Below are 72089 nucleotides of genomic sequence, written 5' to 3' on the forward strand. Positions count from 1 at the left end.
AGAGAAAGACAGACAGACAGACAGACAGACAGACAGACAGACAGACAGACAGACAGACAGACAGACAGACAGACAGACAGACAGAGAGAGAGAGAGAGAGAGAGAGAGAGAGAGAGAGAGAGAGAGAGGGAGAGAGAGAGAGGCAGATAGAGTAAATCTCCAGATTTATAGAGATTAGCCGAATAGCCGTAGTGGCAGATTTAACAGGGTGTCTGGTCCTCAGCCAACCTGCTCAGGCATCTATCTAGCTTCTGCTGGCCAGACCTGTCCCGGCCTTCAAACGCCTCATTTATGCTTCACCCAAAAAGTGTCGTGCGACATGTCGCTCAATAGAGATGATGTATTTTCAACTTTCTTAAAAAAAAAAAATGCCAAAGTAAATCCTAGACACATGTATGCCATTACCAACAAAACATATTTTGGGGAGCGCTCATTTTAGTTACTCAACATCCTGCATATCGTATGTGCAAGCTTTTAAAACAAATGTTAAGAGTTAAGACTTTTTAAATGAGTTGAAAACAAGGCAGGCGTGCTGTCATGGAAGCCTTGAGGCTCGTGAGGTGCACCTGAGCGAGCTGCCAGGCAATCGAGTGCCCGTGCCGAGCAGCCGATTGCCTAGTGCGTTGACGAGCTCGCCGTCCCAGTTGGCAAACCTGGTGGACGGAATAGGTTATCAGAATAACGACTAATCCCTTTGCGAGTCATCCACCCCCTCCGCGCGCATCTCAGGCAATCACAGTGATTGGGTGCAGGGTTTTTCCTTGGGAATGGCTTACACGCGTCCTAGACAGAGGGTGAATTTGTCAACCATTCCTGGCTCCATCAAATATACTGATGCCAAGGTTTTATGCCTGATCCCCTTTCACACAACACTCAACAGAACCCCCTTCCCAAATATAAATAAAATAAAATAAAATCGCTAAAGTCCAGATAAGAGGAGCATTTAAGCGCCGCTGCTGACAGCTCAGTTTTGGCAGGGGTGAAAGGGTTGGAGAAGGGAGGGGCAGAGGTATTTACTACTTTTTAAACATGCAATGGAGAGGGTGGATGTTTGTGTAATGGAGAGAAAAAGAGATCGACAGAGAGAGAGAGAGAGAGAGAGAGAGAGAGAGAGAGAGAGAGAGAGAGAGAGAGAGAGAGATTTCCTTCATTCTAAAGTCTAATTTATACTTTATACTACGGTGCACATTGCACAACACAGCGAGCAACCAAGTACCATGATTATCCTCGATGATGGCCTTGAGCAGTTTTTATTGGGATTTAGAGCTTGCAGATCTGCTATTTTCGTGGCATGTTTGGCCCAGAATAGGGACACTTTTTTGGTATCGATACTGGTGCTCAAATGTCTTGAGCATCCAGCCTCATTGTCAACAGCTGGACACAGTTGTGTAGTGTGGACCACTGGCTTCATCTCAACAACAAAATTGGCCGTTTTAAAACAACATTCCCAACACATGCCAAAGGAAAATGGAAATAAACACAGCTGCAAGTAAACTTTAATATAAAACCAATGGCAAAAACTTAGCTAAAAACTAGCTACTTCTAAAACATATGTATCTAGGGTATTTACTGTGTGTATGTGCATGAGGGGATTATATGAAGACTTTCCCAAGGAGAAGAAAAGAAGAAAAATCAAAGTGCATGGTTTTGAAAGTCCTTTGAAGGTCCTTTACAAAGTGCCCTGTGTTATTCTTCTCTCAGCCACTTCCAGACCAGTTGTGGACGGACAGGCACGGAGATGAGATCTTGGAGAGGCGTGTCTCTGGACCCGGGAAGCGGTGGCCGCTGATTGGTGAATGGTGCTTTTGGATGGAGGATGTGCTCTGGGGGTATCAGACACACCCCAAAAGACGGCAGCACACAATGAGAAATCACAGCTCTTTCACTCTCCGTCCATCTGCCCGCCGTGGAGCGTGCTCAGTGTGTGCCACTTGGCTTAAATCTGTCCCATCAGCCATCACAAAAGCCCCGATCCAATCAGAGGGACCAGACCTGGGCCAAGACCACAATATGAGGAGCCAAGGAACAGACCAGAATCAACAACCCATTCTCCCAAGATCTCTCTCACACACACACACACACACACACACACACACACACACACACACACACACACACACACACACACACACACACACACACACACACACACACACACACACACACACACACACACACACACACACACACACACACACACACACACGCAAGCTTAGCACACATACACACACACAGCTCAGAAAAACAATAACAACACAGAAGCAGAATAAAATAATATAGATAAAGGAACTGCACAGGAACTTAACATGTGTAGACAATTCACTAATTTCTTATTGTTGCTCCCACCAGAGAACAAACTCCAAAAGCAGCATGATGGCCCTTTAGTTTTGCCCTATGCCTCATGTACAGCACTTTGAATCACCGTTTTGTATGAAATGTGCTCTAAAAATAAAAACTTGACTTGACAATGATCTACCGTACACCAAAATCTTGTGACTGCAGAATGCCATGCTCAAACTGCCCCCCCCCCCCCCCCCTCTCTCTCTCTCTCTGAGACTGTTAATTGTGTGTGAGAGCAGGTCGTCAGTAGCAGTGCATTAGAATAATGGAAATAGATGGCAGAGACCTATGGATGGCAACACAAGCCATCTTCCCTATTTGCATGACTGTGTGCTCTGGGACAATTATGTTATTATCACGGACCTGTATGTGCACGTGTGCAGGGTGACAGGTGTGCAAACCATGCCATTTAAATCCAAGGAAATCCTGAACGCATTCACCATCTCTTATTAGCCTCTGTCTCGCCCCTCTCTCTCTCTCTCTCTCTCTCTCTCTCTCTAAAGTGGCCTGATTTATAGTTCATTGTACAATGGTGTCATCCGCTGAAAAGTGTCATGCAACACCGTCATACGATGGACTATAAACACAATTCTTCTATGCCATAAAGCGTCAACTTCTCCATCTATCCTTTACAACTTCTCCATCCCATTGCCCAGTGACCCTCCTGGGCTACACAGGGAATTCAGACCTACCATTCACTTCTCCGTTAACTCCATGCGGGGGTGAAAAATATAATAATAGTACAACATTACACATACGGTGTGTGTGTGTGTGTGTGTGTGTGTGAGGCCATTACTATGGCATTACAAAAAAAAATGTCAACTATTCGACTAGTACCAACAAGGTCGACTAGTGGTTATACTAGTTGGTTATACTAGACTAGTTGGTGAAAGCCCTAATATATATATATATATATATATATATATATATATATATATATACCCCAGTCAATGGCAGTATCCTCTCTACTTCCTGCCATTTCACCTCCACCCACTGAATGAACAGGGGGATGTGGGATGTGACTGGAGCTCATCAGGGACCCGTGACTTAAGAAAACAGGGCAAAGAGCAGAGAGAGGTGACCTCTGACATCAGCATGTCTGCTGCCTCCGCCGTACATGGCCGACATTTCCTGTACTCATCAAGACAGGGAAGAGAGGCCACCTGCTGACCTTGTACTGTCACCTCTCTCCTAGCCAGGGGTGTGCGTGTGTGTGTGTGTGTGTGTGTGTGTGTGTGTGTGTGTGTGTGTGTGTGTGTGTGTGTGTGTGTGTGTGTGTGTGTGTGTGTGTGTGTGTGTGTGTGTACAATCCTAAATGTTAATTTAACCAAATTTAATGAACCCTAGCATCCCTGTTCTGAGTCAAAACATAACAGATCTACAGCAAAAGCTCACAACGCAACGTGTCATGACTAAATCAGCCATTTTTGGTGAAGATATTTGGTGTGACTAACTGCAGACCTACACAAAATAAAGCAGTGGCTCCCAAAGTGGGGTCACTGAAGGGGTTCCAGGGGGTCCCCAATCATACCAAATGGACCCATACAGGTCTTTAACTCTGAGCGAGTACAAATGTACACGCTCACAGTTATGGGGGGCCATAAGCCTATGGCATACAAAACTGGGGGTCCTTGAAATGAAAAAGTTTGAGAGCCACAAGCAATAAAGCACACCTTCTCACGGTGGCGAGGGTCAGCGGCGCTGCCTGCCGCGGCACAAATTAAAACATCAGCGTCGACGTGGGAATTCAGAGCTCTGATGAACATGGGTAACGGGGGAGGCCATTAAACCCATCAACGGAGTCTTCGGGGCTGTTTTCAGTATCGTCAGAGATGTTAGGAAACATGCATTTATCTCGCTAGCAGCAGGCATTGTGGAAGGAAAGGTGCGAGGCCTTTTTTTTTTTTTCTCTCTGTGAAACCTCTTAGCGTCCCATAATCAGGAGTGATAATGTGTCTCATTCTATGCTAATGTGTGTGTTTTACAGCAATCAGGCGACAGGTGATGATAGCACACACCGAGAGTTGTTGTGTTCTCGTGTGTGCATGTACAAGCGCGTGTGAAGTGCATATGTGACTGTGTGTGCGTGCTTGTGTGCATGCGCGTGCATGCGGATGCAAGGCACCATTAGGCACCATTGACTTCTCAGGTCCTCTTCAGGAATACAATGGGAGGCAAAATTGCTTTAATGGAAAAAGGCTAATGCGAGATGCACGCAGGCACGTGCATTCACATACACACGCGCTCATGCAGGCACACACATGCACACACACACACCGCCTTAACAAATCACTCAAGCCTGTGAGAGGTAGGAAAAAGGGAGTATTATCACTTACACTTGAAAAATATAGAAGAGCGAGGAGGGAGGGAGAGAGAGATGGCTCTGTTCCTCTTCCACTTACTTCATCTTCCACCCACTACAATGATTACGCCTAAGTTATACTTGGTTGCGCATCGTGTCTCACACCAAAAATAGCACATCTACAAGCTCACAATGATTGTGAGCAAGATTTGTTATTTACAAGACACTGGCATGCAAGTCTTTCCCACACCAGAGGCATAGTAGAGTCTCAAGCATAGCATATATTCCTTTGGGAATGTCTATTTAATTCAAACATGTCATGATTTATTGGGAATTATTATTTGCCCATAATTATTGAGTGCAGAGCTCTGAAGAACAGAGAGAGAAAGAGCAGAGAAGCAGAGAATACACAAGAAGACCAAGAAAAGTAAAGCATGATGCTTAGTTCTGTTGCTTTTCTCACAAGGGAGGCCCAGCAAAGCCACTAGCATGACAAAAGCCAGTTGTCATTGTGGCCCCACAAATGACTTCTGAATATAAAATTGACTAAATATAGCTAAGGGGCATTAGCATAACTTAAGCACACAATTCATGTTCAGCCTTCTTTGAAGGGCAAAAACACGCAGGCACGCTCGCTCACACACACACACACACACACACACACACACACACACACACACACACACACACACACACACACACACACACACACACACACACACACACACACACACACACACTCTCTCTCATCGGTAAGACACGCCACGTTCTCCCTACTAAATGGTCTCATCTGTGCCCTGCTCAAGGCTGGCAGGGCTGGCAGCATCTGTTTGACTGCAGGCCATGCCATAAGGTGCCAGGGCTCCTAGGATCCTCCGCACTCCCTCAAGAACACAGCTCTCCACCCCTCCTAACCCCGGACCCTCAGCCTCTACTCTCAGACGCACAGAGCCTCACCTTAGAGACACCCCCCCCACCCCCCCCACACACACACACAACGATCATGAAGTCGTGATAAGTCCTCCCAGTGATGTGTGACATCTATACACCCATATCAAACCTGCTTGCAACCTCTCTTTTTCCTGTCACCCCCCCCCACCCCCCACCCCCCCCCCCAGAACACTTTCTGAGTTAATCACTTTCAACCTGGCGCCCCCGTTTTGGTCATGACATTTATAGCAAGTGGAGAAGCAGAGAATACAGTATAGTGGACATAGCAAAGATTGCAGATCTACAAGCTCACAATAATGAGCTCGCTACTCATCGGACGACAAAGTATATAGAGCTCAAGTGGTTTTAAATTAACACTCTGCATAGTTTCTTTATCTCCCCTGGTGCACCAAAGATCACATAACACACCTGGTCCCCTTTTCTCTCCTCTTTCCCTAATCTCACGTCCCTCTCCGCTGTGCCCCCCCCCCCCCTCCCTGACCTCCCCAGTCCCTCTTCTCCCCTCCCTCAGGATGTGTGAGATGTCATGTCATCCCTCTCTCCAACCTGCCATTCCTTCCACCCCTTCGCCTCCTCCTTCCCTCCTTCCTTCCTTACTCTCTCTCTCTCTCTCTCTCTATCTCTCTGTCTCTCCCCTGAGGGTGACCGAGATGTTGTCTGGCAGTGGTGACTGTAACTGAGTCTCTCTGTGCGTGTGTGTGTGTGTGTGTGTGTGTGTGTGTGTGTGTGTGTGTGTGTGTGTGTGTGTGTGTGTGTGTGTGTGTGTGTGTGTGTGTGTGTGTGGTAACAGAATGCATCTCATCGCCAGGAAGACTTGCCCGTTGGAGGAACAGACAGATTAGTGGCTGGTTATCCCATCTCCCAGCACAGCGTTCCGGCAGCCACGTTCACAGGAACGTCTCCTTAACGGGCGTCACATTCCCCTCCAGGTCGCCCCAGGCAACCCCACAGTCCCAGACGCAAGGAGAGGGGAAAGCGATCTGATGGAGGGTACTCTCTCTCTCTCCCTTTTAATTTCCCTCTCTCTCTCCCTTTTAATTTCCCTCTCCCTTGTTCGCTCTTTGTTTGCTCCTTCCTCCCTCCCTTCCACCACCTCTCTCCCTCCACCTCCCCTCTCCATTTATCTCCTTCTCTCGCCCTCTGCCCCCCCCCCCCTTTGATATTTCCTAGCCTCTCCCCTTCCTTAGTGGAAAGTGGAGAGCTCGGTGCACCGACAATGACAGAGGAAGGAGAGGTGGGGGGGGGGGCTCGGCCTGGGGAAAGAGTGGATGGGGGGGGCGGGGGGGTGAGAGAATGAAGAGTGGAGGAGAGGCCCAGGAGGAGAGGGTCTGGGCGAGAGAAGGGGAGGGGGGGGGGGGGGGTTCTGAGGCTAACGAGCGGCGTGCAGCCACAGAAGGTGGGTTTAGCGGAGCGTTAGGAAGCCGTTGAGACAGGCCGGGCCCACTGCGATGTCCACAAAGCTAATGCTACGCCAGCAAGCCGCTAACGGCGTGCCCGGGGCCCGCCGCCATGCCCTTCCACACTCATCACAGCAGACCAACAGCGCGATGAAAGAAGACACCTCAGGTCTGCAGGGAGGAATTGTTAGTGACACTTCTTTTGGGTACCAGACTACCAGTTGTGGGACAACTTTACCATCTGAGTCTCTCATTTAAGTGTGTGTGTGTGTGTGTGTGTGTGTGTGTGTGTGTGTGTGTGTGTGTGTGTGTGTGTGTGTGTATGTATGTATATATGTATATATATATATATATATATATATATATATATATATATATATATATATATATATATATATCCAATGTGGCGGGGAAGGTGAGGTAGAAGAACGCTCAGAGGAGGAATAAATAACCACCACTTGGAGTCTGTGTATCTGGAGGACGTTTCACACCACGAGTCACCTTGGTTAATTTGACTTGAAGTAAGTTCAGCTACATCTCCCAGAGGCTGGCAAACATCTGCCTCTCTCTATCTATGCTATACTTTTTCTTTTCTGTTTTGACGTTTGAGCACAAATCAGAGAACGTGCACTCAAACAGTCACATAAACCTTTTCCTCCTGCCTTGTTAAGACAGGTTTTTGGAGGACTTGGGCCCCTAGGTGACACTTTTATTGTAGGGCCCCCCAGACCACCACATCCAGCACACGCACAAAAAATATGTTCAAATAATACACCACACACAGCCATGTTCAGTGCTGTACACACTGTAAAACTGCGTCATTATTATGTTGCTAGAGTCCAAAACCAATTGAATGACAGTCACAGCCATTTAAGAAAATTGCAAATGATTATTAATGAGGAAATAAATGCATTAGCCTTCAGTTCTATGGAGGGGAGGAGACAGGAGAGAAGTCAGAGGACAGACAGACCACCCAGGCAATCATGACATGAGAACAAACCAATGCCTTCCTGTCACACTCACAAACTCACAACCACAACTAAAAACAAGAGTGCTTACCTTATATTCCTCTTCTTCTTTGCAGTATGTCACACTTAAAGGGTGATTATATTCAATGTCATCTGCGATGTTTAACGGAGAACTGAAGTTGGTTGGTGTGGGACAGTCCTCGTGCCCAGTTATTCCGGTGCCCACTCGTCCGGTCCAGGTGCCCAGTTATCTCCACCCCCAAGTGCGGCACATGTCCCTAGTGCCCAGATGGTTTTTCGACCCCAGTTGTCCTGGTGACCACCTCTCCAGGTGCCCAGTCATCCCAAAAATATGGTGCCCAGATGTATTCGTAACACTCACACTATTAAGTTCTCGTCTCTAAATGCGTAGCTACTCCATAGATATTTTCATTAGAAGTCTGATGAATTTGTTTTTTCCCCCCTGTTTAAGGCTTTTGTTTACTTCCGCATTCTTCCGCATTATTTTTGTTCTTGTTATCTCTAACACAATGAACTTCCAAATAAAGTTGGTTTTGGTAATAAATGTTGCTTCTGTTTTCAACAGAACTCTGAGTCATCGTCGTTGTGTTACTTGTGTACAATCCAGGTTCAAACCGCGACAAACCGTTATATTATACCTCTATGCGACAAACCCGTCTTGTCTGTCAGTCGCGCGCGCGACACGGACGCAGGAAGTGGGGTGCTGAGGGTGCTGTAGCACCCCTGGTGGTGGGGAAGAGAAAGGAAAAAAATGGAAAACATTTAGATTTTTTTTTTTGTAAATTAAACAAGTATATATATTTTCTAAAGTCTATATACACACTTATATATTAAAACAATGATGTATTTAACTTTGGGAAATACAATATTTGTTGAAAAAGGTGAAAAAACGTGAAAAATGTGAAAAAATCGCGGGACACATGTGAAAAAAAATCGCGCACGCGCGCGAATGACTTCCAGCGTCCCTGCGCGTGGAACACACACACGCACACAAGCGCACACACACACACACACACACACACACACACACACACACACACACACACACACACACACACACACACACACACACACACACACACACATTACTATACCATAATGTGAGCTTATAGACCAATTATTTGCTTACCAACATTGAGACTGGATGCACAGGTTGTTTCATGCAATCAATTCTCAACCTGTTGTTTCGGGGTGTGCACCCCAACCCCCTCTTGTGTGTAGGCTAGTGAGGCGCGTCCTAGCGAGACCTGACAGAATGGGTTTCATTTGCAACCAGTATGACGCTTGCAACCAGTGTGACGTCGTCTGTTAAGTGGTCTATATGTTGTAGCCTACTGCTATTTCTAAGGTTCCACTGTGGACTGCAGTGTTTTGGTTTTCCAAACATTTTGAGAGGCTGTCTTTTATAACTTTAGTAAACAAACACGATTTGCTGATTTGTTGACAGTGTTGTACCAGTGATTCTCAAACTTTTTCATTTCAAGGACCCCAGTTTGATTTGCATTAGGCCAGGGACCCCCTTTTGTTTGTATCTCTCGGACCCCATTCTAAACTGTAAACATACAGTACAGTAAACACTTTACGATCGTTTCGCTCTGGTTGGTATAACTTCTTTGCCTGTTTGTTAATGGTATCAAATTAGAATAATCAAGGACCCCTGGGGGTCCCCAGACCTGACATTGAGAACCAATGTTTTAAATAACAGCATGCTGCTCTAATTTCAGTCAAGCTTTAAGGCATCTTAAAAGTTCCACTAGAAATCTATCCTTGACTTGAGACCTTGGCAGTACTTTGAAAATATACCTAGATTTAAAAAATGGTTTACTGTATAACACAATATCTAGTCTTTAACCACTTTAACCCTGGTCTCCCAATTTTGGGCATGTCATTATAGGTGAAAATTGTAATTAAAAATTAAAACAATTTCATCAATAATTAAAAAAAGAATAGCCAATCTACAACCGCACAACATGACCAAAACATCAGTTGTGAAACCCTTCTACATCCCGTCTAACACCTGCATCCCACCATCCTGTGTTCCTTTATAGTACTTATCATGTAGCTCAGGAGGAGGGCAGTGTGTGTGTGTGTGTGTGTGTGTGTGTGTGTGTGTGTGTGTGTGTGTGTGTGTGTGTGTGTGTGTGTGTGTGTGTGTGTGTGTGTGTGTGTGTGTGTGTGTGTGTGTGTGTGTGTGTGTGTGTGTGTGAAGGGGTGAGGGTGAGGTGGGGGTAATGAAGAGGCAATGGCATTGTGTCTCTTCATAATGACATCATGGCTCTGACAGAAGCTGGAGAAGATGCTCCGGGGTCTCGGAGGCAGAACTCTTCGGCTCAGCTCAGAGTGTGTGTGTGTCCCACCCTGGGCTACAGGAGTCCTCCTGGGCTTTGGTGGAGGAAAGTCAAACCGTCAAAGACAAAAAAAAAAAAACCTGACCACCAGCAATATGAAGCAGAGGTCAGGCCATTTGGCTGCTGTCTGCATGTTGGTGTGCTCACAAGCTTGTGTGTCTCGCGTGTGTGTGTGTGTGCGTGCGTGCGTGCGTGCGTGCGTGCGTGCGTGCGTGCGTGCGTGCGTGCGTGCGTGCGTGTGCGTATGCGTGTGTGTGAGTGTGTGTGTGTGTGTGCACAAGAGAGAGGTAGATTTCAGGAGTTAGGTAGGGAAAGGTGGAATAAGGAGAGAGAGAGAGAGAGAGAGAGAGAGAGAGCGAGAGTTATAAAGAAAGACAGCATGATCTAGGATGCTGTGTGAGTTCAGGGGTCAATGTCCAGCCTGCAGGTCTGGGCTCAGAACAAGAGGTCTGTGTTGCATCATGGGAGTCCTTGGCTTGTCCTCTTAATCTCGCCCCTGACCAGATGAGTCCTTCCCTGTGGCTTCTCCTCCTTTCACTCTCTCTCTCTCACACTCGTGTGCGCGCGCGCGCCCACACACACACACACACACACACACACACACACACACACACACACACACACACACACACACACACACACACACACACACACACACACACACACACACACACACACACACACACACACACACACACACACACACACATGCATACCTTGGTCTTTTGTTCGCGAGGAGTCATTGTTCCCAAGGCAAGTCAGTTAAAAGAGTTTGGATTATTTCAAGGGCAGGGCATCGTATTGTCCCAAGCAGCAACATCTATGATATACTCTCCGAAGTTCATAACATAACTCAATCTTGATCTTAGACAGAGGAGATTCTTTTGTCGTATAGGTGACTTTGTAGATAATGTCTAATTAACCACTTCAACCCTAGCATATTTGGCATGTCATTATATATGTTAATTTAATAGCAAAACTGATACTGTAACTGTAGTAAAGGGCTTACAGATGTGAATTTGCTTTATGGATCTATTTGCAGGAAAAAGAAGGCACGCACAAGCGCACGCACACACACACACACACACACACACACACACACACACACACACACACACACACACACACACACACACACACACACACACACACACACACACACAATCCTCAGCGTTAAGTTATCTACAGTATTTGCAATTCAGAGAGTGTACTAATGTAACCAAATGGACCCATAAGGGTCCATACATTTGTAGACTCTCGCCACGCATACATGCAGTGAGATTGACAGATTCCTTCAGTAAGCTGCGGTGAACCCTGTGCCCTGAGAGAGTGCGTTATGAGAGAAATGTCTTTATGATGAGCTCTAATCAGCCCAGACTGTAGACCCCCGTGACAGCGAGGTTGACACCAGGGAATATCTCTTAACAGCCCCTTATCCCATGTGTGTATAGATGCACGTGTGTCCTTGGCAGTAAGTGCTACTGTACATAATTATACACAGTAAAAGTCCTCAGTGCCACATGGACCATCCCAAAACATTCAGTGAAAATAACAGATCTAGAAGCTCACAACATTGCGAGCTTGTAGATACAGTATCACAATGTAGATGTGTTGTGAGTTTGCAGATCTGCTATTTTCTGCAAATGTTTGCTATTTTCAACTGATCCCAGTGCTGCTACGTATGTGAAGTATAGAGATGAGGTGAGGTAGGGGAAACTTGTTATAAAGGCACAGAGTGTCTCAGCAGGTAACCTCCCAGCTTACGATGCTTATCAAAACAATGATATTAATAATAACGGCTGCTCTCATCACAGCAGGATTAAAGCACTTTGTACACACACAGTAAAATCATCAGTGTTCATTGAATTCTGGAAATGTAAAAATGTACTCATGTGGATGTTCCCATGTGATGGATCCACATGGGAACGGCGTGGCTCCAATGTGGATCTCAGACTTCATGTGGCTAGCCTGTGACGCCAGCCATGTAATTGTAAGACATAAAGTTTGGGCAAGGTTTCAGCCCAATCAGAGCCCTATTTACTTACATTCTAAGATTAAAGTTACCGTGAATATTTCTACAAGTAAACATGCAAGATTAGTTCCGGACACACACACACGCACGCACGCACGCACACACACACACACACACACACACACACACACACACACACACACACACACACACACACACACACACACACACACACACACACACACACACACACACACACACACACACACACAAGCTTTATGCAGAGCCACAAAACTCACAATACATGTTGTGAGCCTGTAGATCTGCAATTGTTAATTATTTTCTGAAGATCTTTTCCTTTAACAACATGCCCAAAATAGGGATGCAAAAGTGGTTAAATAAACACTGAGGATTTCACTGTGTAGCATTAACAGACATACAGAGTGACTGGTGACCTAGTAGATTTATCCTACAAGCAGACTACCTGTATAACCTAAGTGCATGTGTGTGGGAAGACCACACTGTTTATATGTGTTGGCTTCAATCACGGTTAGAATGATACTCAGCGGGAGTGACAGCAGCTTTTTAGGAGTGTCATCAGTCCTACTGATCAAAGAAAAGAGCAGTATAGCCTCAGAACACACACACACACACACACACACACACACACACACACTCTCTCTCTCTCTCTCTCTCTCTCTCTCTCTCTCTCTCTCTCTCTCTCTCTCTCTCTCTCTCTCTCTCCCTCTCTCTCTCTCTCTCTCTCTCTCTCCCTCTCCCTCTCTCTCTCTCTCCACCAGTCAATCTTGCATTATGTGCATTAAGGCTGGGCGATGTCAACAAAATCAAATCACAATAGTTTTGGCCAAATACCTCGATATTGATATTGTGATATCCTATTATGACAATATCTATTTTTCGATATTCAAAACAACTTCAAAATCAATAGAAAAATAGCCAATCTATAAGCTCACAACTGTCCATGATGCATTGATTAATTTTTCAAAATCTTTTAAAATCTTTGCAAATGCACAATAAGGCTGTAAAACTCCAAAGTGGGCAAGAAATAAAAAATTATTGCTCCATTGACTAGAAATTGATTATTCAAAATCTTCACATTGACTTTCATTGTACGGTGAAGAGGCTCAGGAGGAGCTCTTATTAACCTGTAAATGAATGCAAACAAAGATAATTCTGACAATATAGAACATCACCAAACCCAGTACTATTTTAGCTTTTAATAAAAATGCCAACTTCCTGTTGATTTTGCTATTCTGGAAAACCTGGAATGGATCCGGATCTTCAAATAGTAAAATCAAAAATTTGTATTAACAAAAAAAAAAAAAGTACTGGGTTTGGTGACGTTCTATTGTCAGAATCAGTTTTGTTTGCGTTTGTTTATGGAATAAAAGAGCTCCTCCTGAGCCTCTTCACTGTACAATGTAATACAATGAGGAGCATATTTTGAATTAACAATTTCTAGTCAATGGAGCAATTATTTTTGATTTCTTGCCCACCTTTGGAGTTGACATCATGGCAAGGTAACTACCCAACCCAAACCTCTACAAAAGTGGTTTATCCCTTTACCATATACACTTGTTTTACACCTATACGTTGTTGTTCAAGCCGGGAACGCCTCTGTGTCATTTTAGTTGTTGCTATACATATAGCAAAATTATATATTTTTAAACTTTTTTTTACAGAATTCAGGTCAGGATTTAGAAGGCGTTTCAAGAATCGGCATCAGGACTAAATGGGTTAAGTGATTATCATATCACAATATCAATATGATATTGCCCAGTCCTATGCAATATATTCAAAATAATCTCCACTACTGATCATCCATGTGTGGTTTATTGAGTATTGTTTTCCATAGTGCACTATGACCAGTACAGACAAAGCAGTGTGTGAAAGTGAGCATTCAATAGGAACCAGACAAGGAGCATTAAAAGTGAAATCTCACTGCGATGTGATGTCTTGATAGCTCTAGTGTCCACTAGGAGGGCAAGGGTCATCCTGGATGGTCAGTAAGAGAACACACTGTGCTGTAACACTCAAGTAGTGTAAAGTCTTCAACATACAGTACAGATTATAGAAATGTATTGAAATCACAGAGTTGGTGTCATTTAATCTAGCATCGTTTGATGTACTGCAACAGGCATGGAATTGGCAATATTTTCAGTCAGTATAAAAATCAGTACTCAGGTTTTGTTAACACGGAAAACCTGCATCGGCCTCACTAAACCCTGCAGACCAGTGGTACACTCAGTGACTGGAAAGTTCGACTCCCGCTAGTGCAGGGGTTCCAGAACCTTTCCATGTCAAGGACCCCAAATAGCCATAGCCTCTAGTTGTGGGCCTCCTATTGTGAAATGGCTTTTTTTTTTTAAATCATGTGGAAATAGCTGATCTCCAAGCTGCGACATGTTGTGAGCTTGCCGATCTGCTATTTTCAAAAAAGAAATTGCCTCTTGGCCGTGTCCCCCTATTGCTAAGTGGCTTAAAAAAAACAAATATATATCCTCACAACTTGTCACATTGCTATGCGTTGTGAGTCACTATTTGGGCTATTTTTTGAAAATGTAAACATTTTTGAATAATGACATGCCCTAAATAGAGACAAGTTTAAAGTGATTAAACAGGCACAATACCCTTACAAATTAAAATAAAATTTGACATACAAATCATTTTATTTGGATTTTTGTTTTCTTGTTCCTCTCCTTTCCCTGGTGGCCCCCCATTTTGAAAACCACTGCGCTAGTGCAACTAAAACCTTGAATTGAACCTACTGTACAGGTATGAACTTCATTCAGCACAATTTACAATAAGATTCTGCTCATGACAATGGACACAAACAATCTTGGAACATCAGTTAATCATTTTTAAATAGATAACTATCATATCATTAAATATATAACACAATATGTCATATAATTTTTTCAGATGCACAGAAAAGCACTGTGCTGTACTTTCTTGAGATGAATATGTAAAAACTCTACTATTCAGACATTTACAACCTCAAAACATGGCTAGTTTTACCGATTCAAACACAAGCCAATGCGGTCAATGCCATTTCTTTCTCTAGTGTAGGATTAGCCATGGCTTCAATATTATCTGCACAACTAGCCCTTGGATTCTGGGCCAAATTCCACCGAGCATCTCTACCCTATTCAAACCAAATACCTAACTCTCCCACAACAGCAATCTACTTCAGACTGTTTTGTTCATTCACTTTGGACAGTATCCATCCTGCCATCTGTTACCCTGCATATCGTCGCTGTCAGGCAGAAACCTTGTATCAACATATGTTTTTTTCATAAACGCAAATCTCCAAGCACACAACGATGTGATGCGTTGTGAGCTTGTACATCAGCTATTTTTGAAACATTTTGAAATATTTCACCTATATAATGACATGCCCAAAATAGGGATGGGAGATTTAAAGTGGTTAAGTCTGTTTGTGGGTTTTTATAAATATTGAAAAATGCTAAGTATTACCAAGACCTTGTGATTAAATAACTACATCATATCCATTGGAACACAGGATATTTCTTTCAAGGTTTCTGCCTGACCCAAAAGCTGCTTGGAAATACTTATTGTATAAAGGGAGGAAATATATTGATGATAAAGAAAATCATCAATATATTGTTTGCTGGACAATGTCAGCACAATATATGTTTCTGGATCAGTGCATGATAACTGGAGCTTAAAATGAAAGCTCTACTTCTATTCTGTTCATTCTCAAGGGGTTGTGTTGGCAACTTAAACAACTCTGAGGAATGACTGCTGTTATGAACCAGTGCTTCTCAAACATTTACATGTCAAGGACCCCCAAATTGATATTTGGCCACAAACCCCCCATCTGAAAATATTTTGTGTTTCGAAAACAGCCGATCTACAAACTCACAAGTCACCATGTGTCTCATCGAGACATATTGTGAGATTGTAGATCCGAAGAAGTATGGTTAAACGGTTTATGATTTATCCCTCGAACCCCCTCAAGGACCCCACTTTGAGAACCACTGTTATGAACCACTACAGAGGATATTGCACAGAAGTCTATCAAGGTTCAGCACTTTGATAGCCGACTCAATTCGCTCACTTTTAAGTAGTGAAATAAACATCACGATCTCAATCATTTCATTTAGGCTTCCAGTAGGGCTGGGCAAAAATCTAATATCAAAATCTTTTTTGACCAAATACCTCAATATCTATATTGTGACGATTATCTGTGGTCGTAAAATAGCAGATCTACAAGCTCACAAGAGCGTATACTAGTTCAGCTATTTTCACTATAAGTATAAAATAAGGCTTAAGTGATTACAACCAGGAAAATAAAACAGTTACGCCACATCACAATATTACAATATCCAAAATCCCAGATGACATCTAGTCTCATATCACAAATATATTGATATATTGCCCAGCCCTAGCTTCAGGCTAGTGTACTATAATTGACAAAGCAACATTTCTGTACCGAATCACCGTTCATTCAGTACGAGCACCACTCAAGTATTGCATCACACGTGTTGTCAAGTCGCATTAAAGAAATAGTAAGACCATCAACAAAGGAGTGATGTAGACAATGTAGTTGCAGAATACTGACACTTTGGCAAATCCCCCAAAATGGACACAAAGCACAGCAGCTTTAAAGGGCCACTGAGTGCTGTTGGTGAATGTTGCATCATCATCACGAATGTCAGGGGAAACTTGTCGTTGAGGCTTGTTCTGTGTAAAGACAAATGTAAATTTGACTCCGTCTATGTGTGTGTGGCGGTGCACTCAGTTGCAAAGTAGTTCTTTTGGGGGAGTGCATATCCCAGCATGCAACTGTGCTCCTGGCTGCCGTCATCCACAGGGGCCTACTTGAGCCAGTCCACTCTGGAGAAGAAGGGGTGTGATTTAATGTCATCCACGCCCGCCACTCCTGAGCCCAGCCTCTCCACTGGGTTGTACTGGAGGAGCTGTAAACAAACACACAGCTTTTTATTACAAAAATAAAAGCTAAACTAAAACAATATCCTTAATTATTTTCTTTTTTTAACTACTTAATCACATTCACAATACATTTCTAAATTGCTTTGATCTATAAGCTCACAACGCCAAACATATATATTTCTTTTTACCTTTATTTCCCCCTGCCTATAATGATATTCCCGAAATTGGGACACCAGGGTTAATGTAGTTAAGTTACTGTATATCGACAATGAAAGACTTGAAAAGCATTCTAAACTATGTCTATTTATACAAGAGCTGATATAGCATTAACAGGCACACACTGGGGACTGCAGTTTCACACTGTGTGTAATGGTCCCTCTCATCTGGGACAACAGACTAATGAGCTGGGGCACTTACGCCCAGACATTGGGCAATATAAATATCTGTCTGGCTCTGTTATCAAAAGCACTGCTCCAAGTTAAGGACACCATGCCGTGATTGTGTACCAATTCTTAATACATATCGCAGCAGGAGTCATGGCAGATGTGTACTTAACACCTAACACTACACTGAAGTACAGGTTAGCCATATTAATACTAATCAAAAGATAACCAGCTGGGGATTAGCAATTAACGATAGGATATGAGCTTAGTGCAAGAAATGTTAGTAATATATGGTTCATGGTTTTAAAACCTTTATATATCCATGGTAGGTACAGTAGCAACGCCCTGAATTACACATTCACACCCAGTAGGAGCTACCCAGTACAACCACACACACTGCTGGCCACTGGGCAGCTCCAGTGGAACATGGTTCAGTGCCCTGCTCACTTTAATGGTGGGTTTTTGAGGGAGGAGTGAGTAGCGCTCATTGACTCCACTGCCCAGATTTTTCCTGCCGTCCCAGGGGGTCAAACCGGTCACCTTCCAGCCACAAGTACACTTGTCTACTGCCCTCATCATTGCGTGTGTGTGTGTGTGTGTGTGTGTGTGTGTACACACACTGGATGTAATAAAGTCTTTCATTGTCGATATACAGTAACTTAACTACATAAACTAATTGGCGTCCCAATTTTGGGAATGTCTTCATAGGCAGGGGGAAATAAAAGGTAAAAAAAATGTATAGTGCACTTTGCTGCCTCACGGTGTAAGAGACCCCAATCTGTGAATTTACTAGTCAATATGATATTTTTGAATGCTCTACTAGAGTCTATGGCATCTAATAGACGGCAAATAAAACGTTCACCTGCAACAGAAAAGTTGCATTGGGAACTCCTTATATGGTTATGGAGTCATAGTGACATGAGCGTGACAACGTGGTCCGCCGGCTGACTTTCATATAGTTCAACTGTGTTTACCCCCGCCATCGGGATCACAATGAGTAATCAGGTTTGCATAATGATGTCACAATGAGGCATAGTGACGTTGCCGTGGATTGTTTATGGTTATGTTGTCATATTGACGTGGCTGTGGTTTGCTCCCGTTATATCTAGTCATAGTCACGTTGCTGTGGTTTGTTTATGGTTATGTCAGAGTGACGTGGCTGTGGTCCCGGCCCTCCCATTAGCCAATTTTAATAAAAGGATGTGGAACAGAGCAAGGCAAGTGACCCAATATAAGCAGACCTGTTCCAACAGAGACGTGGCCTCCTCTGATACACACTCAGGGATGTTGAGTGCTGTGTGACGACTGATCCCTGCTGGATGGCAGTGGAGAAGAGACTGAGAGGGGAGGAGAGAGACAGAAGCACAGATATTATATACAAAAAAAGGGGGGGGGGAACAACAGGCCTAGGTAATCATGTGCTTTGTTTGCATTTCAAATATGATCTTAGGACCGACAGATCAGATCGGATTTGTGTATTCAGACATTATAACCCTTATAATCTGTATTTGTTACTGTGGTATAAACAGTGTCACTCGCCGTAAATAACAAATATACAAGCTCGGCAAGCGACACCATCGCATGTGGAAGTATAAATTAGACTTCAGTGTCAGAGTGTCCAGATTTTCATAAATCGTATTTGAATCACATTTCAAATCACCTAGGATTAGCAAAAATCTGTTTCCATGTGTTTCTTTGCTGTTCAGACTTGATAAAAAACAATCTGATTCCAGTCTGGATAGGTCAAAAATCTGATTTGGGATGCCAGTGTGAACATAGCCATGGAAGCACCACAACTGGACAAATAGTATAGAGAGATCAAAGCACCTGAAATAACACAGATTCTCACCAAACCATAACAAGAGGATGGTTTCAGTGCTGTTGCTGGTTCTTGGAACTGGTGGCATGTGCGAATTCACGTCTGTGAGAGACGGAACAAAAAAACAAGGCTTTTTCCCCCCACGTTTTTTTTTTTTTTTCTGTCTCCCTATGCAAACGGAGGAGTCACTGGATCATCAGTCTGGTACAGCAACAAACAGTATAAGCATTATCTTTATTCCCGTATTACTTTTGTTTCACTTGGGTTCCGTAAACGATCTAAAAACAAAGCAAGCAACAATCCCAGAGAAAATGAGGGGAAAAAGTAGAGAGAAAGAGGGTGGAGGGGGCGGGAGAGAGAGAAAGCTTGTCGATTGTGTGGATGTTTATCTGGAGCGTGAGCTGGGCAAGTGCTTTCTTTGACCATCGACTACAGGCCCCATTGTCAAAATAATTGATCGTAATGACCATAATCGCTGTATGTTACACACACCCTCGGCTCATACGTCCCTACAGTGTGAAATCCTGAGTGTTCATTTAACTCTGAGAATGTACAAATGGAACAAAATGGGCCCTTACGAGTCCATTTGTTTCCATTTGTACTCTCAGGGTTACAAAAGGATAAATTGTGTTGGGAGAGTGTAGCAACTAGCAAGTGACTGTGTGTGTGTGTTCCCAGTGTCTGTCCATCAGTTAGGTCGGTCGCCTTTTTTTTGTGCTGCAGGAGATGTGGCCGAGTTCCCAGCCGCGGTCAAGACTGCTCTGGGCGAGATCTTATCCTGCAAGGATCAAGAGACTGCGTGTGTGCTTGTGTGTGTTTGTGTGTACACACGTCTTTGCCAGGACTGCAAGCAGACATAATCATCAAAGGAGACATCTGTGGGGCTGAATGAGTTTTGTGTGTGTGTGTGTGTGTGTGTGTGTGTGTGTGTGTGTGTGTGTGTGTGTGTGTGTGTGTGTTAGTTATTCAACATAATAACACCAACTTACAAGACCACCTTGTGTTCAGGCTACTGATGGGGAAACTGCTGATGGCTGATATGGAAATATGCCCGCTGGCGATCAGTTAGAATTTATTCAAATGTAATAGACAATGAGAAACGTAGGGATGCCTTGCACCTGTGGTGTGTCTGCCCTTCAAGGAAGCTGCTGTTAGGTTGTACTGTGGGAAGTGTGAAACTTTGTGTTTAAATCTATACATAGTACAGTTCATTTATATATAATGTATATTATATTGATAGACAGACAGAGAGACCCCCCTCCCCACTCCACCAGCCTGTCTGGAATCTTCATCCCTTGAATAACCCTGATCCTGGACCAGCTACAGAGACACAGCACCTAGAGAGCTGCCCCTGTCTTCACTTTATGCACCAATCTGAGGTCAGCATGCTCCAGCCCAGCACTGCTCCAGGAGCCAGCACAGGGGCCCAGGGAGAGGTGACCCCGTGGCCCAGCAGATGGAGCTCAGGCTGGGGGAGAAAGTCACACCGACGCCCCTGGCACTCCCCGAGAACCAGAGAAAGAGACAGCAGCCAAGACGCAGCTCACAAAACAACAAAACACACCTACTGCTCAAGCACATAACACACACACACTCTGGCATGAGCATAAAGACTGGGAGAGAGCTGAATGCCAAGACACCTACAGACAGACACACCACAACACCTTGCACCAAACACACACACACATATATATATAATTTAACACGTTTGACTTACCTTGCCAATGAGTAACTCAAACAAGATGGCTCCCAAACTCCACCAATCACAGGCTGTTGTCTCCTCGCCGATTCCCCCCACCTCTGCAACAAAAGATGGAGAAAGAAAGGCTGTTGAATGACCTAAACAATAAGCAGAGGAATAGCAGATGTGCACGTGTGAGAGCGGAGCAATAAATTAAGTAAATAAGACAAACTCTAGTGACAGAGAAATGCAAGACGCAAAAACTAGATAACTGAGTTTTTAGGTTTTTGTTACACTGCTGATTTGTCTGATGTAAGGCGCCACCAGACCTTAAGGGGATGTAGGTAAGTTAAGGGCTTATTACTTAGTTGCACGCAAATAGCAGATCTACAAGCTCACAATGCATCACAGCGCAAAGTTGCGAGCTTGTATAAATCCTTCACTTGCTCTGATGTGTGCATCACAATGCTCAACAGTATGTGTGAAAGACATCTAAACCTACTTAATATTTCATTGGACTGATTCAATTCAGAGTACGTGCGCAAACGCAAGCAAGCATGCGGCCGCGCGCGCACACACACTTTCGAGTTGTGTGTCTCACAAAAGGGTGATTTGCATAATAAAAAAGCAGTTAAATTGAGGAAACCGTCTGTGCTGCAACTTCACACCATCTGCATGACCTGACCTCACTCACACACAAACACACACATGCACACAACTGACTGAAACCCCCCCCCCACCCCGGCCCCGACACACACTCTCTCTCCCACAAGAAATATAAAAGCAGTAACACGAGCAGCAAACACACACAATACTTGCAAACTATAAAACCACAGAAACATTTTAGCCAGTGATTCTTTTCGCGCTCTTTGAAGTCATCTTTTTCTCTCCCTGCACAAATATTTCCTTTGCCCTACGCATTGCTCCCTCAGGTGTCTTTGCTTGTCTTGAACGGTTCGCACACAAATAAAAACACACATACACACAGTACAAAACCCTCTCAAGGTGAACACTGTGTGTGGTGCCCGTCCATTTCTCAAGCCTCCCCTCTATCCAGCATGTAGCTCCCGGTGCTCCTCTCCCACAGTCAGACGCACAGCTAGTCTGACAGGCCGCTCAGCTGGAGGGCTGCTGGAGCTCCACTCTGTGTGTCTGTGTGACGAAGACAGAGGGAGCAAGAGGAAGATACTCATTTGCTACAGTCATCTGTGTGTGTGCACGCGTCTCTCTGCCTATGTATGTGTGTTCGCATGCACACGCTAGCTCTACTGGGCACCAGATGGCCCTTGTGCCGCTCAGCTCCTCTCTGCTGTCCTTTCTCCAAGGGGGGGGGGGGGGGGGGGGGGGGGGGTGGCTGATGACCCAGGGGGCTACATGTGCCCAGAGATCAGGCTCCTCAGCTGGGGGAACATCACAGACAAAGACCCACTCTTTCTCCTGGAGGCCCGCGAGTAGCTGCAGGGGCTCGTGCAGCTCTCTTGCAGCCAAGGTTAGAGAGCCCCCAGACAGGGGTATGATACCACTCACATGTACGTACATACGCGCACCCTCTCCCTCTCCACCAGCCCCCCTGCCACACACTCACACACACACACACACACACACACACACACACAGACTCAGCCAACTGAGCAACGAGTCTTCAGGCCTCCCCAGCACCACTATTTTGACAGCCAAGGAGAGAAGATCGTCATTGAACGGACTAGTGATACCTGCACGGTTATGAGCTTGAGGGGAGATACTGGACAAACGTACACACACACACACTCTCGCTCTCTCTCTCTCACACACACACACACACACACAAGTCTCAGAGCAAGGTCGATTGTCATCACAATGGATTAATGTCTAAGGAGCTGCAGGGAGAGTAGTGTGGAGCTGGCTACACTTAACTGCTCTGTCAGAGCAAGGCAGGGCGAAATAGAAAAAGAGGATCGGAATAAGGGAAGGGGGGTATTAACCGCATCCACAGGCCACACTATAAAATCCTGAGTGTTAATTTAATTCAGATAGTGTATAAATGGACCCATTCAGAGATTGTATAAATGGAAATTTGTACATTCTCTGAGCTACAACTGAACACTGAGGACTTTACTCTCGGAGTCACTTTCGTAGTCGCCCCAATCCACTGTTACTAGCGTGCTCTGTGCGGCGTGTGTGCCAGCGAGCACGCGCCTACTATTTCAAGTTCACATGCCACTATAGAAGTCAAAATTCTACACTTCCAACTCTTTCACTTTCCCCTAACCTTGCATGTCTTGGAAAAAAAGCGGCACACAGGGGGAACATTCGCAGCGATCATTTAGGTAGCTGATGCAACAAAAAGGATGTTGGAAGAGGTGAGATGCAGAACGCGGAGCGTTCACCTTATAACCTCCTCTTCCCTTTTCCTCAACAACGGAGCAGTTCCCTGCAGTTTGTCATATCTTAAAAATCAGACACACCCCCCCTGCCTCCACTCTCCCGGGGGCCATAAGGAACTTTCTCTCTTCTCCTCTGCCTCAGAGTTCCCCAAATACTCAACCGACACCAGTTGTTGAAAGAGGAAGACAAATTAGTAAGTAGGAAGTAAGGAGACTGTGAAGTTCCAAGAATGCAGAGTGCAGTTATGTTTCCTCTAAAACAATTATCCAATTTCTAATAAATAGTTAACAAAGGAACTCCAGTAAATAATTGACACAGTTGCTTCAAATAATCTAGCATTCTATGATGTCTCTTGACCCTTAAAAAACAACCTACCTTATGACTTGGAATCAGCAACTTTGTAACGTGATTCAATTATGAGAAGTTGAGTTTTGAAAACAATAGGCTGCTCAAAACAGGAAGTACAGTTGATCTTCCAGATCGTAGAGCTGTTACAGGTAAGTAAAAACAATAGTAGCCTGTGATTCACTCACTTGTCTGTTTAAATGGGAAGAAAGAAAGAATAATACATGAAACCGTTTTAGACTTTAAATACAGCACATCAATACTGATGTCGCTTCCCTCTTATCTGAACAATACCCACTTCAGCTGTTCTCATCCAGTTGGTTCACATAGGCTGTTCATTCTCAACACCTTGCATTGTTGGACCTTTCATGAGAAAACACCCCCCAAAAACATCTGATGCTTATCAGTAATTGTGACACGATGAGAAAGTAAATAAGCTGTGGAGCGAAAATAAACAAATTAATACCCCTGCCAGAGTATTTTCCGAGTCCACTCCCGTGTTTTTTTGGGTGTGAATGTATGCCATTTAAAAAACATGTTGCCACCCTTCTTGAACACACAGTCACTCACACACACACACACACACACACGGTCACAGTGGGCCCCCTGCGAGCTTTCTGGCAAACAGTCATAAATCTGTCATCAGGAATGAAGCCATCGTGGGGACTGACCCTGTCTGGATAAACAGCAATACATAACAAGGGCAGGAGAGACACTCACTAACCCCTTCATGTACATGTTCTGGGTGTAGGTGTATAGTATGTTGGGGCTAATACGAGCAAGCAACACAAAAGTATTGTCCCAGCTTACTATGCGCAATAGCAAAATTTGAACAGAAAGAATGATACTAACAAAGATCGAGAGAAACTTGCCAAAGGATGAGCAGAATGGAGTCAAAGATGCTGGAGCGTTCTTTCACTCAGTTGCAGGGTACACCACCCCCTACTGACAGATATCAAGCACTGCAGCCATCGATCCACATTTCCTCAACAGAAGTCAACTAATAGTAACTCTAAGATCAGGATTGAGGTCGGCACACTTTCGGTGGAATCAACTCTCTGACTGACTTTTAAACAACCTTCAACATTGTTCAGCTGAAATGTATTTTTCTTTACCCAAATTTATATCTACTATTAAGAGACGTATCATCACTATTGGGAACTGCCGTTTCAATATACCTTCTGAGCTGAAAGTTAACTTACCACATCTCTGTTTCACATTATAGTAATGTGGTAATTCCAAGTTCCAAGTTTTGTCTTTGTGCTACAGAGCTGTCTCTCGCCATGTGTGTTCTCTGGCCCAAATGAGTTGCTTGTTATTTTCTTTATCCACGCACAAAAATGCATACATTCACATATCTCCCACTGTACCCCTCTCCCCATTACCCATGCATAAATTCACTTCAGCAAAACAGCTTGATCGCTTGACTTAGTTTTCCTGGTGACAGGCTGCATAATACTAGATGAATTGGAGAGCAAAGTCTGCGTTTGCTTGACTTAAAAGTGCTACATTAATAGCCACTCCAAGGTTTTCAGACAAAACCTTCACTCTGTATTATTTTTGTTTTGTATTTTTTGTCGGTTGAACTGATAAAAAAAATTGACAAGAGCCTCTCTACACACACTGCTATGTTTCCATTAAAACAATCAAAACTCACCACAGCGTTAATTTGACATGCCTATTCTATTCTAGGAGAACAACTACATGAAAATGCACTGTGACCCAAGTCGAATGAAACCTTTCTAAACTCCTTTACGCATACTCCTTATGTCCTCTACTGCTGAACTTTGGCATATACACAGTAAAATCCTCGGTGTTCATTTAACAAAATGGATAAATCAACACTGAGGATTTTACTGTGTACTAGGGATGCACGATCATTTTACCGTGTGTACAGTATGTCCTTGTAGGGCTTCCATTTCCATTAGTGGCCTTGTTGCCAGGGGCACAAAGATACACATTTTAGATATTAGATAAAGTGTTTGTTGCTTTCAGACGTTATTACAACAGTGCCGCAAGTTCTCGACACAAGGAGGATTTAAATCTAAAGTACCGGTGACCTTCTTGGCAATGAGAACGAGTGAGTGTATGTACGAGAGGATAGTTTAATATAGGTGCGTGGGAGGGTGAATGGGTGTGCGGGTCATTGCGTACACATCAATTTTCTGTGTTTTTCATGTACTGTACAAGACTAACCAGAGATACCCCCTCCCCCCGCGTCTGGAATAATTTAGACCACTGCATCCAAGATACAATGAAATTCACACGCAAATCTATAGTTATATTCCTTCCTAATGGGTATTTGAAAAGCACAAACGGACAACACATACACACTCCCAACACACACACACACACACACACACACACACACACACACACACACACACACACACACACACACACACACACACACACACACACACACACACACACACACACACACACACACAGAGGTGTTAAGTAGGGATATGGTGCTGTAGTCTAGCGTCAGTTTGTTTTAGGCAGCTTTTAAACAGCATGCCAGAGCTGCCACAGGCCTGTTGGGACCAACACACAGGGTCACCAGCATAACACCCCTTGTTCTCTGTGGCACCACAGCACACTCTACAGGACAGCAGGGGAAATGCAACAAGACCCAGCTCCTAACTGCATCTGCTGGGTAAACGTTTTGTTTTTTAAATACACCAAACAAATAATTGTTGATTTTATTCTCAATAATTTTGCATAATATAAGATCACTTCACTGACGGTGGTCTTTGCTGAAAACTCCACTGGCGTGCGCTTGGACTGGTCTACAGACAGGGGCATGGCAGGCGAGGACAAGGGATTTATTCTCACACTGTACTGATACTCATACTGAACGCAACTTATTCTCACAATCAACAACATATTCATGATAATTAATATCATATATACTGAAGGCAACACTGTGGCCATGTGTTTCAGTCAGGATATACACAGGATATAGTATATACATATACTTAATAATGGATTACTTTGTTAACCACTTTCAACGTGGCATCCCTATTTGGGGCATGTCATTCATTATGTGAAATTAAAGTAAAAATGTCCAAAGTTTTCCAGATATTTCCCAAATAGTGGCGATGTGTCACGTCGTGAACTTGTAGATCAGCTATTTTCTCTATTCTCTATACGACAAAGTGTATAAGACTCAAGTGGTTAATGTATGGGAGGGGTGACTGTATGTACGTAGTGGCATATCTGTCAATTTAACCATCCAGAGGGTTCACAGTGCCTGTACTTTCCACAGTTGTATATGCACGCTTGGACTGTTTATGTGCCTCTGGCTATGAATGAGGTCTTTGTGGCCAGGGGACACTGTGGCCTAGTCATGGCCCTGCATGCCTGCATAGCATTAACCTCACACCCCCCCCCCCCTTTTGTGGGGGGGAGTTGCTCACATTGTACAATCGTTATGAGACAAGATGGGTTCTGAGGCCATTAGGAAATTGGTGGATTGAGGATGAAGGGGGTGTACAGTCATACGTACAGTATGTAGTGCGTTTCTCTCACCTGGAGCACAGTACATATTGGCAATGGCATCCTGATCATAGGACTCCTCCACCTCACTCCAACTGCAGAAGTAGGTAAGCTGAACATGACCTGTAGAGAGGGTGCGATGGAAGGAGGGAGACATTACACACGGAGATAGATGAGAGATTCAGTTCAATGCCATTATTGTCATTGCGGTTGCAGAAATGTACAAAAGGGGAATAGGAATTTGCGTTGTGCATTCAAGCCATCATAGGAGCAGTGCGCAGCTGTTGATAAAGTGTTCCTGGGGAGCAGTCATGGGTTCAGTGTCTTGCTCAGGGATACTGAGATGCAATGCCAGGAAGAGCCGTGATCAAACTAGCAATCTAATTCCTAGCGACCACTCTACCTCCTGAGCCACTGCTGCCCAAAGTAGGGGGTGGTGAGGGTGGGGATAAATACTGTTGTTAGCTTGGAGTTACCACCTCTCTCTCCAACCCTCAGTGGTTCCTAGCAGTGTGCTGAGGCACGTCCAGGTGTGCCTTGGGATTTTTTTGGGGGGGGGGGGACTATATCAATACTTTGGGCACACTCATTTCCCAATACAGAGGGGCTTTCATGCCTTTATGGATCAGACAGTAAGCTGATAGGACAATGGGGAGAGAGAGAGATGGGGAGTGACATGCAGCAAAGGAACCCGCGCCACGCTGTCAGGCTACACTGAGCCTAGGTGCCTGGACCGCTACGCCAGCGGTCCAGGCCGGCAAAGTCTATCCTAACCACTTTAAACTGTTCTTTTTTTTCCTCACACATTTTCAAAAATACTGTAGCAGAAATAGCAGATCACAAACTCATGTATCGCATCAGCTATTTTAGCTCTTTTTGAGAATTTGTGAAAAGTATGAAATAGGCGCTCAAGTGGTTAAACTTTAGTATTAGTACGGTAATTAAAAATAACCATTTACAGAGTGATAACACACACAAAGTTTGAAAAACACTGTCCTACGTCATCAAGATTCCTCTCCAAGATTTCTCTACACTTTTCAAACTGTTGACTCACCTTTAAAAAGCACTTTCTTATACAACTCTTCTCCTTTCCTTTCCTCCCTCCACATGATTTTTTTTTTCCTAGCACGCAGCCCCAGCGATTACTCCTGTTTAGCCGCTACCCGTTAACGCTATCATTAGAACTAATGGTGTCATTAGGTAGCCGAGGCCATTAGCCCCGGCTAGCCAGACTGATGCACCACACTACGCCGTTGATGGGCCCTTTAGAACAATAATTACCACCAGGGAGACGAAAACAGCCACTCAGCTAATTAGACGTGTGCTGATAACGAGGTGGAGAGGGATGGTCGGGGGACGACAATAGAGAAAAGGTGAGGCGGGGAATCTGTGACCTCCTGGTAAAACAAAGACATTTTCCACCTGGAAGATCCCCGTCATGTTGGTCCCCAGCATAGAGCAGACAACACAAGGATCCACCCCTACACCCCTTTCCGCACACTTAAGGTAGGTACACACCAAACCGACGTCGGGACGTCGAGTAGTGTATCTGGGGCCGAGAATCGGTTGCAGAATGCGCACCACCGTCGGTGGTAGTGAAGCGCTTGTGTGGGTTGGTCACCCGATTAAAATGTTGAATAGGCGGCAGAATGTGTTGATAAGACAGGGGGGGGGGGGGGGGTTGGCCAATGTGACCAATGTGAACACAGAGAGAGAGAAACAGAGCAAGGCAGAGTGCAAGTGTGTGTATGTGGAGAGAGAGAGAGAGAGATAGACGGATGCAATTACTTCTGGCAAATGAACGCCTTGTTTAATGTTAATGTTGCAGACGAACATTAGAACCCTGCACACTGCCGGGGTGTGTTCAACAACTCAAAGAGCTACTGTAGCCTCCATTAATTGATTCATCTTTTTGCAGGTGTATAATGTACCAGTATAATGTTCTTCATTCATGTATTCTCCCCAGTATGTATGATAGATTTATTTCCTATCATGCAGGAACACAACACTGCCATCAGCTGTAGTCTGTGCGGTGTGTTCACAGTGACTTCTAACAATTTATTAACAACAGAGATGTCTCCCATTCTTATCTCCCGACGTGGTCTGTAGTAGTCAGGATAAGTCTGTTTGGTGTGTCACAGCCTTAAATTTAGATTAACCTATTCAATCTGGGAACGCGTCTGTGTCATTTTAGATTATACAAGCTTGGATCTACAAGCTTGTAGCTTGTAGATCTGCTATTTTTCAAGTCTATGAGTATATGTATTTTTTAAGCAAATTTTTAACTCAAATCTTTGCTTCTGGGGGGTCCCTGGAACAAAATATTTTGAGATTAGGATCCACGATACATATGATTTTGGGTGGTCCTTGACATGATATTATAGCAACATACGGTTTTCAGAAAACTGTTAGGGTTTAGAAGACATTGCGTTCCCGGATTGAATGGGTTAAACAGGGGCATCTCAGTGATCCCCATGGGGAAATGACTCCTCTGCATTTACATATCAGGAACAGTGGGCGCACAGGGAGCAGTGTCTCAGGGATTCTTCGACATGAAGCACAGCCTAGGATTGGACCTTCTAATTCCCAGATGGCCGCTCTACCTCCTGAGCCACTGCTGCCTCAGCTAACACACCTATGATACCCAGGTCATCGATCCAAGTGTACTAGACTCTACACTCTCCTGGTGCACAAGCTGTGGAATGAAGATCCCCCCCCCCAGTCAAGACTGCAACTCACTCCATATTTTCTGAAAACTCACCCCTTTAGACTTAATCCATTAGGACCGGGAAAGCATCCGTGTCATTTTAAGATTTCTTTGACTATTCAAAAATATACAATACAAGCTCATCATGAGCTCATCGTTGGAGCATCACTGATATAGTAGTCTGGGAGGGTTAGCGTCGGAGCTTGGACAGCAGGGGCGCGGCCACTGCGTTGTGATTCAAATCAACAGCCAATGAAGAAAAGGGGGCGGGATCCACATGCAGTGGGTGTTGCATCTAAATAGGATCGACGGGAAGCAATTTCCCCTTGAGAAATTTCGGCCGCCATTGTTGTGTACTGCTGTTTGCCTCTCGTCGGACTTTTTAGACGAGTTGCACAGCTCTCAGACCGGTAAGAGGCGTGTCCGCTCAGATTCAGAGCGTAAGGTACATCCCGCCCACAAATACCAGGGCTCTGGCCCAGAAGTTCCTCGCCAGAGCTGGCGAAAACTTCTGGGAACTCAGATTACTGATATAGCAACATACTGTTAGGATTTAGAAAACATTTTTAGATATGCATTTGGCCACGGACCCCCATCTCAAAATGTTTTGTTCCAGGGACCCCCAGAAGCAAAGATTTGAGTTACAAATGATCGCTTTAAAAAATATATATTCAAAGATTTGCACACATTTTCAAGACTTTTTTTTTTGCAGATATACAAGCACTTGGTGCCACGCTATGAGCTTGTAGATCTGCTATTTTTTGTATAGCCAAAGAAATCTAAAATGACACAGATGACTTCCCGGATATTGAATGGGTTAACCTCACCACCTAGCACTCCCCGTTCCTTACATCACTTCTTGATGTCTATTTCAGATAGATGCTAGTTATACCATGCAGATACAATTATGTTGTTTGCGTGTTCAGTATGTTTTTTTTAGATAAGACATACTGTATACTGCTTACTTGTTCACAAATGCAAAGATTGTCATTTCAATTCTCAGTTTGATGTTTACCTTGTATCCTAGTTACTTTGTAGAACTAAATTGGTTTCTTTCCACTCACAACTCGCATTCTTTGCACTTACAATGTGCCGTACTGTGACGAGTTGTGAGATTGCAGATTGGCATTTTTTTGTTCGCCTTTTCCCTTAGGGATATCAGGTTGAAAGTGGTTAAAAGGCTTACAAATTAAAATGTCCTCAAAGCTTCCAAGAACTCAGCTTTTACCTTGTGGAATTAAACTTTGTAGCTACCGTTAATACCAGACAACAAACAGATTACATTGAGTAGTTCTGGCTAATGTGGCTTAGTGACCGCATTTGTCTTCATCTAAAGCTACACTATATAACTTTTGTTAAGTGATTAAAATGTTATTATTATGACCAATCTGTATGGTAGAGTATGTTAATACAATATAACTAACGCAAATGCGGTGGTTGTATTTGGTCTCCCTGCTCTTTCATTGAGGATTTTAGATCCTGTCGGTCAGGTAGGACCACTACAGATTGACAAGTGGTACTGCCTGAAGATTAAAATTCAATATCTCCCCTGAGCAAGCAGGCGTACTCCATTCAGCACTTGTGCGGGGGACCCAGGTTCAAATCCCTGGTAGGACATTAAAGTTAGTTATAAAGTGCAGCTTTAAGTCAATATACATGGCAGTGGTACAACCTAAATTGTATGAAATATAAGTTTTGGGTGCACTCCATAACCTCTGGGCATTTAAAACTGAAATGATGTCCCTCACCACTTCAGTTAGTTCACTGAAAACTGCAATAGAGACAAACTAAACGAAGGGCAGAAATAAAGCACAACAGGAAAACATGCTTATTACATTAAACTCAGTAATCTTGGATGTCTAACCTTGGTGGTTGAGCAGGATGTTGTTAGGGTTTAAGTCTCGGCAGACAATACCCTCTTGATGCAGACCATCCAGGGCCAAGACCATCTCCACTGCCCAGCATCGCACAAACTCCTCTGGGATACGGGCTTGTGATGCCGCCAAAGACAGCCTGTCCAGCTCTGCAAACAGCCTTGATACCTCTTTGTCATATTCACTACCATTTGTATTAGTGTTCCTATTATTTCTACAGGATTCGGCATCAAGGCATAATATTCTCTCAATCCCTGTACAGGCTTCAGCCCCGTTTGTGGCTGAGATGGAGTCTACACTTACACCGCTTGGGTCTGGAACCAAGTCTGTGTTAAGACTCTTGCCGAGTTCTCGGTTCTCACTAAACGAGTCAGTAATTGGTATGCCCATGATGGAAGGAGGAGGTATTAATATTGCATTATCAGGGAGCGGGTCCTTATTTTGGCATGCACGATCAACCTCAACTTTGGCCTCTTGTCCAAATGCCAGGCTGTAGTTTACCCACACGCAGGGGGAGGAGGAGGATTCGTGGCTGCTCTCGCATGGGGCCGACGCCGCACGCAGCTTTGCAACTTCCTGCTCCGCCGACTGCTGTTCCTCTGCCTCCTCGGGCTGGCTGTGCAGCTGGAGAACATCTGGCTGGGTGAACTTCTGGGGGGAGGCCGTGACCTCCAGGCCCAGACAAACCCCCGAGCTCTCCAACTCCTCTTCCAAGGAGTCGACGGCTCCGTCCATCACTGGCAGGTTGACCAGCAGGTCCGGAGGCTGGCCCTCGTCCTCCACCACTGCCTCCTTAAAGGAGATGACCGCTACCGACTCATTGGAGCCATTATCGCTACAGTCCAGTCCCCACAGTTCTGAGCTGTGACTCTTCACCTCCTGTGCTAGCTCTGGCGGGTCCTCCGTGACCTCAGAGCCCGGGTCAGGCGTGGAAAAGGCAACAGGGAGGGGCTTAGGACAGGAACGCGATTCGCAAGAGTCAGGGCAGATCATTTCACTGGCACTGTCCTTGCTGTCGATGCGGAAAAACTCCATTGGCGTGCGCTTGGACTGGTCTAAAGACAGGGGCACGGCAGGCGAGGGCAAGGGACTAAAGACCTCGCTGTTGTCCTGTCCATCACCACGGTATCGATTGCCATCAAGGGTGCAGCCTCCGTTGTCAGACGACTCTGTGAAGAAGCAAAGTTCCTGAGAGCTGAGGGGCGAGGAGAGGCTGTCGTTGCTGATGAGGGAGCGGGTACGCGAGGAAGTAGTCATCGTAGCAACGGGGGCATCTAGTGACAAAGCTTCCTGTCCGCTCTTCTCTTCCTCCCCCTGCGCCTCCCCGTCTAGTGCATCTGGTTCAACTTTCTCCTGCTCGTACTCATTACAAAGTGTCAAGTAGCTGTTGGTGCACTCTTCCTCAGAAGTAGCTCCAGAGTCAGTCTGGGCCCCCACAAGACCAGGGGGCAGTCCCTTTTTCCGAGGGAGAGCGAGGAGGTGTGCCCCTTGCCCCTGGACCCCAGAGCCAGAAGCAGACCCAGAGCCAGCACCAGAGCCAGAGCTGGCTGAACCCTGATCCAGCTGGGGTGTTGCGCGCTGTGGTGAGTGGATGGCCGTTGTGTGGCTCTTCTGGATGAAGGGGATGTCAAAGCTCTCGTCTGGGCTGGAGCTGCATAGGAACTTCCCAATGTGAGACCACAGCTTACCACCTGGGGGGGGGGGGGGGGGGTGAAAGGAACAGCGCTTTAAAATGGTAGGAGGAGGACATGTAAGTAGAAGGGAAGTAGAAAGATGTCTAGGGTGAAGAATGAGTGAACAGCACACTAACTGGCTCGATGAAATCCTCGCAATTACCTGTCGCCTGAAGTGGCATGCTAAATTCACAAAAACGCACGCACAAGCACACACACACACATGCGCGCACACAGACGCAATGTGAGTGACTGTGAGCCAGCATCTGTTGTGTGTGATGAGAATGGATGGGGAGTTGAGAGTGATGATAATGATTGCAGGGCAGCCCGATGGCTTAGCAAGTAAAAACATCCACATGTTGTACTGTCCAATGTCACTCAGGTCGCTGCCTCCCCCCCGTCTGTCTGTCTGCCTGTCTGTCTACCTGCATACATGTCCCACTGCCTGTCCGTCTGTCCTCGTTTAGACTGTTTGCCGTCTCTCTGCTGAATTTGTCACCGTAATGCAGAATGCACCTGGCCTTTTCTACATCTATGCATTGGAATGTTATCCTGTTAAAGCTAGTTCATTGGCTTTATTAAATCAGAGTCACGCTAGACAGCGCCATATGATATTCATATTGTTAGCAGGCGCTGGTTAGGGACTGTACCAGATTGAACAGGTTACAGAGGGGCAAAAAGTGCAACTGTATTCCATTGTATTATCTCACCCACATCAACGCGCACAACGCATGCATGTGCACGCACACTCTCTCACATATACCCAACACAACACACACACAAACACACACACACCAAGAGTGAGTGGGATGTAAGGAGGCCCAGGTGTTAGCATAGCTAATGAAGCGCGGCGCCACCTGGTATTCAGAATAATGACCTGTGACATACACCCTTCTCTATCAAACATCTGTCTGGAACAAGGACAGAGAGAGCAGCAGAGGAGGGAGAGGGAGAGAGAGAGGGCTGGGGAGGTGGGTAAAAGATGGAAGGCGATGATAAGATGGAAGGTGGAAAAAGTGTGTGTGTGTGTGTGTGTGTGTGTGTGTGTGTGTGTGTGTGTGTGTGTGTGTGTGTGTGTGTGTGTGTGTGTGTGTGTGTGTGTGTGTGTGTGTGTGTGTGTGTGTGTGTGTGTGTGTGTGTGTGTGTGTGTGTGTGTGTGCGTATGTGCGTGCATGCGTCTCACCCTCTGCGTACTGCAGCAGTAGAAAGACTGTGTCCTCGGAGACGACAAACTTCTTCAGCTGCACCATGTTGGGCACAGTGTGAGGCATGATGGTCCGCCTGGGCCTCCCACAGTCACTGCTCTTCCTGAGACCCTGGAGGCCAGCGGCACACACAGAAACACAGGCAAGAAAACAAATAAGTGAGGGTTTTAAGTTGAAGATTACAGAGTGAAATTATGAGGGGAGCACTGCAAAGGAGAAACCTCCCATTAACGTGGTGCCGAGTATGCCCCGTGCCAACCCAAAGTCACCACAATCATCAAGCCTCATACACTGCATGACTTTAAAAGAGCCACACAAATCTATCAGTGCTACACATCTACTTGAGGTTGGGCACGAGTGTGTGTGTGTGTGTGAGTGTAGTCATCTGTGCCCGGCGCTGTGCGTTGGCATCTGGCACACGTCTCGCGCCTGAGAGCAGAGGAGCTGACAGGGACAGGCCCATTAGAATCAATTACACAGGTCACACACAGGGGCTTCTGGCACACTTCACACATACACTTACAGTCAGGACGACACCGGATGACACCGGGCGCGTGCGCGCCCACACTCACACGCACGCACGCGCACACACATAAATGCACACTGGACTTACTTTCAGGATGAAGGTCTCTTGTGTTCTCTTGTCCATGACCAGAAGAACCTATAATGGAACAGTGCCATTAATTGCCACACAGGAGCAGGTGTACAGTCAGATAATATAGTGGCTGTGTCCTCTACAGCAGTGGAGTTTCTGCTTTTTTTCTCTTTTTTTTCCAAGCCCAAAAGACTGGGTCGGCATCATCCACAGGAGGGTTGCAGGAAGATAAATGTGGGTCCACAAATGATTCTAGACAAAATGCCATCAAAGTGAGTGGTGCTACTGTTATGTGGATTCAGCCAAACTCATTTGAAGAAAACAAAGGCTTAGTTGGGTTTGAGAACAAAATGTGCTACTGTTTCATTATGTTAAAATGATACTCATGCTACCTAGAAAACGGAAAGGGAGTGACATGCAATTCAAAGAGGCAAGGGCCTTCTAAATTCATTTCACTTTGGGGGCACATGTGGTCCTCAGAAAACAAAATGCCTCCTCAGAGCCCTGCAATGTTTTATTGCACACAGAATAATGGTTGAGTAAATGCCCTCCCCCAATACATAAACAACACTCCTCCAAAGGATGATAAGAGACCCACGCCAGCCCCTTGCCCAATCTCTCACTTCTCTTCCCTTCCTCTCTCAATCCCTCTCTTCCTGACATCTTCATTTCCTCCCTCCTTTAATTCTCCTTTTTCCCTCTGACATCTCCATTCCTCTCCTCTCTCTCCCTCTCAGGGGAGAGCTTGAGCATATGCATATGGACTGCGTGTGTGTGTACGCCTGTGTCTCTGCGCGTGTGTGTGTGTGTGTGTGTGTGTGTGTGTGTGTGTGCGTGCGTGTAGTCTCTCCATGTGACCCTGGCCGGGCCCAAACAGGTGCAGGCTAAATGGATATGAATGGAGCTGTGAGTAAACAGAGTGGAAGTGCTAGCCAGGGCGCTAATATAATTAAGACACAAACATCAGGGATAGGGGGAGGAGGGTGGGCAGGGCAGCGGGGTGAGGAGCTCTCTCCATCTGTCCCCTCTGTCCCCATTAAAAGTGAAAGAAGGAGGAAGAGGATGAGGAAGAGAGAGAGAGAGGGAGAGAGGCAAGCAATGCTGTATCTGCATAGCTAGCCTGCGCCCGTGTTTTCACATTATGGACACCATGTTGTGCTGCTGTTGTTGACTTGTTTGTGACATATTGTACATTTTGCGCACTCCTCTATAGAGTAACACATGTTGGTACTGTGTCAACATTATCTGTGGGGTTTGTTGTCCGTGGGTGTGCGTATATATGTGTGCGCATCTGTGTGTGTGTGTGTGTGTGTGTGTGTGTGTGTGTGTGTGTGAGTGAGTGAAGGCTCAGCATCATTGATTCTATGTTGTGTGCTGCTCTCTAAGCCGCTTGCCAAGTCATTTCATGGCTGAGTGGTGAAGTTGCTTCGCCGGCAGCTGGTTGAGGGGACCAGCAACCTAAACTGACCTTGTGGTACACATAACTGACACTAAACACACATGCGGCGAACCTTTACCTCCACACCATCCAAGAAACCCATTTAGTTTTATTGCTGCAGTTAAAAAAGGAGAGACCGTCCAGGAAGGAAGGACGCAATTAGGGGACACTTTGGGACATATTCCAACTGTCCATGTTGTTAGCAGACACCATGATTCCCTCAAAATCATTCTTTTGAAAAAGGAAGACACATAATTCTTGCTCCGCCTGCGCTAATAGGTGAAATATCATAAAATGCTCAGCCTGGGATTCTCTAAGATTAACTGACTTAGAGCAAAATCAAGTGAAACAGCAGGATTAATAATCAAGACATACTTTACTGACCTTATCTATGACCCCCAACACCCTGTAGGCCCTCAGCTCGTCAGCTGGACTCTGCTGGCCTCCTCTGGTGGAGGGAGGGCAGCACTGCGCCCCCATCGCCTAGGACATGATCAAAAACAAATAATGCAACATTTTCAGAAATCATACCTTAGGCTGTCTAGGACTTCTTAATCACATGATCCCTAGATTCCGCATTCTGGGTTGAACATTTGGTAAAAACAACAGATCAAACATTTCACATGTCGCAACGAAGGGAAAAAAGGAGGGGACCAAGTATAGAAAGACCCCTGGGGGACCCCGGTCATCAAATAAGTGACCGGGGTGTTATTACAGCACAGATGCAGATATGGATCAGCGTAGGTTTACTGCCACTCACCACTGTTTGCGTTGACCCTTGACCCATGTTGCTTCTCAGGTGCTGATTTGATATCTGCTCTGCACGCATCAGATACTCTGCCGTCTTCTTCTTCACCGCCTCTCGCCGCGTGGGGCTGGGCTCGCCTGGAGGGGCGTGGTCACAGACAAATAAAGAAAGACATGACAAGAACAGAGTGGCATTATGAAGAATTATCGGAGGTATACTTCTTGAATTTTACCCAGGTCATTTTCTTCACAGTGCAGTCGGTGAAAAGGGTCCACATTGGCACTTTCATTATCGAGAAAACAGTATGCAGACCGAAATACACGTCTTTAACAAAGAATGCTTCCAACAAGCCTGTTTTTGTACCTGCAAGATCATTCTAACCTCCACTCCAATAACAATAAGTGCCTGTAAAATCAAACATCCCTGAGAGAGTATGTCTTGAGTTCCAGCAAAAACTGATTTGTGGAACTTTGTTCTTTCTGTACTGTTACAGTATACTTCTTGTTTTACGTGTACATACCAGTCTCTCTTCCTCCTGTGATTGTCATGTGTATGTAAGTGAGAGGGTGATTGGATAATTGTTTGCAACTGGTGACTGGCGGTGCGTGTGAGTGTGCTTCTCTCTCTCTCTCTCTCTCTCTGGTGTATGGTTCTGCCCATCAGCAGAAGTTGTGACATCCACTATCTGGCTCATGGCTGATGGAGGGACCAATCAGATTCTTGTATGCGCGTTGCCTTTTGTTCGTTAATCTTTAAGACTATGTTTTTATCCGTGTCCGACACTGTTTGACTTCATGTTAGTTTTCTGATTTGGTTTGTAACACTTTTGTTGTCACGCATTTTAGTACCTCTGTTGTACCTGATAATCTTAAATCTCATTGAATTCGTTTTCTCTTATGTTGCCTCCTTCCTTCCCATATGGAATGTCATGTAAAACCCATTAAAACCAGGAACGCATCCGTGTCATTTTAGAATATTAGCGTTGGCTATTCAAAAATGGCAGATATACAAGCTCAGAGCGTGCTGCGAGAATGTACATCTGCTATTTTTGAGGGCATTTGTAGAATCGGCCTCAGGTCTTAATGGGCTAAACCCACCTTGCACCCCTTGCAGCAGCAGGTCCACTCCACTGCGGTAGTAGCCGAAAGCCGACTGGTAGTCCTGCTCCGTCTCCTTCTGCACCGCCAGGCGGATGTGCTCACTGGCCCGGTCCAGATAATCTGACTTCAGCTCCTTGACGTTCGCCCCGCCAACTCTTCTTAGACTGCTGGAGAAAAGCGTTGTTCTGCCTGACCGGCTGACCTCTGGGTTTGGGGTTGAGGAGCCAGGGATGGATGGGGATGAGGCGGGCGAGGGGCGTTCATGCAGGGAGGGCAGGAGAGGGCTGCAGCTACTGCTGATGCTGGCGGCTCCCCCTGGCGGTTGGTTAGGGGAGGTGCGGCCTGAGGCCATGCCATCGTCCAGCTCAGCCAGGGAGTCCGTGTCCACGGCCAGGGAGGTCAGGTCACTGTCGCTGGACGGGCCTGGGCAGGGAAAGATCAGACAGATATTTATATGTACAAAATCAAATATAAATGTACAAATAGTACAATCTGGAGAGATTGAGTGTGTTTGTGACGTGTGCGCACACACTCGCATTACCTCCATACTCGGACGTGACTGTTAAATCATCTGCTCCACTGATATCTCGGTGAACTGAGAGAACGAAAATACACACACACACACACACACACACACACACACACACACACACACACACACACACACACACACACACACACACAGTGAATGAACCACTCCTGAGTAAAGTCTAAATAAGGAGAAAGACGGCCTGATCAGCTTGTTTGTCTCAACCTACCTTCAGAGCTGCAGTCTGATAGGCTGTCAGCCAGGAAGTCAGAAAAGGACTCGGCCGGTCCAATGAGCTCTGAGCCGTCGTGGACCTCCCCTCCCTGGAACCCACCAGCCAGCCATTAACCACATAAGCTCTATATACGTTGTACAATAGCAAAAATAGCTAAAATAGACAATCTACAAGCTCACAAGGCCTCACAAGAAGCGACACATTGCGAGCTTGTAGATATGCTATTTTCGCAATTTTGGAAAGTCTTTTCAATAATGCCCAAAATAGGGACTGCAGTTTCAAAGTAGTTAGTGTAAAAGAGAATAGAGTTCACACGTTTGGTGCATGTGTGTGCGATACCTTGAAGAAGTCCTCTATGTGCTGGCTACTGTAAAGAGCAGGGATGTTAGCAGAAAACTGCAGCAGGTCCTCAGAACACTGTCTCCTCTCCTCAATCACTGAGTCATCAAAACGTCCTATGTATGGAGACAGACAGACAGACAGACAGACAGACAGACAGAGACACACACACACACACACACACACACACACACACACACACACACACACACACACACACAGTACAAGAGAAAAAAGACGCAAAAGCAGTTCAATAAATAAGCATAAACAAACTGCTTCTCATGAACAATGTTGGTGTAACTAAGAGATTCGACAGGGGATATATTTGATATACACAGATGTACAAATAAAAGACAAAATTATGTTGAGGTTACATTTTCCTGGTCTGTTTGATGCGAGGCGAACTCAGAGCAGAGCTCACACTGTCACTGATAACTTTGTCCCATTGGCTACTGCAAATGCCAATTAATCTGTGATATGCAGGGGTGCACATAACTTAGGTCTGGTACGCAGAAGAGCACCTGGACATGTGACTTGGTGCGCATGGCGCCCGTCCCGTTTTGTCAACGGGGGGGGGGGGGTTCAGCCCGGACAGTTTTGTCAACGGGGGGGGGGGGGGGGGGGGGGGGGGGGGCGAGAAAAAAAGGACGCTCTGCTTCTAAATTCCGCCGATTTTCGCCGATTTTTTTTCTCACGCTGTTAGATAAAGCCCTGGTGGGTGCCCTGTGCTGCTGCGCTGATTTTATCCGCCAGATTGGGACGTTCACGGCATATTTGGCAACATTACGGTGCGTTCATCATCGGTGACGAGTGCCTCTAACAGCCGCTGCTGGCTGCGTGCATGCAGCGAGGCAATGCGAGGCGATGCGAGGCGACGCGAGTCATATCTCTACCCCTGTGCCTAATGGCTGTACATGGGGCGACGGGTGCTTGTGATTGTGATAGTGATTGTGTGAGTGTGGCTTCAGGAAGTAAATTCCTAGCCTCGATCTCCAGGCTTTTATTTTTTAGTTTTGCTAAAAAATAAAAGCTTGGAAATTCCTGTCCCAGCTGTTGGTGCGCAAAAGCGCCTCGCGTCGCCTGATGTGGTGCGCATTTTTTATTTTGGGTGCGCATGCGCACCTGCGCACCAGTTATGTGCACCCCTGGTGATATGGCTCGCCCTGTTTTCAGAGAACACTGGACCCTCCAGAAAAACGTGGGCAAATATCCTTGATTATGCGGGCTAAAATCCTTGATTTTGCCATGACATATGCGGGGGTTTTATGTGAATTTATGCTGTGAAATTGCGGGAAGTTGCGAAATATGCGCAAAGTTGCGAAATATCCAGAAATATGTAAATAATTGCGAAATATGCGCAAAATATTATGCAATGTGATGTGCATATTATGCAATGCACCCTTTTTGCTAAAAAGTGACCCCCACATAATTATGCGCATAATCTCATATTATGTGATTATAATCGCGTTTTTCTGGCCATGCCATAGGCCCTTTAAGTGTGATTTATACTAAGTTGCATGACAATGTCACGTTGTGATCTTGTAGAGCTGCAATTTTCAGTGCATGACACCAGCATGCAACTATTAACAAAGTGTTAACAGGGAAAACAGGGAGATTTAATGTGTTTACATTAAATCAAGATCATTGTCTTATAATGTTATGTATGATAGGCGGTAACTCACCAAATACTTTGGCCTTGGCAAAGGGAGGGAAGAGCTCTGATTGGCTGCAGAGGTTCTTGTGCAGCTGCCAGAGGTTCTGATGGAGCTTCCGGAAATCACTGTACCTCTTCCATACCGTTATCTATCAAGACAGAATGGGGGAATAAAGATAAGGGAGGGAGGACGAAAAGAGAGAAGGCATTACCAACTGTATGAAAAATAATGTGACCCCCTCACAAAGGCTGGGCTCAACTCGTTTTGCAGTTTTCTGATCCGGTCTAGAGAGAATCAGCGAATATGGATATAGTCTGTGCTCCCAAAAATAATTCCCTTAGAAACCAGGCTCCATAGTGTTAGGGCCTACCCATAAACCTGTAAAATCGTGTGGATCCTGCAAGTTTCTATAAATACTTCTTGTCCATGTATTGTTCTAACTCATAGCGACTGGAGAGACTAGGCTACTTGATTTGGCATTCATGTAGTGGCAACCAACCGGACATGGGTATTAGTAGCAGAAATCTAGTAGGCGTGGCCTAGACCAGATCACACTAGTGATAAATAAACAGCTTTCAACTGTGTGGAAAGCCTGGTGACGCAAGATTACCTTCATTACCTACACGCTAAAGTAAATACTGGCAATGACATGACGTTTCAAACGTAGATTAATTCAACTTGAGGTCAAATCACTCCGACATGCTAAACTGCATTCACAGGAACCATCAAGTTGATCACTTGAAATTATCTTAGAAATATCTAAAACTAGCCTAACTCCCCAAAACACCTACACTGCTTGCCTTATGAGTAAAACTGCTGAAATAACAGCTCTAACCAACCAGCACTAGTTACTCATATACACACAGAACTAATCACACAGCCAAATACATAAATTAGTATATCATCCAAAAAGCAGAAAAGAGCACTTAACGAACCTGAAAGAACAAGTCCCTGGCTCCATTGATATCAATCAGAAGTAGGAGATAACATGGAGATAGGAGCCCGGCTCGGAAAGCTCTGGGCTACCGGAGTGAAAGAGACACGGCCGAGTACCACTCCCAAAGAGGAGCACCACTCAACAATGGGGATGTGTGTTTCCAGACGGCACTCTTTCACCCCGGTTTTCTCTCTGACACACACACACACACAGTAATTGAGATCATGCTTGTTGTATTACAGCTGGATTCAGGCCCTTTTGCTTTCCTCTGTGTGCCAAGTAGGGTTGCAATTTTTTGGGAATATTCAAAGGTGGAATTTTTCCATGGGAATTACAGAAATTAAATGAAAAGGTAGGCAGGAATCATGAGATGAACCTCAACACTGTGTGTCCATATTTGATCTATAAATACCATGAATTATGTAATTTATTATCAATGATGTCTCAACTAAACTTTAGAGCAATATTTAACGTGAGGCTACAATCTGCTAGTTAACTGAAATACATGTCATAAAATATATTCACTTCAGTAATAACTTTGGCTCAGACAGTTTAGTAGTGTGGGCTCAATAGCACTGCGTTAGTGGTGAGTGTGTACTGTGTACATGTGATGGAGGAGTGCTCTGCACACGTGATGGGAGAGAGCATTTAGCCTGAAGAGGGTTGTGTAATTCTATTGAATTCCTAGTGAATAGGATGGGATGCTGACAAATTATCTGTAAATTAAGCTAAGCAACAATATAAATAAGAAAAGATACGACCTTAAAATGGATAGTTCACCCCCAAAATGACTTTTTTTCCTATCGATTAGTCACCCCATGGAGACTTATTAAATCAGCTCTGTGGAGCAACATTTCTCAAATCATACTCAGCCTGTAGGAGCAGTGGGAGACAGGGAAGAATAAACCATACAACAACACCATGACAGTCACTATGGCAACTAAGAGACTCAATATCAATTGTTATACTTCGTTGTTTGACAGTGTCATGCGAAAGCAGCAAACTAACTACAAGCGATTTACAAGCTCGCCGTGACTCACAATGCGACGTATTGTGAGCTTGTAGATCTGCTATTTTTGCTACTTTTGAAAATGCTAATCTTTTTAATGTTTTAAACATTACGCCTATAATGATAAAGTATGCCCAAAATAGGGACGGACAACCATGATGAACGTTGTTGAGTCTATCTGTGGGTTTAAAAATATTTTACCAATGAAAAGTATTGACTAAATTCTAACTATCATTGGATCCACTGGAACTGAGGTAATTTTTTTCCCTGGTTCAGGACAAAGTTTCCACCCAACAGTGACGATATCATATAAAAATGTCAGTGTTTACGGGCTGCCTGAGCCAAAAATATAAACAAGTGTCTTTGAGTCAGAACAAGAAATGAGAAGCTTGGTCTTGTTCTGTTTATTGTCTCCGCCAAGGCCGAAAGGCATGGCGAGAGAGTATGTTTTACCCGTCCGTCCGTTTGTCCGTGTGTCCGTCCGTCCGTATGTCACCAGCTAATCTCCGGCACCGTTGGCCCGGTCGCTCCGAAACTGTGCACACACACTCCCTGGAACCTCTGCCCCAAATCTTTCACACGGGCCTGTTATAGCGCCACCAGGAGGACGATTTGTGCAAAACCCATTTTTAGCGGCGCTAGCCGCTCTATACCTTTAGGTATAGAGCGGGTCCTGCTCTATACCTGACTTTGTCCGTGTTCACCGTCAACGCTCTGATTGGTCAGACCCGTCAACGCTATGATTGTTCAGACCCGTCAACGCTCTGATTGGTCAGACCCGTCAACGCTCTGATTGGTCAGACCCGTCAACGCTCTGATTGGTCAGACCCGTCAACAAAGTGATTGGTCAAGCTTCACGTGACACATGACTATAAACACATTATAAACAAATATCGATGACAAAATGTATCAAAGGCGCCGCTACCTTCACACAGGGTGTGATTTTTTTTTTATATTACTCCTACTAATTTTATCCAAACGTCATGCAAATCGGTACACAGTATCTCTACAGTCATGTGATCAACAAGGATCTGTCCGATTTCCCATATTCCATCCTCATTGCCTAAGGTTGGCTTCCAAAGTTTGCAGTATTGGTCCGTTTTGAACAAAAAGCCTCAAAGTATGCATGCAGCTTGCGATTTCCGTGAAATTTCACACGCACATTCCCACTAGGCCGAGGGAGAAATGCCACCCTTTTCACATTGGCATTGGTTATAGCACCACCAGCAGGTCTAATTTAGCAAAACACCTTTTTGGAACAAAATGCCTCAAATCATGAATGCAGTGTCTGATTGCCCTGAAAGGCCTAAGAATAAATGGCACGGTTGGCACCCTTTTCACATTGGCCTATTATAGCGCCACCAGGAGGCCAGAATAACGTACCTGACCTGGCGGACACCTGTGCTCCGAGCACTTTTTCTAGCTCCAACCTGTTTTTGTATCAAACAACTGCTTATTTATTCATACCAGCTATATAACTACCTTGACAGAATGCCAAGTGCCACGGCATTCAAATGAATGCCCAACTAATTACTCACAGCTAAACCATGACGCTGAGTGTGAATGATCAAATTAGAGATTGTTTCTTCCAAGTCACTTGCACAGACTTTTCTGTAAGACAGGGTGGACAAGCCAGCTGGAGCCACACACTACTGGCTCAACCTGCCTGCCCATCAATGCATCAGACTCCATTAAGCCAGATTTACACTTCAAATTGTGTCTCAAAACAAGCGCACAAGGTCTTAATGCGAAAGTATTTTCTTCAGTTTGGGATTCTTCATTTACTGACTGTGAAGGAATGCGACAAAATAAACTCCATGCACTCCATTCTCCATGAATGCGAGGAAGTAATGTATAGAAAAAAAGTCAGTTTGGAGTATTTAATAATCATTCTTCCTCATAATTGGGATGAGAGAAAGAAAATAATGTTACCTCTTGGACATCCTCTGGACTCTTCCTGGAGATTATCTGTGGAGAAATGACATAAGACAGCTCAATACTAGTACAGAAGCAAGCTAGACACCATGGGCAGGTCTCATGGTTGTAAAAAATGTTTTTTTTTGTACAGCACCATTCCAGAACCAAGGACCCTTATTAAAACCGGGAAAGCATCTGTCATTTTCCATTTTTGCATTGGCTATTGAAAAATATCAGATATACAAGCTCACAGCGCGTCTATATCTGACATTTTTGAACATTTTTGAAAAATCTTGAAAGTGTGAGAACTTCTGATTTAGAAGGCATTTGAAGAATCGGCCTCAGGTCTAAATAGGTTAACAAAACAAAACAAGCTATGCCAGTTTTACTATGCTGGTTTTGCTGTAGGGCGAATTGGCTGTGACTGTCCCCGACTCCCCAACAAGTGTGTGCATGGACACCATTCTGGGTCTCACAAAGTGGCCATTATAAAAGCGAGAGATGGGAATAACAGTGTAATAATGAGACATCACATCATCACCATCCATCACGCATAACAAATAGGATGCTAGACAGACAGGCAGAAATAAATTAAACTCAATAGACCAAAGAGACATGGACCAGAACATTATTTTTAGTTCATACTGTATCTTTTAAAACTAAGTTGTGTTGCCTCAAATTAAGGTTATTTTGTAGTGTGATTTGAAAGAGAATGGAGATTATCAGTGCAAAAGAAAGTTCAAGTTCAATGATCAGAGTTGTGTCAAAGAACCTTGGAGCCCATTATGTTGTGTGTGATTGTGAGAGAGAGAGAGAGAGAGAGAGAGAGAGAGAGAGAGAGAGAGAGATTTTAATTGATCTCAGAGTGGACCTATATACTGTGTAGGCTCCAGAACAAGTTGGACAGTTTAGTTTAGTTATTTTTGCTACATCCATGTTTATCTCATATATAATTGACATGATGACACACTGGCTGGCCGTGCGGCGTTAGCTTTAAATGTGCGTTTATTGTTCTACTTGGCTGTAGTGACAGCTTTCTGTGTCATGTAAGGTAACGGTGCTAGCGGTACGTTAGCACATAGCCACATAGTTAGCGCCATATCGGCAAAGATTCCTTCTGAAATTGAATATCCGTTTGAACTGCGAGCGGTGGGGTTAGTCCACTGGGGTTAGTAACAAGAGGGTCGTCTACTTGGGGTCTCCCATTTCTTAGCGTTCTACCCAGCTAACTATCATGCTAACCAGTGTGGCCAGGTTGTGTGAGAGATATAAGCAACCAGGTCTAGGAAAACAAGCCCAAAAGAAGTGACTATGAGCACTTTAAACCTATATATTATACTACTCAACTACTGTACATCAGCAATTTGAAAATATCCGATCTTCAAGCTTGTAAATCTGCTATTTTAAAAGAATCTTGAAATGAAATGTGGAATGTTTATTGAAACATTCTAACACCACAGATGCTCCCTGGGCACAAATTAACATTTCCATGAAAAGACCACTTGTTTAAATAACAATTAAAAGATGTGGAAGCAAAAGCCTAAATATGGAAGTACACTACACTTTAGAAACCAGCTGAAAACACCACAAGCCGCAACCACAATTTTTACAAGCAACTTTGCAGAAAAATATGCCCAAAGTCGCTTATAATAAGCGGACATGGCAACACTGATTAGCAGCTAGTGTTGTTAGCTCAGCTGTCAAGATGCTGCTCAGTGTTCATCCTCTCTCCGTTTAGAATCTTACCCTTGCGGTGACTTTATACACAGTGTAACCTTTCTGGTGCTTCGTCGGGTCCGTGACAGTATAAAACCGAGCCAGTTCTCCTCGTTCCCGCTGCGATATCATTCTTCTGATTGTGACAACATCTCCAAAACACTACCTAGCCAGCTAGCCTCCTTCACACATTCATTCACCCTGATAGACCAGCAGTTCTGTTGTTGACAGGGACACGCAATGCAAGCAAATAGTGAGACAGCGCCCCCTTGAGGAAACCAGGGTACTGTGTGTTTTGAAATAGGCTGCTACGTTTGATATTTGGGTTTGTGGAGTAAAAGTACAATATTTGCCTCTGAGATGTAGTGAAGTAGAAGTAAAAGTACTGAAAATTGGAAATACTCAGTAAAGTCAAAAAAATACCTCAAAATTGTACTCAAGTACAGTACTTGAGTAAATGTACTTAGTTACTTTACACCACTGGGTTTATTTAAAACTGTATTTATTATAAAACAATAAACAAGAGCATGTAAATATAAGGGTAATTCGATTAGGTCCAGGCTAATATCCTCAAGGATCCTGTGCATAAATCAAAAATATCTCAGTTCAAATCAATTGATAAATGTGAAAGAAAAACATGACACCCACCTGAATTTAGAGAAGTAACGTTTTTCTTGAATTGTGGTGATTTTTTAAAACTGGCAACAAAGTATTCTATCTATCTATCTATCTATCTATCTATCTAATGTTTTTCTTATAATTAAGATCCAGTCTCATTTGGTGTGTTTAAGGCATTTTTGGTTGTGCCTTCTGTTTTCAAGCTGACAAACAGAATTAGTTGCCCTTCACAGTGCTGCAGTCCACAGCAGCAATAGTATTAATCCTCCAGCTGAAGCCATGACCCAGGAAGTGCTGAGTCCTCTAGGTGCGAGGCTGTTTAGAGAAGTGTCAGGGGCGTTGCGACAACTGACCGAAGGTGTTTTCATCATATTTCTCACGATGCCAGTGGTGTACACTGCGCTGTTACTCTGTGAAAAGGAAGAAGGAACAAGCTTTGAAGTGTTTGTAATACTACTACGACAGAAAACATTTATCAACAGTACCAAAAGAAAAACAATGCGTGACACTGACACATGAGGATATGATCAAGAGTATTTGATCAAATCAATATCAGATCAGATTTGTCAAAAGGTCTTCCTGTGAAATTATACACATTTACAAGAGAATATGTTATAAATGGCTTTCCTTCACATAATGTTGTGGATTATCCAATATATGCAGCAAGGAAAGGAGACCATCTTTCACACCAATTTTGCTGTGTAGACACTTACATCATCGGAAGCCACCTGTGTTTGCGGTATAATCTTGAGTAATTCCTCGTATGTAGAAATAGCATCCAGGTCCAAAGATGTGGATCTGTGATGTGACACAATTAGAGAGAATATGTTTTTCAACTTTCAACTTTTCTCAATACATAATTAAAAAGGCTGTATCCTAGCATCTGTAAGATCTGTGCAGTACTTCTATAATGTGGTACTTATATAAGATCTATACAGTACTAGATATGCAGTTTTTCTGTAAGATATAAGATCCAGTTAGTGAGTTGTGGAGTGTAGCTTCTTACTGGTTATTTTTCTCCAACATGGCAGTCAGGTTTTCCATGTTCGGATGACTCACGCAGGCATTGACATCAATTGCAGGGTAGTAATATAAAAAGGCAAGACACATTTCATCTGTGGTTGCAAAACCCATCTGTAAGAGAGGACGGGCCATTGAATAATACTTATTAATGTAGTGTACTAGCATTTTTCTTAATTTATTTTCTTTGTTTATGTATATCTTTATGGCTGCTACTTTGCTCCCCAATTTAGTTGTGGCCAATTCCCCCACGTGTGTGTATTGTCAACGACAGAGAGTGCCCTCCCTGCCAGCTGCCCACTCACGAACATGACCAATTGTGTTTGTTGGGCACCCGGACAAGTCGGACTATGGTGCCCGGATAAGTTGGACGTGCAGTGGAGGAATTGAACTCCAATCTCCGGTGGCTGGCAGGTTCCCCCCTGTGCCACCCAGACTCCATTGGAAAGAATAGTTTTAAAGTTATCCCGCAACCATTATGAATGGAGCTTTGATGTCAGAGAACTTCATAGCCTTAGTATGACAAACATGTTTTTCATGAAACCTTCTGGTGATGAGATATAACACAAACACAACTAATACTTTTTTTCCACGTTTAAAGTAGGACTAACTGGGACAACTTTCAGTTTTCCCTGATATCTCTGTTGAATTTAATGTCCATTTTCAGTAAATATACATTCCATTGTGTAGGTCATTGTTTCACATATTATTCACCAACCTTAGTGAATTCTGTGCGATTGATAGTGCTGTACGTGCACTCCACTACAATTTCATCCCCCTGAAGGAGAAAAGTGTTGTTAGACTGTTTTATCTTATATTGATAGACGCTATTTCTTTTTTTCACATTGCCTTAATCAATGGAGGCTCTTACTGGCTTGATTGTCTTGATGTTGCCCACATTGGTCACCTGCTGCATCTCAAAGTTGTAGTTCTCATCCACGGACAAGAAGTCAACCTGGTTTCCATTCCTGAAAGGTAAAAACGTGTCAATGCCATATCACACATACAGTACAGTATGAGTCAACCATCTGTCAAACTCAGTTTATTGAAGGGCAAATAATCTATAGAGTCCACCTGAAGATACCAACTCTGATCTTCCGCCCAGCCAAGTGTGTGTGTAACACCAATGAAAATACATGAAGGTCAGACACAGGGCCATCCACAAGCTGGGGATAGAAAGCCGATTTTAGGGCATATCAGTGGTCATAATGGGGACGTTATAATATATAATATACTGTACATATAATATATGCCCCCAACCAAGACCCTCCGCCCATTTTGTTTTAGCCAAATCACACTGTCTGCCCTGTATGAAAAAAAGGGGCAGACGTTTGGGGGGTCACACAATTGCCAGAATCAGACTTCAATGTTACTCTGTGGAAAGTAGGCTTACCGTATGTATATTGATAACAAAGTTTTGACATGGTAGGTGTAGTCTAGATGTGAAATGAATGAAGATAGAGCAACTGTATTGCATATTTCTCTCCTAAAATGTATCCACAAGTTTCCTAGGGCAGTGGTTCTCAAACTTTTTCATGTCAAGGACCCCCAAATGGACACTTATTAGCCCGCGGACCCCCATTTGAAAAGATACATTTTAAGGACCCCCAGTTTGACATGCATTAGGGCTACGGACCCCCATTTAATGGCATTTCTATCTCTGGGACCCCAATTCATGTTGTAAAATCAATGTTATCTTAACTCTGAGTGTACAAATGGAACCAAATGGACCGTTAGGGTCCATTTGGTTCCATTTGTACACTCAGAGTTACAGACCCATAAGGGTCCATTTGGTTCCTATCCATCATTTAGCTGGGGACCCTCTGGAACCCCCTCAAGTACCCCTGGGGGTCCCCGGACCCCACTTTGAGAACCAATGTCCTAGGGAATTATGGGCATCACTTCCTGTCGATTTGATCCCTGATACCTGACCAAATCGACAGGAAGTGATGCCCATAATTCCCTAGGAAACTTGTGGATAGATGATTGGCTGGCAGAGATGAACATCAATTGTTCATCAAATCAATCCTCCCCTTCCTGTCACCTGGCTTTGAGTCACCTGGGGCTCATGCAGCTGGAACACCACTCGCTTATTAATGGCGATATATTAATATTAAAAAAATATATACAAATAACCATTAAAACCACAAATAACCATTAATACCATTGCCACACTACTGCAACGCCATAGTGAATAATTGCATACCTTAGAAAAGAGAGAGGTATTACATGTGCCATAAGTGTGGAAATTGGCTGCACTTGGAGGGATTTTGTAGCCCAGCATTGGATTAACAGACAACCCTGTCATCATTATGCCTATATCATGTGGTCTGAGATGGTCTGTATAGTACAGTCTCATCCCTGAGCTGTCCTTCCGACCTGCACAAAGGAGATCAGAGAGATTAAAGTCATAGTATGTAACTTTGGCCTGTTTACCTAGCAAAACTATACCTTTTTTTTTTACCCATCATTTCCCTCTATACCAGCAGTTATCATTCACTGCCCGAGGGTGTGTTCAAAGGGATTCTATTTATTCTATTCTACTTTATAGACATTGTTTGAAGTAGATAACTTCAAAGACTAAGGTTTCAAGAGAACTTTGTTGTTGTAAAAACTCAATGATGTACCTGCTTCACTGGTTGGATTAGTGTAGTGGATTTCCAGTCTGTAAAACATATTACTGTCCTCACCTCCGATAGGAAGCCCAGCATTTTCTGGAAGCTCATAAACCTGGGGTGGTGAAGTTTTTTCATTTTTTTCAATTCTCAATTGTATTTTTTCCTTTGCTTATAAAATGTAAATTTGTTATTATTGTTACTACTATTTATGCCAAATAAAGACTCATACTGTATAGAATGCATTTACAACTAATGTGTATACAGTAAATGAGGGTCTGGATTGGAGACAACCTGAGACAACATTGTTTTAGACAAGATATTAGCTTACATACTGAATGGTCAGAAAGAGCCTAGTGACAATGAACTGAAAAGGTGCTTGTGTGTACAATATAATTATGTACGATTGTCTTGCACTCACCCCTCCACCCACACCCCAAGCAGCCGTCACTCTGTAGCACATGTCCCCTTTGTTACCAGTGTAGCATGGCCCATTATAAGTTTCAGTCACAGAAGCAGGGCAGCTATATAGAAGCATGTGGTGAACATTGTCCAGGTTCTCAATAGCTGGTTCAATCTGCACACAAGTGGGAGGAGAGAGGGATTTGGAGAGGATGAAAGAAGGACAACAGAAGAAAGAGGGATAAAGAAATAGGCCGTACTGTATTACCAATACATTATTCAAGCCCCAACCAAACCTATTGTGACAGACAATGAACTTGGCTTTGCCAATGACCTAAATACTTTCTATGCCAGATTCGAATCATTGGGCGATTCCTCTAAGTGCACTGAAATACTTAAGGCTGTAACACCTGCCCCCTCAGACAGAATTATCATCACTGAAGAGGATGTCAGGAAAGTGTTTCGGTGTACTAACACAAGGAAAGCTAATGGGCCGGACGAGTGCAGTGCTTTTCTCCTCAAAAACTTTGCATCCGAGTTGGCTCCTGTGTGGCAACCAATATTTCAAACCTCTGTAGACACACATATAATTCCTCTGTGTTGGAAAACCTCACACATAAAACCATTACCCAAAATCCAATGTCCAAAAGAACATAAGGATTATAGACCCATAGCTCTTACTTCAGTGACCATGAAATCACTGGAAAGAATACTGTTGCAACATCTTGTGAGTATAACTAAAGACAAATTTGACCCCTGTCAGTTTGCTTATAAGAAAGGTTGCGGTACAGAGGATGCGGTTGTCACACTGGTCCACTTCATTACAAAACACCTAGATAAGTCTAATAAGAATCATGCAAGGGTGCTGTTCTTAGACTTCTCTTCAGCCTTCAATACAATACAGTCTGATATTCTGGTGTCAAAGATGGTACAGTTGGAACTGAATCCATACTTAATTCACTGGTATGCTTCCTTCCTTACTAACAGAGTACAGAGGGTGAAAGTGAACAAAACCCTCTCCTCAGCATTAACCACTAATGTTGGTGCTCCCCAGGGTTGTGTAAGCTCAGCTGTATTGTTCACCCTTTATACTGACAGCTGTAGTACTGAGAAATGTCTGTCTGAATGTCGCACTGACAAGCCAGACCAATACATTCTAAAGTACTCTGATGATACAGTTTTGATTTCTCTTTTGGATAGTTCCAGTGATCCTGGACTGCACCAACACAGAGTAAATAAGGTGGTGGAATGGAGTGATAACAACGCTCTTATCATTAACACAAAAAAGACAGAAGAGATTGTTTTTGGTGCCCCACTAGAGATACACAGATCCCCTATTACTATTCATAGTGAACAGATCAACCAGGTATGTTCGTATACATACCTAGGAGTAGTAATAGACCACCTTTTGTCATGGAAAGACCAGATTGAATCAGTGGGTAAGAAGACAAAACAAAGAGTCTATTTCCTTCGCCGTCTGAGATCTTTTGGTGCTAGTAGACAGATTCTTCTTTTGTTTTTCACTTCTGTTATTATGAGTGTCCTGCAGTACTGTAGTACCACCTGGTATGGATGTCTGTCTGTAGCTTTAAAGTCACAACTGCTGCAACAAGTGAACATTTGTTCAAAGATTGTTGGACAACCACTTCAGAGGCTCTATACATCTACGTATGATAACAGTATGATAAGGTTGGCAAGGAATATCACTTCAAACACTAGCCATGCTTTGTATGGAGAATATAGGTTGCTGCCTTCAGGAAGGAGATACAGTGTTCCTACATACAATAAGGTCAAACTGAAGAGGTCCTTTGTCCATCAGACGACATTGAGGCTTAATCAGGAGTTATAAGCCAGGCAGGGGTAGGCTGAGTGGTGGACATTGCTCTTGTCTTTGCATGTCTTTATGTATGTATTTGTATTTTGTTGTTTTCTTGTGTCATGTCAAATGTGTGTACTGTTATATGTTGCATACATGGCTGTTTCTGGGTCGCAAGACAAATTTCAGTGCAAACTGACAATAAAGTATTATCGTATTATCGTATCGTAATCCTGCTCAACAGTACAAATGTAGTAAAAGAAAGTCTGAAAGAAAATGTAGTAAAACTAATAGCATTTTCATTGTCTTTATCTTATGTTTTATTCATATCGTATTTGCCAGAAGTTTAAAGTACCATTAGAACAGTCCTTTTACAGTAGTAATACTATGTGAAATAAGACATTTAAGTAATATATGCTGAATATTTTATGATTACAAGTACACAGACCATTTTATCATTGATATTTCTAAGACATGGAAACCAGTTACATATTGTTTGTTTACGTCACAGGCGATGATGAAAGATATGAAAAGATAACTGAGTATTGGAGATATAATATTGATATAAGAAGATATTAAGATGAGATCCTCACCAGATAGATATGATGCTTCCTGTTGAGCCTTGGTAACCTCATCACCTTGCAATGGTAATAGGTATGTATAGGAGGAATAGTGATCTGTAATAAAATCATACACTATACTATTATTTCACAACAGTGGCTACCTTATGTTTAGATGAAACCTCAGACTTACTCAAATAAGCTCAACATAAATACTGATTTCACACCTTCATCTAATGTAACATCACCATAAAACTTGCCAGTGGTAACATTTTCCTTTTAAGAAGATGGTCTATTGTCCCCAGGCAGCAAGCATGGGCAATCAACACCAGGCAACAAAACGAGCTATAGTATATGGTCAAACATATACTCAAATACTTATTATCCTGATGTTAAACTGGAAAACATGACACATCGGTTATTTACGTCATATAATTAAGTACAAATGAGCCTGTAACTCCTGTGATCGTTCTTACATTGTCCATTCTGAAGTCCATGTAGTCCGTGCGTGGCAGGCTGGCCCTGGGCATGTACCTAAGCAGGTTGACTTCTTTAGTGCCTCTAAGGGTTCCATGGTACTGGATGCCATCAGTGGTTCCATAGGCATAGATCAGCTTGACAGGGCTGGCCTATAAAACATAATAAAGGACTAACTAGTCTATTTTTCTTCCTGTTGAGTAGACATTGACACAACAGCAACAACAACAACAACAGCATAGAAGCAATAATATAAAGAAAACTTTGGAAATAGCTTTGTAGACATGTTAGCAGTGTTCTTTGTTTTTTTTTTACTTTTACCTCTGTGACACGCTGTTTCCACATACGTTTCCTAATGATAACCGGAAAACTAATTTAACTTAATAATATAGCCTACATTTGTATTGTGTATCATTCAGTATGTTTGTAAAAGCTAGAAAAGATGGATGCATAGGCTACAACATGACTTCTGAATAATAAGCAGAATTCACTTATTGCTTAACTAAAGTCAAACATAAACTAATTATCATCAGACATAATTCCAGAACTCACAACGTACTGCATATTGTATTACAGAAGTACAGTAGAGATGTCATGGAATGTTCTAGAGCTAAAACAATAGTTTAAGCCTCTACAACACACCCACTAATAACAATACAAGAAGGTAACACAAGCTTTCCACTGACACTGTAAAAATACAATAGTGTAGGTAATCAAGATAAAAGCGTGTGTGTGTGTGTGTGTGTGTGTGTGTGTGTGAGTGTGTGTGTGTGTGTGTGTGTGTGTGTGTGTGTGTGTGTGTGTGTGTGTGTGTGTGTGTGTGTGTGTGTGTGTGTGTGTGCGTGTGCGTGTGCGCGTGCGCGTGTGTGTGTGAGTGAGTGAGTGAGTGCGGCACAGGTAATTTAACATCTTACGGTGATGTGGAAGTCCTCCCCGTCACAAGATTGAATGGACCTCTGAAAGGTCATGATTGTGTGACCGTCATCCTCTGTCAGAGAAAGGAGAGTGTAGCTCTGCTGCTTGTCCACCAGTGGGAGGGAATGGCCTGTGGCATGACGATCCTAATGGACAAGAATTGAAGAGGAATCGGTTTACTAGACAATATATGTCCACATACAGTACAAAGAATTTCTGAGAACATTAAGCTTGAACAGTTACAGGGTTGCATTCAACTTGTTTTCAGTGTTGAATGCAACAAGGTAATCCCTTTAGATTAGACTGGGACACATTTTCCCAGACAGTGTTAATCCCTGAGCCTATAGCTATTCATCAACAGTTCCAGCAGGTAAGATTTAGTGATGACTTACTGAAAAGTATTTGCCATCGGGACCGATTCCTCCAATGACAATGTCTGACCCTGACATGCCTCCATTTGGACTGAAGCCGAAGCCCACCCAGCCTGTTGTCCTGATGCTCAGTCTGAAGGTGATGATTCCCTGGACATCATTAAAGCCCCACTGTAGGGTGACCAGTTGTTGTTGGTCTAGGTGCTCCGTGAAGGGCATTTGAGGGTCCTCGTGTCCTCCTGTTCCCGCAGGTAATGCCAGCAACAGTGTGATGAAAGGAAACAGAGGATTCATATTGCCGCTGCATCTACAAGTCCTCAGACTGTCACTGAGTGCACAGTCCACAAAACACACACAGAGTGCACCTCTAATGTAACTTGAGTCTGAACAGGGGAGGAGGAGGGGTCTTGTTACACCAACTACCAACCATTGCAAGGTGATGAAAATCTCTTGTTAGAATAAGTGTTAAATAGCATCACTCTCTATAGCACATCATTGCTAAAGAGTGTTTAGGGGTCCCAAACACTAAATAAATGTTCTTTATGTGTTTAAAATGTATAAAATCTAAGATGCTGATAAATGATCTTTGAGGTTCTCTCTCCCGACTGGATAAAACTGAAAGTGACATATTTTCTGTTTACCAAAGAGCTGGACGGATAAGACCACTGTTGCTGAACAAACACTGCATCAAATTGATGACTTTTGGAATATAAGCTTTACTTTTTTATATTTTTACAAAAACATCACTCTTCAATTTCACTCACTTTATGTTCTCTGGTCATGAAGTGCTTTGAGAGGCTTGTAAAGGAGCACATAGTGCTCTTCTCTCTCCCCGGCACCGTGGACCCACTGCAGTTTTCCTATAGAAAGAAAACAACAAATAAGGGAACTATGTTATTTTGTTATTTATTGATTACAGCTATGCATTTAAAACCTAGTCCCCCACCAGGTTGACTAGCAAGCTGGCAGACCTGGGACTGAACCTGCAGTGTGCGACTGGGTACTGGACTTCCTAACTAGCAAAGCACAAGTGGCCAGGGTGGCCAGTCACACTGCTACCACCCTCACCCTATAAACACTGGTTCCCCCCATGGTTGCGTACAGAGTCCTCTGCTGGTCAGGAACAGCTCAAACACCATTAAGTTTGCTGATGACACAGTGGTGGTGGACCCAATCTCAAATGACGATGAGATGACCTACTGTATCTGGAGGAGATGGCAGGCCAGTCACAGTGGCGCCAGGTGCCTGGTCCCTCTTCGTGCCAACCCCCACCTCTCCTTTCTCTGTAAATATATCTTTTCTAGATGTATTCCAATATGTATTGTATTGTATTGTATGTATTATATGTATTATATGTATTACTGATGAATTTATACAATGGACCACAATGGAAACAAGCCACCTGGGGCTTTTTGTGTCATCCTTTTAGCATAACCTTTGAAAATCTGTACTGTTAACAATCTTGTTAATAAAGTATTAAATCAATCAATCAATCAATCAATCAATCAATCAATCAATCAATCAATCAATCAATCAATCAATCAATCAATCAATCAATCAATCAATCTATTATCGTGGACTTCTGTAAACAGAGGCAGAGGTCTCACACTCCCCCCTGATCAATGTGGAACCAGTGGAGAGGGTGCACAGCTTGAAGTACCTTGGGGTGCACATCACTGAGGACCTGACTTGGAGAAAGCACACACACAGTCAGGCTGGGCCAAAGAAAGCGAGGCAACGCCTCAGGCAGCTGAGGAAAATTCAAGGTCTCAGAGAGGGTCCTGAAATCTTTACTCTGCTACAGCCTATAGTATAGAACATCCTGCAGGGGGCATGTCTATGGTATGTAAATATCTTTCTTCCCAGGATCTGTGAGTGCTGCGGAGGGTGGTGCACACCATAGGGAGCTCTTCATGTCCCTGCAGGGAAATAAATAAATTGCATTTTATGTGAATTGAACACTTGGATACAGTAAAATCCTCAGTGTTCATTTATCCACATGTAAGTGTAACTTTGAGTATACAATCTCAAAGTTAGATGAACACTGAGGATTTTACAGTGCACCTGCTCTAATAGCGAGCAGGTGTGGTGGGAGTTTGACCTACTTCTACCCTCTGCTTGCAAGCCCCTCCTTCCTCACCGATACCATCCCCACAACACTGCCTCTTTTCAGCTGAGGGTCCAATGAGAATGGCATACAAAAAACTGGGCTTGGGTCTCTGATATGTGATATGAATATGTGATCTCAACAGGGATGAGAGACAAAGTGCTGCTGCTTGGGGTCTACACATTTCAAAGGAATGCAGAGTGTGTTATAATGTATGATGTGATGGTGGAATGGTGGAAAAGGCCATGAAAGTACAGTTCTGAACCTTTTATTTGAGTTTATTTCCAGCCCACAATGTCACACGTATGTGTGTATATATTAGGGGGGGGGGGGGTGTAGAGGGAGAGGGATGATGGAGAGAGATAGAGTGATGGATGGTGAGAGGGAGAGAGGGATTACAGGAGGGATACTGACAATGGGAGGGAGGGAGAGAGGGAGAGGGAAGGGAAAGAGAGAGAGAGAGGGGGGGGGGGGTAGAGCCTTCAACCAAGCAATAACCCGGGCACTGGCGGGCAATGCTGGTTACCAATTTTTTTAAGCAGTAGAGAAGTGAGGGAGCGCCGCTCCCCCGCGTCCCCCCTCCACTACACCCCTGATCATATCATATCATATCATTGAATATAACGGGACTGGTCTGGTCCCACCCTGACCCAAGGAAGGCCTACACATCCATGGTCCCGCCCCTCGCAGACGCCCAAAGGGCTGCTGGCTCCTTTGGTGTAATGTTACCTTTATTCCAGCAGAGGCCGACTTCTGCTTAAAGAAGTTCGTTTTGTGAGCTCCGTTCCGTAAGCAGAAATAGGACATCCGGTTTTCGAGCTAGCAGAAATAAAGTTTCCGGTTGCCTTCAAAATAAGATTGAAATTTGGAATGTTTTTTAAAAGACACAAATCTATTTTAAAAATACATTTATGATGTATGTCTTTTAAATGGCGCATACTAGAACACTTTTATATTTTTTTAAAGAGACAAATGTATTTAAAAAATACATTCATGATGTATGTCTTTTTAAATGGCTTATACTAGATCACTTCTAAGTGCTACGTTGTTCCTGATTTAAACTGGCTATTGATCCCCATTAAATGTGCACTTAGCACAGTTTCTGATCCTGTTTTGAACTTTAACTGGATATTAATTTGTGTTTGTTACATATGTATTTATTGTTTTTGTATTGTTTGTCCATTGTTGTAATAATGCTACCTCTCGGCCAGGTAACTCTTGGAAAATTAGCATGATATAATATTGTTTATTGCAGAAGCAAATAAACAATGATAAAAGCAACACAAAATATGCTACAAATAATAATAGTATATAGTGCAGGTGAGATTTAAAACATAAAGCATGGGGGGTTTATAATGCTGATCTCAACTATTTAAAAACTAAAATACAAAACAAATAAGAATGTAATCACAATAATTCATAAAAAATGTGTGTGTGTGTGTGTGTGTGTGTGTGTGTGTGTGTGTGTGTGTGTGTGTGTGTGTGTGTGTGTGTGTGTGTGTGAGTGCGTGCGTGCGTGCGTGCGTGCGTGTGTGTGTGCGTGCGTGCGTGGGTGGGTGCGTGCGTGCGTGGGTGCGGGTCCGTGTACGTTCTGGCAGTTGGAATTTCTTTTGAAAACCACAAACAGAAAACCGCCCGTTGCGCTCGTTTTTCATTTTTCATTTTTCATTTAGGGTCGTGTCGGTTCTTTCGCTCCCGTTCGCTCCCGTGTTTCATTTTTCATTCTTCATTTTAACACAAGTTACGTTCGTTTCGCTCCCGTCTTTCATTTTTCATTCTTCAATAAAAAATAAAAAACGAAACGTAAGAAAACAGGGTTTTGCTTTTTCATTCTTTCATTTCTCGATCTTAATTTCAAAGATACTGTAAAGACTAGACCAGAAGCGGAAGTAGATTTAGGACTTAAAAATAAAAGTGTGTGTTTGTGTGTGTATATATATATATATATATATATATATATATATATATATATATATATATATATATATATATATATATATATATATATATATATATATATATATATATATATATATATAATTAAATATAATTTTATTATACCGTAGGCTACATGGTTATAACATTACTATGGCTACATCAATGTTAGACAGATGGACATATAGATAGATAGATATGTGACGGTGGCCAGGTTGTCACATGTAACTTGCCACTTCTTTTTAGAATGCTGACACTCTTTACTTTGTCTCAATAATAAATAAATAACAATACACATTAAACTCACAACAATAAAATATCAGTTGCACGGTAAAGTGCGGGGTGCGTAATTACTGTGAGAATAATACTGTTTGTTAGGTACTGCAAGACTACGCCACCTTTTTATTTAAGAGGTAGGGTCCTCTGTAACACTCTTTCTTAGGCTATTCACAGGTTCGAGTTTACCCAGGTAAGTACAATACTTTTAAATGAGAACAACACTTCAACACATATCCCTTGGAGAAAGCTGGACGGAAACAGGTTTGTATAAAAAGGTAATCTATTTTATTAAGCTAATACAGTGGCGTCTATAAGCCATAAAATATTGAAAAGCATAAACAAAATATAACACTAATTCTAAAACCTCAACCTCCTAATGCGCCCACTAACTAACTAAAATACAGGAATACAGACAATCACCAAACACTAAAAACAGACAGGGCTTGTGCAAACTATAGCAAATAAATAATGAATTTAGCGTTAAAGTGCCAACTATTACTGAAGCAGTAAAGTGCCAAGTGCCAATTCAATTGCTATATGTCATATACTCATCACGGTTCAATGCAAAAGGTGGGAATGTCCTTATATGGGGTTTAACTGGAGCGGGGGTTTAGGCCAGGAATCACTGTCTCTTCTTGTCTTCGTGCGTATTGCCTGCAATCATAGAAACTAGAACCAGTTCATCTGTTCAGGTATATTTCACATATGAGGTTTAGGACCGTGGGTTTATAAAGGTAACGTTGCATAGAAGGACACTTACTCGCCCGCCAGACTGTACGTCTGGCTTTGAGGGTGTGAAGCGCGCAACGTTATCGCCACTGGACCTCTCCTCCGTTCCTTGGTTCGTCTGTCTGTCCTCCCCGTCTCTGCTGCTACTGCGCCGTCTGCTCACCGTCCGCTGCTGGTGGCTTGGTACGTGCCGCGATCACTGTATTCCCCACCTCTGCTCCGTGGTATGTCTGCTCCTCCTGTGCACAACCGTCCCTTCTGGCTGTCACTTCCACACTGCCCTGTATGCCTGTCTCTCTCCTGTCCAAGTGGCTCGCGCTCACTTTTGAATAAGGTGGGCCACACCCTACTCCGCCCTCATTCGCTCTGCCACCAGCGTGACCTGGGGACATTGGCCGTCCGCTGTCACAAGGCCAATGTCACACAGCCTATAGGGGAGTCCAATGTCAAGTGGCTCGGGGACCGGGGGGAAATACATTGTCAACCATAAAACATGCAGTGCAGAAATATAGTTAAGAGAATGATGTTTTTAAGTGCGTAATACAGGTTTTTCATCATCAATAAAAAATGTTACAATTTGGTTTCACCCCCCTGCTTTGACCCTGTCACATCCCCCCCCACTTTTCCGTTGCCAGTCCCTGCAACTGTCCCTAATCATGTCCATACCTCTGGGGTGGCTGGCCTATATTTGCTCTTCCCGAGCGCCGTGGCTCATCTGGTGCTCTCGGGACGGAGAGAAACCCATAATACTGCGGCGTTGTTGCTTCTACCTGCTCGGGCTGCACTACAGCTGGGGGGTCCTCGTGGGGCGACCTGGGGGCTACACACACTTTCAACGCATTTCTATGTATGGTCTTTTCTCGCCCCCCCTTCTCGGGTCTGACTCGGTACACCAACCCCGTAGCTCCCACCTGTTCCATCACTGCGTAAGGCTCGGGGTCCCACCACGTACTCAATTTCCCCTGGCCATCTCTCTTCCTATTTCGAATCCACACTCTCTCTCCTGGTAATAGGGGTGTAATACCGGCCCTACGGTCATAAACCTGCTTTCTCCTCTTGGCCGTTTCTCCCATCCTCTCCCCTGCGGTCCTATAAGCTGTCGCCATTCTCTGTTGGTGGTCCTGTACCCAGCCACCCACTCCCATGCGCTCTTGCGCTGACTGCACTCCTAACTGGACATCTATAGGGCGCCTCAAATGTCGGCCAAACATTAAGTAGGCGGGGGCATAACCCGTAGCACTATGGATCGTGTTGTTATAAGCATGAACTAACTCGGGTAAGTGCTCATTCCATCTTCCTTGTTTATCAGTGTCTAGTGATCGCAACATGTTCAGTAATGTCTGATTAAATCGTTCCACTCCACCGTTCCCAGCCGGGTGGTACGGAGTGGTGCGACTTTTTGCAATACCATAAGTCTGACATAAATGGTGCATTAACTCGGACTCGAAGTTGGGGCCTCGATCTGAGTGGAACCGGGCCGGACAGCCGAACGGCTGGATAATATGCGTCCATAACGCACGGACAGTGGTGTGCGCAGTCTGGTCTCGGGTGGCAATAGCCCAACTATAACGGGTGAATAAGTCAGTAGCTACCAGAATGTTTTGCCACGCATCAGCAGGCCTACCTAATGTGAGGAAATCAATGGCTATTACTTCTAGTGGATATGAGACTTCAAAGGGTTGTAAGGGGGCCCGAGGCTCTGACCTGTTCCTCTGCAGGCTGCAGGCGACACAACCCTGTTGTAACTGACGCACCGCTCCCTCCATGCCTGGCCAATAGAACCGACGTCGCAGCTGGGCCAAGGTCCTCTCCAACCCAGCATGCGCCGCGGCCGTGTGGATTCCTCTCCATACCTCCTCTCTGCGTGAACCTGGACAAATGATCTGTGAGTATTGTTCTTTGGTATAAGGATCGGTCACCTTCCTATATAACACATGATTTCGTATAATCAGTTTGTTCCACTGGCGTAACAGTTGCCGCGCTCCCCGAGTCCAATTCTTCCTCTCCACCATATTAGGGGCTCTCCCCCGTTCCACGCACCTCTTCACCACCTGCACATCTGGATCCCGATCCTGCGTCTCTCTCCACTCATCCTCCCGGGCTGCTGGCGTCGATTGTACAGCCGCCACATCTACAGGCTGCACTGGGAACCGCGATAGGGCATCAGCGTTGGCGTTGTTTTTGCCCGGTCGATACTTGATGTCGAAAGTAAACGACGCAAGTTGAGCAGCCCACCGTTGTTCCACAGCTCCCAATCTAGCCGTTTGGAGATGCGCAACAGGGTTATTGTCCGTGAATATTGTGAATCGAGCGCCAGTGAGATAATCTTTAAACTTCTCGGTCACGGCCCATTTAAGGGCCAAAAGCTCCAATTTGAACGAGCTATAATTTGCGTCATTCTGCTCGGTCGGGTGGAGACTGCGGCTTGCATAAGCTATTACACGTTCGTGACCGTCTTGGACCTGGGCTAGAACCGCTCCCAACCCACGGCCACTCGCATCAGTGTAAACCACAAAAGGCTGTGTATAATCCGCATACGCTAACACCGGGGCTTGTGTGAGGGCACTCTTTAACGCATCAAACGCCCGCTGGCACTCCGAAGTCCACTCGACTTTACACTGGTGGGATTTTACGTCATTTGGGATTCCTATCAATAAGTTGTTTAAGGGTCGTGCTATAGCAGCAAAAGAGGACACGAAACGCCTATAGTAACCCGCTAGACCTAGAAACGCGCGGACCTCGCGGACCGTTGAGGGTGGTGTCCAGTCCCGCACTGCCACCACTTTCTCCGGATCGGGCCGCACTCCCTCTTTGTCCACGACATGGCCCAGAAATTGCACTTCCCTCCGCAGAAGTTTGCATTTGTCTAACCGCAGCTTCAGTCCATGTCTCCACAGGCGTTGGAAGACGAGCTCGAGGTGCTGTAGATGAGAGGAGAAGTCAGGTGAATATACTATAATGTCATCAAGATATACCAGCAAGGATTCTGTCACCTGACCACTCAGACACTGCTGCATCAGCCTCTGGAACGTCGCGGGCGCATTACAAAGCCCGAACGGCCTGCGTTGAAACTCGAACAGGCCCAGCGGGGTCGTAAAGGCGGTCTTCTCCCGGTCCCGGGGATCCATTCCTACTTGCCAATACCCGCTGGCCAGGTCTAACGTGGAGAACCATTGCGCCTTCGTCAGGCTGGTGAGCGTCTCTTCTATCCTGGGTAGGGGGAAGGCGTCCTTGTGCGTCACGGCGTTAAGTTTCCTGTAGTCGACGCAGAACCTCCAGCTGCCATCTTTCTTCTTGACCAGTACGATAGGTGCCGCCCACGGACTGCAACTCTCCTTGATGACTCCCTTCTCCAGCATCTCATTCAGGAGGGTCTTCATCTCCCGGTACATGGAGGGCGGCAACGGCCGGTGTCGCTCTCGTATGGGTGCCGCGTCTCCGGTCGGTATCTGGTGTTGCACGACGTCCGTCCGTCCGAAATCCTCGTCATGGATGGCGAACACCTTCTTCCACCGACACAACATCTCGTGTAACTCTCTCTTCTGCGCCTCCGGCAGGTCATCACGCTCCGTCAACACTTCCATCTCTTCGGGCAGGGTCTTCAGTGGTCCATCATCTTCCACACTGATTACGGCCACTTCCACCTCTCCGTCGGTCCCCAGGGACAGGCTCAGGTCCCTGCCGCCTCGGACATCCGCTTCTTCCACCGGGTACAGCCTCCCCAGCTTCTGGTGGCGGTCCAGGACCAGACTATATGCGTGTGGGTTGCACACTCGTATGGGAACACGTCCGTGGCGCACCGTGACGAGGGCACGGGCCACTCCCAAATCTTTTCCATCCGGCAAGGCTTCCATCAAGGCCTCGTAGTCCGCTCCATTTGGTCCTCTCCAAGCGCGGCCCCAGATCATCACTTCACTCTGCGCGGGGATTCGAATCTTCCGCCGGCCGACCGGCCACACATAACCGATGGACCCATCTTCGTTCGTCACTGCCTCCACCCTCCTACAGGTGGCGAATGCGTCCTTCCACAGCGTCCTTCCCTGCTGACATGGAAACACAGGCCTCCCAGGCCATTTAAAGAGGGCATGCCATACAGCGTTCACGACATTCATCCCAATAATCAGCGGTTGAGTACAATGTTCATCTTTCACGATTACAACTCCTCTCCCTGGGATCTTCATTCCCTCCAGCTCTAGGTCCAATATGGCATAGCCAGTGTACGGTAAGTCAAGACCATTAGCGGCGCGTAATTTAAAAACAAGGGGCCCATTTCCCAACGTTAGGTGTGAGAATTTTTCCTCAAATAAGCTTTGCTGCATTAATGTGACTTGTGACCCAGTATCCAGTAACCCCCTTAAGTGGACTCCTCCCATAGTGATCCCAATAGTCGGACAGTCCCCAATAAACACTTCATTAGCCCTTGATCTGGCGAGTGCGCGCTGCACCCCTGTCTCCCGGACCTCGGCGACAGGGCGTACTAGTTTAAATGATTGGGGTCAGATTTACAAAAGCGAGCAATGTGCCCAGACTGCCTACAGCTCCTACAGATCGGCCTACCTCCCTCATCCCACTCGTTGCGTTGGTACGGCTCCCGGCGTCGTTCAGATGGAGGCGAACCGCGAGGTCGTGTATCGGTGGTGTTGGGTCGAAGGAGCGGTCTGATCTCTTTCATGAGCTCCTGCGTAAACCCCTGCATTTGCGATTTGACGTCTTCCATAATCTCCTGTTTCAGTTTCTCTCTCCATTCAGATTCCTGTGAGGGTGTTGGGATAGAGACAGGTTTAACAGCATGGCACAAGATTTCAGCAGTCCCTTCTCTTCTATGTTCAGTGTCTAGTAGGAAGGCCTCATTTTTTAGGGCGGCGAAGTCTTCTGTGGGGTTTCGACGGGCATATATTCTTAAGGCTTGACCCAGAGGGCCTTCAGACAGTCCTACAAGTAACTGCTCTCGCAGAATGGCATCGGAGGGAGCGGTGTCTGGGTCGAGCCGCCGCAGCCCGCAGAACAACTCTCTAAGCCTCAAAATATAAGCCTGCACACTTTCGCCTGCGCGTTGCGCACAGCCATAGAACAAGGCACGAGCTTGGGAAGCAGAAACAGATGTTTTATACAACGTGTCTAAACATTTAAAGACTTTGGCCACTGTATTGCGATCTTCCTTGTCAATTACACTAATTTGTCGCTTAGCTTCCTCAGTAAGGGTCTGTACTACAAAAGCAACTTTTTTCTCCTCTGTTAAATCCTGAGTGCCCAATAATCCTTTAATCTGTTCTCTCCATTCCCTGTATTTCTCCTCACCTTCTATGCCCGAAAACTTAGGTAGCCACGGTGCCCCTGGATACACTGGCATCATCATCATTACTTTCTTGATTCAACCAAACAAAACAAAACAAAAAGCAGCAAAACAGCAAAATTTCAATACAGTTTCTCTTAGGGATTTTGTGTTGTTCTCTACCCAGTCCTGCCGCGCTACGCCAAATATGTGACGGTGGCCAGGTTGTCACATGTAACTTGCCACTTCTTTTTAGAATGCTGACACTCTTTACTTTGTCTCAATAATAAATAAATAACAATACACATTAAACTCACAACAATAAAATATCAGTTGCACGGTAAAGTGCGGGGTGCGAAATTACTGTGAGAATAATACTGTTTGTTAGGTACTGCAAGACTACGCCACCTTTTTATTTAAGAGGTAGGGTCCTCTGTAACACTCTTTCTTAGGCTATTCACAGGTTCGAGTTTACCCAGGTAAGTACAATACTTTTAAATGAGAACAACACTTCAACACATATCCCTTGGAGAAAGCTGGACGGAAACAGGTTTGTATAAAAAGGTAATCTATTTTATTAAGCTAATACAGTGGCGTCTATAAGCCATAAAATATTGAAAAGCATAAACAAAATATAACACTAATTCTAAAACCTCAACCTCCTAATGCGCCCACTAACTAACTAAAATACAGGAATACAGACAATCACCAAACACTAAAAACAGACAGGGCTTGTGCAAACTATAGCAAATAAATAATGAATTTAGCGTTAAAGTGCCAACTATTACTGAAGCAGTAAAGTGCCAAGTGCCAATTCAATTGCTATATGTCATATACTCATCACGGTTCAATGCAAAAGGTGGGAATGTCCTTATATGGGGTTTAACTGGAGCGGGGGTTTAGGCCAGGAATCACTGTCTCTTCTTGTCTTCGTGCGTATTGCCTGCAATCATAGAAACTAGAACCAGTTCATCTGTTCAGGTATATTTCACATATGAGGTTTAGGACCGTGGGTTTATAAAGGTAACGTTGCATAGAAGGACACTTACTCGCCCGCCAGACTGTACGTCTGGCTTTGAGGGTGTGAAGCGCGCAACGTTATCGCCACTGGACCTCTCCTCCGTTCCTTGGTTCGTCTGTCTGTCCTCCCCGTCTCTGCTGCTACTGCGCCGTCTGCTCACCGTCCGCTGCTGGTGGCTTGGTACGTGCCGCGATCACTGTATTCCCCACCTCTGCTCCGTGGTATGTCTGCTCCTCCTGTGCACAACCGTCCCTTCTGGCTGTCACTTCCACACTGCCCTGTATGCCTGTCTCTCTCCTGTCCAAGTGGCTCGCGCTCACTTTTGAATAAGGTGGGCCACACCCTACTCCGCCCTCATTCGCTCTGCCACCAGCGTGACCTGGGGACATTGGCCGTCCGCTGTCACAAGGCCAATGTCACACAGCCTATAGGGGAGTCCAATGTCAAGTGGCTCGGGGACCGGGGGGAAATACATTGTCAACCATAAAACATGCAGTGCAGAAATATAGTTAAGAGAATGATGTTTTTAAGTGCGTAATACAGGTTTTTCATCATCAATAAAAAATGTTACAATTTGGTTTCACCCCCCTGCTTTGACCCTGTCACAGATAGATAGATAGATAATATAAATATATTATAGGCTACTGTCGGCTACATGGTTATAACATAAACATAATTATGATCGGCTATATTATTATATTAGGCTATTAACATTATGCAAGCTATATATTTACCATGGTTACGTCAAAAAGAAGACAGACAGATCTATATCTGGCAGCGGTGGCCTAGTGGTTAGAGGGGCGGCCTTGATACCGGAAGGTCCCTAGTTCGATTCCCCAATTCATCACATCGATCATGAATCACCGCTGAATAGCCCTTGAGCAAGGCTTCCATGCAGGGTCCGGCTGGAAACAAGCTTCGTGCTTAGTCCGACACCCTGGGTAAACAACAAACTTTGCTTTGCTTTTGCTTTGCTTTGCTCTGTCTGTCTGTCTGTCTGTCTGTCTGTCTGTCTGTCTGTCTGTCTGTCTGTCTGTCGGACGGACGGACGGACGGACGGGCAGATATAGGCCTACGTGATTCTCTTCTTTTCATTTAGACATGCGTTTTTTTCATCCTAAATGTGTGTTATATTTATATTATTTAGTTGCAGCATGAAAAATGTATAGCAATATTACGGAATAGGAAAACAGAAAAGAATCTACCTATAGAATTCGAACTTGGAAAGTTGAGTTGAGACTAGCCAGGTTCACATGACATGGTGCCATGTACCCCAGGTTTATCGGCGTGTTCAACTCTCACATGTACATAAACGTTCAGATTTCAAATATAAAGTGCTTACCCCCGAGCCACGGATGTTACAAGGCGATCCGGACCACGATAAGTACCCGTATCTCCCGTATTGTTCTATAAAAAGTATTTTAATCCCATCGCCGGCCATTTTCTTTTTTCTTTTTCTTTTTTTGGTAATGTATCAGAGTGCAATACACCTCCCAACCATTAGTGTCGCATGGTTGAAAGTATTGGAGACAATTTGGAGAAAATGGCCGGCGATCGGATTAAAATGCTTTTTATTTAACATTACGGGAGATAAGGGTACTTATCGTGGTCCGGATCGTGAGGTAACATCCGTGGCTCGGGGGTAAGCACTTTATATTTGAAATGTGAACGTTTATGTACATGTGAGAGTTGGCAATGTAAAAAAAACGCCAATAAACCGGGGGGACATGGCACCATGACTGTCTGACAGTCCGGCTTTCCGACATGGCGCCTTTCCGACATGTCGGCAATTCCACATGTCGCCATTTTGACATGTCATCACTTAGACATATTCTAACTGTCAGAGTGGATGTACTTTCCATAGTTTTCAAACGACCCACCATCCCGACTTGACTTTGGCCAAGGGTGAGACCGCCGTTGGGGCCGTCAGCAGCGAAGTTGGGACCTCCATCCACCCTGCGCCATATACCGAGGTGTTCCTCAGCACGAGTGATGCGCGGGCTGACCCGTTGCCCGCGGGTTGGACCGCGGGGCGAGCGGGAGAGTCAAGAGATCAGAGGCAATTATCGTGGGGCGGGATGGTGCGGGCTGCGCAAAGACGCAAAAAAATAAAGAAAAGAAAAAGCATTTGATACCTTCTCTCTCTCCCATTGTTAACTCACTCTCCTATCTCCTACTCTCCAGTTCTTTCCTCCTGGCTGGAATCATCTGGGCTTATGTTAAATGTGCTGCTTATTTGAACAATGATGCACAGCTGCCTTTAATGTAGCCTAATGATATCCCCACTGCAACTTTAGTTTATATTGGAGTGTCCCTTGTAGTGCTGTTGTAGTAGGACTGGACACACTCACTGCTCAGTGTTGCCAACTTAGCGATTTTGTCGCTAGATTTAACTTCTTTCCAGACCCCCCCAGCGACTTATTTAGTGAAAAGCTTCTAGCGACAAATCTAGTTACTTTTTCTGGCCCAAGGGGTCACTCATAATAATTGTAGCATCATATTTTGCGCATTCGGACAGAACAGTTGAGATTTCATTAGACCACATCTCTGGCAATTGTACTTGAATTCTTATAATTTTAATGTGTATATGGTCTGTCAAGTTTATATTTTCATTTGGTATCAGTCATGAATTTATTAGAATTTATATCAAGCCGGATTTTTCCACGTGCGTAATTACGCACGCAAGTGCATGCTGTAACATAATAATACACAACGTGTACTGTACATATGTAGGTAGGCCTAGTAGGCTATAGCTCACTGCAGTAAACATTTTTGGGGGTCTTATTAGGGACCCCCAAACTCCAAGCTCCACCTTAGCGCCACTAATGGAGCGGTTTCAGAAAAGAAAATGAAGAAAAAAAAAAAAGAAGAAAAAAAAATCAACAAATAGCAGATCTACAAGCTCACAACAACTGTTATTGTGAGCTTGTAGATCTGCTATTTTCAAATAGCGTATGTATGTTAGTGGTTCATAATATAATAATTTATATCTGCGAAGTGTAGGATTATTATAATTATTATTATTATTATTATTATTATATTATAATTGAAGTAAGCGCATCGGTTAGTGTGAGTGAGTGCATTCCCATGGCCCGGGTATGTCTGTCTATGTCTGTCTGTCTGTCTGTCTAGCTATAGCCTATATCGCGAGCTTGTAGATTGGCTATTTTTGGTGTCACGGCCTGGGTGGGTGGGTGGGTGGGTTTGTCTGTCTGTCTGTCTGTCTGTCTGTCTGTCTGTCTGTCTGTCTGCCTGCCTGCCTGCCTGCCTGCCTGCCTGCCTGCCTGCCTGCCTGCCTGCCTGCCTGCCTGCCTGCCTGCCTGTCTGTCTGTCTGTCTGTATTCTTTATTAACAATGATTATTAACACCAGTTTACCAGTGCCCAGTCTTCCTGGTGCCCAAATTTCCCTAGCGCCCACTCATATCCACCCATAAGTGCCCACTCTTCCAAGTACCCACATGTCCCTAATGCCCACTCGTCCAAGGTGCCCAGTTATCCCTAGTGCCCAGAATCTTTCCACCTATACCAGAATAAACCATGGGCCTATTTAGCCCATGCTGCTCATCCCAGCCTGGGTGCACAGTAGGCAAAATTCAGAGCTCTCCTTCTCTCGTAATTCCCCACAAATCTGATATTCTAATTTTACTATATTGTCAATTCCATTGCCCATCATGGGCAGAGGGCATACGATTGCACTGGTGATCAAGCTTTACCTTGATCATTGATTGAGGTGATTGAGATGACATCATGACATCATGATTTCTCCATGAGTCACTGTCTTTTACAACTTTGCTTTCGAGGAAAAACAAACAAACAATTAAATAGGTGTGGATGGCTTCAGTCAATGAATCAACAACGGTCGTTAGCTCCCCACTGGGAGATCAGACAAACTTGATGGCCCATTCTCGCACACATCAAAGGTGGTTAGGATCAAAGGCACTTAGTTTGTAGACAGACGCACAAGGCATGTGCATCATCTACATAAGATAGGTTAAACGTGCTTTTATGGATAGAGAGAGAGAGAGAGAGAGAGAGAGAGAGAGAGAGAGAGAGAGAGAGAGAGAGAGAGAGAGAGAGAGAGAGAGAGAGAGAGAGAGAGAGAGAGAGAGAGAGAGAGAGAGAGAGAGAGAGAGAGAACCAAAACATTCTGGGCACTTATGGGTGGATAAGACAGACAGACAGATATAGATCTGTCTGTCTTCTTTTTGACGTAACCATGGTAAATATACAGCTTGCATAATGTTAATAGCCTAATATAATAATATAGCCGATCATAATTATGTTTATGTTATAACCGTGTAGCCGACAGTAGCCTATAATATATTTATATTATCTATCTATCTGACTATCTATCTATCTATCTATCTATCTATCTATCTATCTATCTATCTATCTATCTATCTATCTATCTATCTATCTATCTATCTATCTATCTATAAGTCCATCTGTCTAACATTAATGTAGCCATAGTAATGTTATAATCATGTAGCCTACGGTATAACAAAATTATATTTAATTATATATATATATATATATATATATACACAGACAAACACACACTTTTATTTTTAAGTCCTAAATCTACTTCCGCTTCTGGTCTAGTCTTTGCAGTATCTTTGATATTAAGATCGAGAAATGAAAGAATGAAAAAGCAAAACCCTGTTTTCTTACGTTTCATTTTTTATTTTTTATTTTTTATTGAAGAATGAAAAAATGACCCGAAACGAACGTAACTCAGTGGCGTGCACAGACATTTTGAGGGGCAGGTGCTCAAGTAAATTATACTTTTTTTGTGTTTACTTGGTCTGCTCTTTTTCCCCTCTACACCTATACCTCTTTCCCAAAAATAGCCGATCTACAAGCCCTCAACGCCTCGCAGCGCGAGGCGTTGAGGGCTTGTAGATCTGCTATTTTTGGCTAAAGTTCTCCTCAGAAAAGGGATGC

General features: G+C 44.3%; 2 protein-coding genes across 2 annotated transcripts; both read right to left on the reverse strand.

The window, feature by feature from the left end:
* Positions 1–14342: 14342 nt before the first annotated feature.
* Positions 14343–47202, reverse strand: rps6kc1 (ribosomal protein S6 kinase polypeptide 1). Its single transcript, XM_084081911.1, has 16 exons — positions 47038–47202; positions 45307–45342; positions 41456–41576; positions 39774–39889; positions 39429–39522; positions 39212–39265; positions 38668–39093; positions 37583–37707; positions 37207–37305; positions 35403–35450; positions 34768–34900; positions 31902–33602; positions 27364–27453; positions 21157–21239; positions 18862–18957; positions 14343–17263 (listed from the first exon to the last, which is right to left on the reverse strand). The coding sequence occupies exons 1-16, from the start codon at positions 47137–47139 to the stop codon at positions 17162–17164; spliced, it is 3426 nt and encodes a 1141-aa protein (XP_083938037.1). The 5' UTR covers positions 47140–47202; the 3' UTR covers positions 14343–17161.
* A 459-nt stretch (positions 47203–47661) lies between these two features.
* moxd1l (monooxygenase, DBH-like 1, like) lies at positions 47662–56095 on the reverse strand (the record flags this gene model as incomplete). The annotated part of the gene is made up of 13 exons (XM_084082126.1): positions 47662–48035; positions 48339–48423; positions 48632–48759; positions 49364–49423; positions 49517–49613; positions 49720–49811; positions 50852–51024; positions 51273–51375; positions 51682–51837; positions 54072–54155; positions 54515–54667; positions 55430–55576; positions 55823–56095. 13 exons carry the CDS (start codon positions 56093–56095, stop codon positions 47853–47855), a joined length of 1734 nt encoding a protein of 577 aa, XP_083938252.1. The 3' UTR covers positions 47662–47852.
* Between the last annotated feature and the right edge of the window lie 15994 nt (positions 56096–72089).

Source organism: Gymnoscopelus microlampas (assembly GCF_963454915.1).
Source record: "Gymnoscopelus microlampas genome assembly, chromosome: 16".
Taxonomy (NCBI): Eukaryota; Metazoa; Chordata; class Actinopteri; order Myctophiformes; family Myctophidae; genus Gymnoscopelus; species Gymnoscopelus microlampas.

What these genes read in the sequence shown, in the direction of transcription:
- rps6kc1 (XM_084081911.1), bottom strand. Translation starts at nt 47,139, where the DNA reads ATGATATCGCAGCGGGAACGAGGAGAACTGGCTCGGTTTTATACTGTC. An exon ending in CATCCTGCTCAACCACCAAG is followed by an intron (nt 27,454 to 31,901) that starts GTTAGACATCCA and finishes CCCTCTCTACAG; the next exon opens with GTCATGTTCAGCTTACCTAC. An exon ending in TTGAGTTACTCATTGGCAAG is followed by an intron (nt 18,958 to 21,156) that starts GTAAGTCAAACG and finishes CTCCCCTCTCAG; the next exon opens with TCTCTTCTCCACTGCCATCC.